The sequence below is a fragment of the Phragmites australis genome, chromosome 6 (genome assembly GCF_958298935.1).
Source record: "Phragmites australis chromosome 6, lpPhrAust1.1, whole genome shotgun sequence".
NCBI lineage: Eukaryota > Viridiplantae > Streptophyta > Magnoliopsida > Poales > Poaceae > Phragmites > Phragmites australis.
Window position 1 is genome coordinate 30,790,536 of NC_084926.1, and position 72,089 is coordinate 30,862,624.

The following is a 72,089-nucleotide window of genomic DNA, read 5'->3' on the forward strand; positions in this document are numbered from 1 at the left end:
CTGTCGAAATATGAAGCGCTATGGGTATCCATCCCAATCCCGAACATTACAACTCTAAACGATTAAACCTATCAGGAGCATGAGGTTCTGATACCAATTGTGAGGATCGATGATATCCTGAGATGGCGGTTGAATTAGAACACTTAGAAACTAATAGCTTTAAAAACTTCACAAGATAAACCTATCTAAATTTCTATCTAAATGTGCTCTAGGTCTATCTAGTGTGTCTACTCTATCGCTTAAGAGGATTGTAGCCTACTCTAGCAAGGTAAATTGCAAGAACGTAAATGCGGAAACGAAATAAGGTAGAGAGACAAATTCAGCACAACAGATTTTTATCCCATGGTATTGATGATATGAATACCATCCCTAGTCCACTTTGGAGCTCCATCAAGAATATGCTCCCGGTCGACACCCAGTCATAACTCTTGAACCACCACCACCACCAAGGCAAGGCATCAAGCCGGATGAGCCATCAAGCCACCAAGGCTATATCTCACCACTAGCCTCTCTTTCGGTCACTTACCGTAGTGATTACTTCGGAGCTTGAGCCACCAACGCAAGGGTCTCCACGTCCCCATACACGTGTCTTACCGCCGTTCCACACCAAATCGAAAGGTCAACAAGTTACCAGTGAGTCACAAGGACTCCAAGGTACACGGTTGGATCACTCTTTGATCCAATGACAACAGTAATACTAACACCAGATCATCCGATGAGTACAATCTCAGAAACTAGCCGTGAAACTCTACTCAATGCCTCTATAAACACCAGACACTCTGATGTATATTAAAATCTATCACCGGACCTTCCGATGAGTTATCTTGAGCCATTCGAGCCTTTGCAGCCTCTCTGTGTAAAATTCTCTAGTGCATTCATCCAGTATTCATTCCATTCACACCAGACCATCCGATGAGTTAAACATTCTCTTCTTTTTCCTTAAAATGCTCTGGTGCAACTGTCTCTATAATCATCGAACTATCCGGTGAGTTGATCTTCATTCTTCAGCACTTGGAATCGCCTCTACAAAAAATATTCTAGTGCTTTATACCCTTCATCACCAGGCTGTTCGGTGCCTTCAAATCTTTCTGCCTCGAGGTAACTTTTCTGCATGAAATGCTCCAGTGAGTTCAACACACAGAGCGCTGGACTACCCGGTGAAGCTAATAGCCTTTGAACATAATGCTTCGGTGAGTGCAAACTTCTTTACACCGGACTATCCGGTGAGACAAATCTTCTTAGAACTTATCCAATTCAATCAAACTTTTTCCTGATTACGGCGGCTTCTTGATGTATTACATCCATAAGACCTACTAACATATATTCTTAACAAATATGTTAGTTCCAATGACTATGTTGTCATTAATCACCAAAATCACAATAATGATCTAATAAGGCCATTTTCGCTACAGAGAAAAGCTGTTGCTAGAGTTAGGAGAGGACCATGGGGGCGGTGATCGACGGAGGCATGGTCAGCGACGTCAGGGGAAAGGGGGTGCGTTGGTCAGACGGGGAGCATCGTTGACAAGGTTAGTGGCGAGGAGGCGCATAGGGCTGGGGCGAGCGTGCTGGGCGGGAGGGAGGCTCACTGGGCAGGTGGGGAGCGCGTCGGTCAGTAGGGTCGCTGATTGGCGGTAGGGTTTCCTAAGAGGGAGGGAGCGAAGGAGTTGGGGAGCTATTGGGTGGGGGGCATCAAGGGGGTAGGAATCGATAAGGGTTGTTCAGTGGTAATTGTAAGTAATTTCCACCAACTTTGATATCAATGTTCGTTTGCCTATCCCACATAATCCAACAGAAGTTAGGTGGGAACCGGATTGTGGATTATGACACAATCTAGCCTCAGATTATGGATTATGGATTGTTGATTCGAGTCGTTTGTTTAGGCTTTTGCTACCAAAATCCAAAAGCAAAAGCAAAAACAAACATGACCTAAATATTTTGGAAGTTATTGACGGTCAAAATTTTACAAGTTTGATCAGATCTTAGTCAAAGCGTCAAATATTTATGACTGGAGGGAGTACAAAATAAATATGTTCTTCCCTATATTCCACTAATTAATGTCCATCTTTTCATTTGTACTACTTCTATATAGATGCTTTGTTTTTTCTTGGACCAATATAGATGCTTTGTTTGTAAGAGCGATGAATCTCTAGCAAATTGATCTGGCAACAACTAGGAGTGTGTTTGATTTTTCAGATGGGATTTTATAGAGTTATATCATATAATTCAATTGAGTAGAAGTAGGATGAGTGAAGTCATGTTTATTGAAAAGAAGAGTGTTTGGTTAGTTGTCTCTGTCTGAATATACTAAGCTTAGTTTCTATTTGGTTGAACGAATCTGATATTACATGAGTGGAAATAAGAGTTAAAATTATGTTGGTTACTAGTATGAATATGATTTTATGACATTAACAAGTGGAACTATATGTATGAGTGGATGTAGGAGCCTGCATTCACCGAGCTAGGTTACAAAATGAAACTTGAATTCTAGAACAGGATAATATGTATATTTGTATTCATTACTAAAATAATAAATACAGATAATTAAATGCGCTTCTCCCTAAAATTATATATCTACTAACCAAATTGGAGCAAATCTAAACAGTGAAACACACCATAAAGGTATCAGCCCGCTAGCGGTCCAATCCAGGCCCAGCCTACACCAACTGGCCCGAATTCGTAAACGACTCGTGCGAAGCGGGCCTTTTTGCTTTTTGAGATTTAGGCTCAACGGTAAATGCAGACATTAGGGAGGGAGTGGTTGCGGGGTGGAATGGTAAATCATCTCGTCAGAGGGCTCCTTCTCTCTTCCTACTCTAGCTCGACGCCACCTACTGGCAGCAGAGTTCCACGGCACGGCACGCCTCCATCCCATCCTACTCCCGCTTACCAATCCGGCGCCCTCTCCCACCCATGGCCGCTGCGGTGTGCTGTCACCATCGCCGGTGGCCGCTCCTCCTTCAGCTGGGCCTCGTCCTATCCTTCCTGATGGCGGCCGAGGCGTGGACGGGGGAGATCCGCGGCCGCGTCGTCTGCGATGTCTGCGGGGACGCTGCCATCGGCCCCGAGGATCATGCCCTCGAAGGTCAGTCCCGTACACCTACGCCACGGCTTATGCGGATTTATCGGTCGGCCGCCCCTGCGTGCTTGGCGAAAATTGTTTGTATGCCAGATTTGCCATCTTGGCGCACGTGTCATTGACATAGATAGTCTCATATATGGGTAAGAGAGGTGGTATTTTATCGGAACATCAATGTAAATAGTGACAGCTAGGCAAATCCTCGAGATTCCTACATGAATGGGGTCTTTAGTATCGCAGTTTAGGATTTTTTTTTTCGAGGAAAGGAATTACAGTCCATTGCATTTAGGAATTACATTCTATTTCAAGGAATTAGTTGTATAGGAAGCGGAAAACTATTAGGGTGAGCTTAATAGGTTGGGTCGACCTTTTTGTTCCGGAAATGAAATTGTTGGCGAATTGGACTCAAGTTTCTATGTGCTGAATTTGTGTGAATTTGTGGTCGACATGCCAGTGACATTCTTTAGCTGGCGATTAGCATAGATGACACATATCACACAACTATTTCAAGCTTGGTTGTGTTGAAGCAAACCCATTGGCCACCATCGATAATGCAACTCCAGTCATGATGTTTGGGAAATATTGAGAATTTTCATGCGGATGATACATCCACTTGGACCTTTAGCTGTTGATGATGTGTTTTGTTTTTCTTCCACATTACCCCCTTAGATTGGTTTGTCTGTCCTGTTCCTACTCTGCCTATCCAATAATGTTTTGAGAATGGATGAGTTCATCAAAGTTAAACTGCTTCTAAGTTCCATTGTAATTAGGATAAATCAAATCCCCATCCAACTAATCGCTTGGTATTTATACCCTGATAACTTGCTTGCTGGGACCTGGTTGAAATAAATTTTAATGCTGAAGATTTGGAATCTCTCAGATGCTCAAGCTAGTTAGTGAGTTAGAGTAGAATTTGCTTGACATCTTTTCTTGCATTCTTTTATTATTTGTTTATTGACTTTTGACCTTCTTTAATAACCATGCCATTAGAGTTTATGGATCCTGAGATAAGCAATCTATTGGTGACAGGTGGATGGCTGAATATATCATGCGTGTAGCAGTCCTTATGTTGCCCCTTTTATAGCTTTTTTTTATTTTTATGATGAGGGGAAATTGAATAGAACAACTAGGAATTTCTAGATACTTTTAGGACCTATTTTACAGTGTGAATTCCAGGCTTACAGAACATGTTCACTATCAGTTGGATTGCGTTAAAACTTTTCAACTGTTGTAGGCTTGTAGCACGCAATTGTAGTGAAGCCAATCAAGTAATCGATACTTGACCTTGATGTCGGGCTTGGTTATAGACCCACAATGATAATTTCATTTCCTCATAATGATGATTAAGTAGTTTATTTTCCAGATTTTTGTAGACAATATCTTTGAGGTGGTTGTCTTGCTCTTTGTCAGACATTTTTCTTTGTGTCACTGCCCAATGCTCACTTCCCTTGCTTATTATCAACGATGGAACTCTTATGACATAACTCTATGCAACATGGGCATATATATCTTCCATGGTCATGTTGGAGATGTATGAAGATATGTTTTGCTAGGGAATTGCATCAAATTATTTTATCTAAACAAATTGTAATGGTGTCTGCCTGTCTTCAGTGTACAGAATTTTGTAAGCAGAACCAGGACACTCAGTGATGCATCATTGTTGCTACTGCCGTCCTGAGTGGCTAGAACATATTTAACTCTTGGCTTCTTGCAGAACCAGTGCTCTCACATAAAGTGTTGATCGCCATGTGCCCTATGCTCGATATGAGTCACTGTCCAGTTCAATGTACATGATTCAATTGGTGTCCCCCCCCCCCCCCCTTATATTCTTAAAAATAGATTAATCTGTTCAGTATCACAACATATCAAGACAGCCATGTTTTTTACTCATCAAACTGAGAATTCATTATCAGTAAGAAATCTGAATTGACCAGATGTGTCACATTATCTTGAGTGATGAACCAAAGAAGCAATCAATCCACCAACACTAAGAAAATGATATGTATATGAACCAAAAAAAAAAAAATCAACATGCACAGTTTCAGATGTGTTTGTTCATTCTTTAGTGGAGTGTTCTCATCTCAACTCTGTAACTTCTGCTGTGGTGTTTGCATAGCTCAATTCTCCTTAACAGTGCTCATTACCTTTATTTACCGGATCCCTTACCAAACTATATTCCCGGAAATCTTCATTTTCTATTTATATTCTGGAGACTACTAGTGATTTGTCATCTATTCAATTGTTTTCCTAGTTGGTGAGAGAGAGAGAGAGAGAGAGAGAGAGAGAGAGAGAGAGAGAGAGAGCGATCCTAACAGAAAGTGAACAAGTTGCAACTGATAATACTCCCTTAAGCTTGTGATGCCTGTTCAGCGGATACATGTAAGCAGTGTATATGCTTTCAGTCAAACCTATGAAGTGTCTGTCTGATAAAACAGGATCACCCAATTACATCCTGAAGCACATGTAGTGAAAGTACATTGGATTATTGCACATTGCACGCATTTGCGGTATTTTGATGGTCAGATGAACATCAGTTAGTAGGCAGTTACTAGTATTTACTGGTGCTGGAGAAGCTAGGGTTACTTCAATATCAGTAGTACATTTGGTTCAACCTTTATTTTTGGTACCATACAGTTGGTGTGTGGGCAAGAACTCTATTTGGGCTGGAGTGTAATATTGCTCAATCAAGTGAGAAATTTGCAAAACTATAGTGCAAATGAAAATTAGCTAGGATCTCATTTTGGCTAGCTAAATATTGTTTCTAAGTACCCCTCTGACTTAGTGGGTAGCTACATCCATAAACCACGAAAGACATACTTGGATAAAATGAATTGATCTTTGGAACCGCACATTATATAACTTTTTAGAAAGAGGGGTAGCTGCTAAGAATCAGCACTCAACAGTATATGACATTCAGGCATCACCTATGCAGTAGTTTTGAAAATAATGGATACATATTTGCACAGTTGAAGATACTCCCTCTGTTTCCAAATATAAGTCGTTTTAGGATCTGTGTTAGTCAAACAATTATGTGGATTAACAACATAAAATTGATACCACTAGATTCATCATTAAAACTGCTTTCACAATATATAATTTCTTTTATTTGAAAATCATATTTTCATAGAAATCGCTAGTCAAAGTATCACATTGGAGACCATGTTAATGTCATAGACGACTTACGTTTGGAATAAGAGTGTATTTTACGACTGATCATTTGGATAACTTATTCTTTCAGATGCATAAATCAGAATATCAGATATGCTGTTATTCTGATTATATTATAACTGACTATATAGTACTGAAAGTTTCCACCTTCCGTCCTTGTCAATAAACACAAGAATGTTATCATGGTTTGCCATGTCTGATAGTGGATGTCTAGAATATGCGGCAGCATGATTACATATTTTGAACATCCAGAAGAACTGAGTGCTTATGCCTTTCTATTTTCCATGAAAGTTGGGTTCAAGTTTCTCCATTGCTCTGAAACAGTATTTCCAGTTTTCACTAAAAGCAGGGGGTTAAGCGCTTCAGTGTTTCTTTTCACTAAAAAAAAAGAATATATGTTTATGGTGTCACATGTTCATTTACGCGGTAGCACTTCATAAGCACTAATGTGCTATATGTCAATACTTATACCATTTTATTTTCTTAATTTTGGGTTCAATATGTCATTACTTATTCTCATTTTCCTCGTGTGTATCTCAAATAGATGCCGAGGTAGCTGTTCTCTGCATCACAAAATCTGGCGAGGTTATCAACTACCAGGCCTTCACAAACTCCAAGGGAATGTACACCGTTGCAGAGACGATGCCAGAGAGCGACCGGTGGGAGTCGTGCTTGGCTAGGCCCATCAGTAGCTTCCACCAGCACTGCGCTAGGAGGGGTGACGCTCACTCGGGGGTGAAGTTCACGTACAACAAACCGTCAGGGAATGCGCACAACGTCAAGACTTTCCTCTACAAGCCTGTTAACGCCCCTCTGTACTGTAGTTAAACAGTCTATTGGTTTAAACATATAGCATGGATTAAACATGGTTTGAGTTGTAAATGGAGGGTTTCAGTTGTGTGTATGTCCTACCTGTATGTTGGTAATTCTGTCTGATCATCAGTACAAGGAAAAATATGCTGCGTGAATCATGATCGTGAATCAATAATGTTTTGAACTGTAGTACACGGTGTGCAAATGTTATGGTCATTTTGGTCAAGACCAACATAAGTTTTTGAGAATTGCTAGTTTTCAGTCGCCTGAGATTTGACAGTTATTTTTTTACCCTAAAAAACTATCTTCGCAACCGTAAAATCTTATTGTTTTTATTGTTACATACATGTGAACGAAAAAGTCACCTTGCAACTGTAAAAACTGGTGGGCCATAGCGCGACTCAGTGAGAAGGTTCATGACTGTAGAAAGTAATAAGATTTTACATTTGCTGGGATGAGTTTTTACGGTCAGAATTGTGATGGAGACATGCAAGATCTCAATCACCTGAAAAGGAGACTTTTGTTCTTTCTTTTTTTAGTGCCACTATCATTTACCATCACCTTGACTTTGCCATTTGTTATGGTTTGTGTCCGCATTTCACTGATAGGCCCCAGTGGCAAAATGAGATACATGGTATGACTTAGTGACAAAATGGAATTCTCATATGATTTTACAAGTGTTTGTGTGTGGCTTAGTAACAGTTTTTTGTGCTGTTTTACCCAAAATTTTATTTTGCTCGGCAGCAAACTTTTTGACTTGATTTTTCCTTCTTACCCACATGTTCATAATCTACGGGGTTATTGCCTTCTAGTTCCAAACAAAAATATTTTGCCAGTTTTTTCTTTAGGAGAAACTTATTTTTAACACTATTTGCCAGCGTTTTCGAAAAGTCTTTTGCCACAAGTTGACATATCAGTACAGAACCTAAGACACCAACCTAGGCCGTCCTCCAAGGCTCTGGACTGTGGACACTCCTCCATTAACGATGCAAAATTTTGTATTTTTTAATCATCGGAATGACCCAAAACTCACTTATTTGAACTAAAATTTACTTCCACATAATTAATAAACAAAGTAGTGAAAAAACTACCCATTAGATACATACTTACATCCCTATCCTTGATAGATCATGACAATCACGCTGTCGATGTCGAAGCCAACCTTCGATGTGAAGCAGGCTGTTGCCAAGCTGTGGAAAGTGCACATCTTATATCTATAGTCAAAAGCATCCATATCTCCAAGTTGGGAGTTGTGGTATACAAGTCAGATAAGACATTAACCGAGAATACGAGAAACGCACGGAATTTGAAACTTAAATAATTACACTTTAAACCTTTTCATTTCAACATAAAAGTAAAACTGCCAAATAGGATGGCTTGAACTGAAATTCAGCCAACCAATCAGCCACATAAAAGTAAAACTGCTAAACAGGATGGCTTGGCTTTTAAACCTCGTCTCTTGGCAGCCAGCCAGAAGCTGCTTTTAAACTCCATTTTGAGTCAGAATCTATCAAAACACGTCTTCAAATCCGACTTAATCTCTTTCCAAAGATCCGGACCCGGCTCGGATCGGATGTTCTGATTCCTCCGATCGGATGCTCCAATCATATCAAAATGTCTGACTTTTATAAACATAGAACTTTCGGGTTGGACCAAAAATATTTAATCGGAAGTTCCGATTCTAACATCGGATGGTCCGATCCTATTAGAATGTCCGATTTTTCCAAACATAGGGCTTTCTGGTTGGACCAAAAATATTTAATCGGAAGTTCCGACTTAATATTAGATGTTTTGATCCTGTAGGAAGTCCTGATCTTGACATCGGAAGGTTCGATATATTTTCCAGATTCGAGACTTTCACAAGATGTCAATTTCTATTATCAATACATCCCCCTGTTTTTTTGGTTTTTTGGTGAAGCTTGCTTACCGAAAACATATCATCTCCCCTTCTATCTTTCTTAGGGCGATGATCAAAACATCGACCATGAATATCCTTAGGACGATGGTAACCGATGCATGGGCTATGTTCCTCTAAGTATTCTGCCACACTCTAGGATAATATTTTTTTCAAGTTTATCTGTTAATAGCTCTAGGCAATTTCTCTCCTCGCAAATTTTCTAACAAATAAGAATTTTTAGGTACGATACTTACAAGTCTGTATAGACATTCCTAACTTCGAGACCATTTGCCAAACTTGTTATCCTTCGACCCAATAGGCAAGATAGTCTTCATCTTCAGCTTCAGCTTCACCTCCGGCGAATAAGCATAGCAGAAAGAAAAAGCCCAAGTAGAAAGCAAAAGCCCAAGCCACATGCAGCATAGGGTGCGAACGCGACCTTTTTAAGACTACTCTTCATCTTCGGCTTCACCTCCGGCGAAGTCGGCATTGGCTTCCTTATCTGAATGACAGCAAGAATGAGTACGGAAGGTACTCAGCAAGCTGTATACTACTTCAAGGTGTTGATAGATGCATGAAGGGGTTATTCAAGGATAAAGCTTTACGGCTTAGATTTAAGTGTAAAGCAGTTTATACAGGTATCCAATTGTATCAACTATGATCGACTTCAAAACATTTTAAGTAGTTCAAAGCCATGTAACAAGCTATATTTGAGGGTTTTTTGGTCCATGGAGGGGCTACTCCACACTCTGCAGTTCCTTTTGTCATATCTGGTGTACCTCTAGTACCACATAGATCATGGTGGATTGAGCCAGCAATCATCACACGGACATCTAGTCCACACACTCATTCATCAAGACACATGCATCCAAAGTCTAGTCAAAATGTTATACCTTTGCATGTTCATAACCGTGGACATGGCTATTTGAATAGATTTACACTCTTCAGAGGTTGTACAACTTTACCCATGCGATGTGCTCAGCCTCCATCCGTAGCCAGCGGAGGAGCGAATCATACCGAGACCCTTCAAACACTTTTCCTGCCGCGCTTTTCCATGAGACACGCCAAGTACCAGAGCTGCATGTTCCAAAGGCCAGCTTCCCTTTTTAAGCCTAGGCCGGTTCCTGAAACCTCCAAATAGTGAGACAGATGGACTCTTGGCTGCTCGCTGCTCTCAGCCTCCTGGTATGATGCCCAACTCAGTCCGGTGAAAGAGGGGTCAAGTCCTACCCATTTAGGACGCATAGTTGCACTGGGGGCTAAGGCATGGCTGCGAAATGACTCGGTCCTTAATCGGCCATGGCAGGTATCTTCAGGCAATGAATACCACAAAGGTAACTCAAGCCCCCAAGAGTATCCACATCCAGAGTACTACTCCACCTGCCCCTGCCAAAATAGTTTTCACCTATTTCTACACATCACCCTCTACATCCCACACGACATCAAGAATTTCACAACCATCACGGCATTCACAACCATCAAGGATTCACGGTATATGAGTTATTATTGATACAGTAAATCTTATCTCGGGGGAGAGGTGTTTTTAAAATCAACATCTCTGAGGAGATGTATTCAATCCTAAGCATGCTAGATATCAAGATGTCGTTATCATTAATATAGATAATAACATGTAATCCTAGGGTGATATGTATTTTGGATGATAAAATTTATGACATGGCAAGTGTTTAATAGGATTAGCTACAGTTGTAAAAGCTCAATACATAGCACATGCGATATAAGTCTAGTTTTAAGTTGAGGATGTAGATTATTTGAAAACATAGGTTCAATATAATCAAGGAGATAGGACTTGCCTTCTCTGGAGTTTTCTTCAAAGTCGATTGTAGTCGGGATCCTCCTCACTCCTGACACTTCCCGCTCAACACTCACAAAACTCTGGTTGCTCTGCAATTGTGACTACGATCAATAATGGATATACTAGAGAAGAATCAAATAACACCAAATGGAAAGCCAAATAAGCCCTAATAGATATCACAATATGATAGATGAGTAGATCTCGATTTTAGATAAATTTTGGTGAAAGAATTATCGAAATTGGAGCCAGAATGGAGAACTTATGACTCCCGAAAGATTTAATCTAAATTAAATCAGAAAATTACCAAATGTTACTATTCATAGTGGGGCCTACGGGTGGGACCCATGTGAACAGTGAATGGGGCCCACATGAACAGTGACCGGATGGGTTGAGTTAGGCTTAATCTGGGCTGGATGGGCCCAGGATGCATAGTATTGGGCCCGCATAGTGTAGGCATGGTCAGGTCTTGGGCTGGTGGCTAACAGGCTAAGGAAGCTGGGCCAGCCCATGGACACACGACCTTTGGCAGTCGTGCCAGCCTGGCAGGCCAGCCAACCACTGGGCTAAGCCATGGTCTAATCGGCCAAGCCGAGCCACGGCCCGAGGTCGCTTCAAGTGTGCGCAGGCGCTGGCGCTGAGCGAGTGGTGGAGGGGAGGGGGAAGTTGGCCGATGGCGAGAAATTGATGGTGGCATGCACTGCGAAGCTCACTAGAGAAGGGTTCTAGGCGGGGTTTCACGAGGACGAAAGCACATCGGCCTACTACGCGACTGCAGCCAGAACGATGCCAGATCATGGCCAAAGAGGGGGCAACAGTGACGGGAAAAATGGGTAGCACCTCCCTTACACGGGGAGGGGCCAACCTGCAAAGAAAAGAGGCCTAGCACCTCTAGGCATCACAGCACGATTGCCGGATCACGTCACATAGCAGAAGCATGCCGGCGGCGAGCGCAAGCACGGCGACAGAGACAAACTCATGGCGGCGCGTGGGAACAAGCTAAGAGAGAGCCTGGAGGATGCCTACATGCTATCTACATGGATGCGAGGGGGGACTGGAAGGCTCACCAATGTCTGGGCCGAAGGAATGGGAAGGTAGCCGGCGCAGAGAAGCACCAGCGGTGACAATGTTGCTCGGCTCAGTGTGCGAATGGCTCCCATCGGGCTTCCGGTGGACAAGCGGCGGCACAGGGAGGGCGATGGCTCCCCGGTGCTCCTGTCACACCCGGTTTTAATGGACAAAATCAAGTGTATCTTATGTGTGCCCAGGAAGTTTAACACATATAAGGACATCATAGGTGAAATAACAAAAGTAATACTTTTACTTAAAATCGTTTACTTCTTACAAAAAGACTTCACCTAAACAACTTTAATAACTAAACGACAACATCTAATTAACAGCAGTGGGACAAAAGTATCGGTGACCAAGTACTCCACAGGCACCGACTGGGGAACACACTCCTAGAACACCAGGTCGTCATCTTGAAAGTATTGAAAGTCCTCCACTGAGCAGCATATGTATTGTGGGAGATAGCAAGAGTGAGCACATGGAGTACTCAGCAAGTATGGGAAAATAATGATATGTAGGCTTTCAACCAAAATAGGCTAACACATGGTATATTTGCGTAAATGCGAGTAAAGAAAAGATATTGGGACTCAAAAGCTTTAAGAAGTTATTAAGTGAATGTAACCCAAACCACCCAACAACCATCCATCCAAAGGTAATCATCCATAAATCATCGCCATCCAGTACCTCCTGTACCAACAAGACCATGACCATAACCCATATCCAAAACCAAACTAATCATGTGAGGATCCAAGTCTCTCATGACCGTGAGCACGGCTGATATATCAGATTTTTACACTCTGCAGAGGTTGTACAACTTTCCCACGAGTCATGATTTTATCACCAGCAAGCAGATAACTAAAGTCTCCATATTTCAATGCAAGCAAAGCACTATACACACGCCAATTGTGTGTTGCTAGGAGATCACTATGAAGCCTTTACAAAGAATCTTTTCAGTATGTGTCACTAACACTCCAGGTTTCACCGCTAGGTGCTACCACCTAGAAGCCCCCTCTTATGCCCTGTGGTTTCTGAGAATTAACTTCCCTCATGCATGCCTCCCATCTGGCCCACACAACACTAGAAGAACCCTAATTAATCAGCTAAGCCTACCCATACCAGTCTTGTGTTTTGTCACACGCGGTTTTAGCCGACAAAACTAAGTGGGGCTTATGTGTGCCCAGGAAGTTTAACACATAAAGAACGTCATAGGTGAACTAACAAAAGCAATACTTTAACTTACAATCATTTACTTCTTACAAAAAGACTTCACCTAAACAACTTTAATAACTCAATGACAGCATCTAATCGACGGCAGTGGGATGAAAGCATTGGCGACCAAGCACTTCATAGGCACCGACTGGGGAACACATCGAGAACACCATGTTATCGTCTTGAAAATCTTGAAAGTCCTCCACTGAGAAGCATATGTATTGAGGGAGATAGCAAGGGTGAGCACATGGAGTACTCAGCATGTGTGGAAAAATAATGATATGTAGGCTTTCAACAATAACAAGCTAACACATTGTATATTTGCGTAAATGCGAGTAATGAAAAGATATTTGGACTCAGAAGCATTAAGTAGTTATTAAGTGAATGTAACTCAAACCACCCAACAACTACCTTAGAAGGCTCCCCACCTCTTAAACCACAACAACCTAGTACTCTCTATATTAGAACCAAAACCACGACCATAACTATAACCAGAACCCATATCCAAAACCAACTAATAATGTAAGGATCCAAGTCTCTCATAACTAAGGGCATGACTATTATAACAGTTTTACACTCTATAGAGGTTGTACAACTTTCCCATGAGTCATGATTTCATCACCTGCAAGCAGATGACTAAAGTCTCTATGTTGAAGTGCTGGCCAAGCACTATACATATGCCAGTGGTGTGTTGTCAGGAGATCACTACGAAGCCTTTACAAAGAATCCTCCCAGTATGTGTCACCAACACTTCAGGTTTCACCGTTAGGTGCTATCACCTAGAATCCCCTTCTTGTGCCATGTAGTTTCTGATAATTAACTTCCCTCATCCACACCTCCCATCTAGCCCACACAACACTGGAAGAATGCTAATTAAACTGCTAAGCCTACCCATATCAGTCTCGTCTTTGTATGAAACTTCTCGGGTTGTCGCTCCACAAACTGGTCATGACCACTATCACCAACATCCCAATGCTCAAGGCCTAAGATTCCATATTACTAGACCATTAACAAGTTAACCACCATTGTTATATATATTCGTTAGTCAAGATTATGACACTTTCTAGTATCCGAAAAGTATGGCCAAGCAATCTACCCTCAAAAGACACCTAACCATAAACCATCTAGGTTACAAGGGATGATAAGGGAAAAACTAGGAAAAACCCTAACATAGGTGACTACCCATCATATTGATAGGTAATGCATGCAATTTTGTAAAATAAAATAGCTTAAATCACAGGAGGCTACGGCCGAGGCTCAGCAGCACTGGAGCGGCGGAATGACGAGCATGACCGAGGCAGCGAGCTCGAATCTGGCGAATTGGACGCGATCTCGGCGACTTCTTGGATGGGATTTGTCTGGGGAGAGACGGGCTAGCTTTGTACTGGCACGGGAGGTCTAGGGGAAGCCTATGACTCGAGAAATGCAGCAGAATCAGACTCGGACGGCGGCGCAGCGGCGAATCCTCTTCAGAGACAATGATCCTGATGAGCGGGTCCCACCGGTCAGTGACTCCAACGAAAGCGTCAACCGGGCAAGCGTCTTCATGGGAGCGCAGGCGTAGCGTGTAGCTGATGGGCTGGCTCGGCACGAGGGTGCGGCCTAGCAGGGCGGCAGGGCGGGGAGAGTGGACTGGCGCAGACGGGCTGGCGCAGGACTACGGGCCCAAAAGGAGAGGAGGCGGCCCAAGAGGAGGTTTAACCTTTTTCTTTTTGTTATTTCTATTCCTTTCTATTTCTTTTTCTTTTCTTTATCTAATTCTAATTTCTATTCTTAATCAAAACAAATCAATCAAAGCCAAAACAAACAAAAACCCTAAATGTCTAATTCCAGCATGAATGCATTCAAACAAAATAATAATAACCTTATTCAAATTTGAATTTGAGTTTAGAAAATAGGCATTTTTCCTATTCAAATTATTCAACCTATAATCTAATCTTGAAATTTTTTTGAAAATTGAAAATCCAGGCGTGACATGTTTGTACGGAACTTCTTGGGTTGTCGCTCCACAAACAGGTCCTTACTTAGGGCACTTGAGCAGACACTAAACCAACCACATAACCATGAACACTATCACCTCCCTATGCTCAAGTCCTAAGGTTCCTTCTTGCTAAACCATTAACTAGCTAACCACCATTGTTACATATATTCATTAATCAAGATTATGACACTTCACAATATCCTAAAAGCATGGCTAAGCAATCTACCCAAGAGACTCATTTTAACTACCCCCTTAGGCTTTAAGGAATGTAAAGGAAGAACTAGGTAAACCCTAACATAGGTGACTACCAATCAAGTTGATAGACATTGCATGCAATTTTGTAAAACAAAACATTTAAAACATAGGTTTAAGATGATCAAAGACACTTGCCTTCTCCTTACTGCTGCTCAGTGTACTCTAGCTCCTGATCTTGACGTTCCTCAAATTAATCCGGGACGTTGTCGACTAATCGCACAATTATCGGTAAATCACACAAATAAAATACACTAAGAACAAAGCACAAAATAAAAAGAACAACAAGACAAAACCTATCTAGAAAGATAGAGCTCAGAGAAACGAATCTAACGGCGCAAGAGTCGCTTAAAACAGACCTACGACGAAAAAGTTACACTAAAACAAGATTAGGGTTTATTTTATAAAAGAAAAGGACTAATTTGTAATGAACAGAAAGTTTTAGGGACCTTTTTGTAAAAATAGATGGACCTATTTGTAATTTTGGAAAAGTCTAGGTGCCTAAGTGTAAAAAAATAGAGCTCTTTTGTAATTACAGAAAAGTTTAAGGGCTAACTGCAACATTACCAATTTCCAGGAATATTTGGAATTTCTTTTTGTATTGGAAAAGATGATTTAATGATTGGGCAGATAACTGGGCAAGATTTGCTGACGTGGCAGATGACACGGATTAACACATTGCAGATCGGTTGATGTGGCAAGGCGAGGTGGCAGCCAATGTGGCACAAGCACTGACTGGATTAAGAGATGACACGTGTCAATGTTTTATTAGCTAGAGAAGAGGTATATGCCTGATCTAATCTGGGCTCTTGATGGTGAATCCGATGGCTATGGTTATGTCCGATGGTTTTTGGCCGGCGATGCAGAAAGAAGACGGCTACGGAGGGCTTAGACACGGTGTTGACTTGCTCGAAGATGGCCAGAATGGAGCTCTGGTGGACGTCTTGCACTGACGAGCGGCGGTATAGCATCGGGGAAGTGACGAATAAGTTGTGGGAAAGAAGGTGGACATCGGAGGCGACGAATAAGCTATGGGCAAGGATGTCGGCTAGGCCTCGGTGGCGAGTTCGACTGAGGTGCTCTAATTGCGGCGAGCGGCGCTAGGATTTTGGCGAATCGAAGATTTAGGGCATGGGAGAAAAAGTTGGCGGCGATTCGAGACAAAGCAGGCAATGGGGACCTCGATTACTATTTATGGGCGGAGGAGAAGGTATGAAGGGCCGGAAAATCAGGTAACAGTGCGGTCGAGGAAGACGAAGGATGATGGGCCCACTTGCAGTGAGACGGTGAAGGCGGCATGAGGCAGGGAGCCATCGATCTACGGCGCGGAAGGGTGAGTGGGCACAGCCGAGTTGGGCTGTGGTGGCCGGGCCCAGGCGGAGAGGGGAGGAGGAGTGGGCGAGCCATGGAAAAAGAAACAGGTCGGGCGGAGGAGAAAAGGAGAAAAGAGGATGTGCGAGAGAGAGAGGATAGGCTGCACCAAAAGGGAAAAATTAGGATTTTTTTCTCCAGTTTTGGGATTTCCTAAAAGAGAAGTAAAGCAAATAAAATTCAAATAATATACCAATGAAGCTTAAAAATTCTAGAAAATTTTAGGAAGTTTTTGAAATTATTTTTAATTCAAATGAATTCAATTAAACTTCAAAAGAGCTCAAATAAAATCGAAGGAAAATCCAAAGAAAACATATATGCCTATTTTCAGCATGAATGCATAAAAAATCCCAAATCAAATTTGAATTTTGAATCTAGAAAATAGGATTTTCCTATTCTAATTATTTAATCTATCAACTAATCTTGAAAATGTTAGAAATTCAAGAAATCTGAAAATCAGGGTATGACAAATCTCCCCCCCCCCCCACTTAAAGGAATCTCACCCTCGAGATTCGGGCAGATCGGAAAAGAGACAAGGGAAATCTGGTCTTCAAATTATCTTCTCGCTTTCCAAATTGTTTTTTTCGCATATGGGTTGATCTCATTGCTGTGACATACCCTGATCACTTCGCTTCAGACAACTTCCTCGTCTGTTGGTTGACCTTGGCGGGCCTTCTTATCCTGGAGACTTGCTGAGGCACATCCTAATTCTGAGAAAAGGGTATTTGTCCTTGACAGTCACTTCTGGGATCAGAGTATAACTTATGAATACTGTTCTTTCTTTAGCTCACCTTAGTTACTCCATCGAACTTGGCTAACCAGTCCATTCCAAGGATGACATCTATACCCTTAGACTCCAAAACTATAAGATTTGCTGGAAAGTCTAACCCCCTTAGTTTAAGACTTATTCTAAGACACATATAATTTGTAGTTATGAAAGAATGCGAAGCTCCAGAATCAAATCAAACAGATGCGGGCCAGGAGTTGTCAAGGGACATACCGTACTCTATATCCTGAGCATCTTGATCTTCTCCTGCGGTAACATGGTTGACCTTCCAACGGATGAAGTTTTGTTGTCCACGGTTGTTATAAGCGAGGGCCTGATTTCCATTATGTGCAACTTGTAGCTTCCTTTCTATGTCCTTCAGCCAATTGTCTGCATCAATAGACTCCACCGCATGATTGAAGACTGGGGGCTGAGTTCTCTTAAATTCTCTAAGTCTTGAGGGTTGATGGGGTTGAGGAACAAGATTTGGTTGCTGCTGCTACATTTGCATCATATTTTGAGCTACGGCTTGCAAGATTTGAGTTGCATAGCCATCTATTGTTCCAAGGTCATTGGAGGAGGCGGGGGTGGATTCTAGTTGTTGTTGTTGTTGTCCTTATAGCTGCCACTAATGTTCCTTCTTGTGTTAACCATCTGATTGCAGTTGGAAAGAGATAGGAATAGGTGAGTGAGACTAAAAGGATTCTAGCTAAGGGAAACCCGACTATATTATATTATATAGATATTAAAGATGCAACTGTGGAAAAGGTGCCAAAGCATTCCACAGCACACACCAACACTCAAACGAAATATCCAAAATACACACTTAGCACAATAACAATTCTCACACTAACATTATTATCCTTAACGATTGCCTCGAATGTTCTACTCTAACGTTTCTGAAGAACAGGGAAATTCTCCTATGACTCGAAAACTAAAATAGGGAGAAGCACGAAGATAGATCTTCGTATCTTCAGTGTTGTGGTAGATGATTCTTCATTGTAGTGATGGGTCTTCAACTTCATCATCGGAATCTTCATAGGAGGTAGAAGCGTCAAGTGAGATCTTCAAATGCATCCTTCCCAACGAAGTACAGAGATGGTTCAACAACTAAATTTTTTGAAAGGGGGAGCATTGAAAATTCATTTTTCTCAAATAGATTGGAGTAGGTAAGTGGAGATAGAAACTGAGAGGTCAGAAAAAAATGAGGACGGATTTTTCAAAATAGGCTTTTAAAATATGACCTTATGGCACGACCATTATATCTAGGCTTGCGTTCTATGGTTAATATGGCTATGATACCACCTCTATCACACCAGATTTTAACTGATAAAACCAAGTACGGTGTATGTGTGCCCAGGAAGTTTAACACACATAAGGTCATCATAGGTGAAGTAACAAAAGCAATACTTTAATTTACAATCGTTTACTTCTTACAAAAAGACTTCACCTAAACAATTTAATAACTAAACAACAGCATCTAAGCGACGGTAGTGGGACGAAAGCATCGGCGACCAAGCACTTCACAGACACCGACTGGGAAACACACTCCTAGAACACTAGGTCATTGTCTTGAAAGTCTTGAAAGACCTCCACTGAGCATCATATGTATTGTGGGAGATAGCAAGAGTAAGCACATGGAGTACTCAGCAAGTGTGGTGTAGCATCTAGGCCCCTAGGTAAGTGGTAAGTGTTTCGGTGATTAATGACAACCGTATTATTGTGACTAATGTGTATGTTTTGAAGGAAATCAAATTCTTTAATTCACAATGATTGAATGGTTTTTGTTGGTTCCTCATGGAATTCTATTGTTGATCAAAAGATATTTGCGTCAAGATTAAGGATCTTCTAGTTCGAAGTGTCACAAAGTGATCAAGGACTCTTAGAGTAGACATAGGTCTCTTTTTTGTCTTTTGACCGTAGTATAAAGGGGGCTAAGTGTTGTAGCTTGACTTGGTTGGATGCACACTTGCAAAAATGTAGCACTAGGTAGCTCAAAGAAATCCTTAGGTGAGAAGTTGAGAAGTTAGAACTCAAAGTCGATTGAATTGGACGAGTTTCAGGAAGATTGTTCTCACCGGATTGGCCGGTTTGAGAAGGATTTTACTCACCTGACTATTTGTCTTCTCTGTGAAGATTTCAAATGAACTCACCAGAGTGTTCAACGATGGAAGGAATTTTGCACCGGAGCATTTAACAGAAAGAGTCATTTTTCAGGGAAATTTGAAGTTACATGCACCATATTGTTCGGTGATATGAAAGACTCATACACCAGACTATTTAATAGAAGGACCATTTTTCTAGAGAAAATCAGAGTTGAACTGACCAGATTGTCCAGTGACTTAAAGGAGTCATCACTGGACTATTTAACAGAAGCTTGGTATTTTCAGAGGAAATTGATTATAACTCACCAGACTATCCGGTGATGCTATGTGGAAGAACACCGGAGCATTTTGCAACGGCTACTGACAATTATCAAATCAGCATGTGGAAAAAATTAAATCACCGAATTATCCGGTGTTAATAGAGGCGTGTGCTACTGGACTATCCGGTGTTCACAAGAAAAAGTGAGTGGTTGGGCAATGGCTAGATTTGGACCTCTAGCCTATATATACCCCCTCACTTGGTTTTGTTTGTCTCTCTTGCAACCCAGAAGTATTCATACATATTTTGTATCATCTAGAGGCAAGGGAGAGCACTTGAGGTGATTTGCAAGTTCTTAATTGAAGATTAAGGACTCCATTAGTGCTTCAAGAGTAGTGAGTGTGCATCTAGCTGTTATTTTAGGCTTGATAGGGATTAAGTGAACCAGTTAGCTTGTTACTCTTGGTGGTTGCCAACACCTAGCCGGTCGTGGAGATTGGAGGTGTTCTCGGTGAGCTCTTGGAGGTATTGTGGGAGTCCCGGGAAGCTCGTGTACTTGGTTTGATGGCCGCCCATCTGTGGATAGAGAAGTGGCAATCACTAGTGAGTACTTGTGTCTTAGTGTCTCAAAGGGGAGCGACATCCTTGTGTGGATGCTCCAATAAGGATTAGTGGAGAGTGCCAACTCTTTGATACCTCAGGGAAAACTCGGTTTCCTCTTTCCCTACTCTTGTTACATTCCGCATTTTGCTTCTAGCATTTCCTTCATGCAAGTTTCAATTCCTCACTTTACTTATGTTCTATATGCTTGCATGTTTGTTCTTATCATTCTAGCTTGCTAGGTCGTCTAGTTGCTTTTATACATTCTAGGCTAAGATTGGTCTTTGTTCTAGAAATCGGTAGTTGGTTTAGTTTTTTATTAGTACCCTATTCACCCCCCTCTAGGGCTATTAGATCCTTTCAATTGGTATCAGAGCCTCATGCTCTTGATAGGCTTTAAATCCTAGAGTAATTGCCACAGGGAATGGAAGTAGCGTGCCAAGGTTCGATGGAAAGAACTTCCCCCGAAGTTTGGCTAGCCGCTTCCATTGGGTTTGATCACCCTTTTACCGACCAACAAGTTAGATGGAATGCTTAGGCTAAGAATGCTATATTTGAGGGAATTAGTGAAGATGTTTTTTCTAGAATTCGTAGCAAGGAATATGCTAATGAGATTTGTACTGCTCTTTGTGAAATTCATGAGGGTTCTAGAAAAATTCATGAGGACAGATATCATGTGCTTATGAATGCTCTCAATCAATTCAAGATGCTTCCAAATGAATTGTGCAATGATATGTATTCTCGACATGAATATACTTGTATAAGAAATTAACTCTCTTGAACTAACTCAATTGTCTCAAGGAGACGTTATTTTCAGGATCTTGATGGTGCTTCCAAAGCCGCAATACAACATTGTCATCTCTCTTCTTCATGAAAGGGACACCAATGACATGACCATCACCGACGCCATTGGGAAATTATGTGCTCATTAGATGTTCTTGTTTGGAGATCATGAGTCTTCATCCAAGAAAAATCTTGCTCTCAAGGCAAAGATGGTTGACAAGAAGAAGAAGATAAAGCTCTCATCATCAAGTGAAAGCAATGAAAAATATAGTGATGATGATGATGATGACTCCGACACTGAGCTTGCTCTTCTCATGAGAAGAACTACAAGGATGATATCAAAATTCCAAAAGAAGGGCTACAACTATGATCCCAAGAAGAACAAATTTCGTCTAAAGAAATTTGACAAGTTCGGTGGAGAAGACAAAAAGAGATGCTACAATTGTGGTGAACTTGGCCACATGTCATATGACTACCCTCAACCCAACAAGAAGAACATGAACAAGGGCAAGAAGATTGAAGCAAATAAAGATGAGGAAAAGCACAAGAAGAGAGCCAAGATAAGTATTCAAAGAAGAAACTCTTCAACAAGAAGGGTGGAGGACGCAAGGCCTATATTGTTAGTGAATGGGTCTCCAGCGAAAACTCAAGTGATGACTCAAGCGATAATGAAGGAAACAACCTTGTGGGCCTTGCTATCACCAATGATGATGATGCACCCCTACCTCCACCGCCTATGTGACTCATGGAAAAAGGTAACAATAAGGTGAGTAGTGATGAAGATGATAGTAGTGATGATGATAGTCTTTCTGCCAGTGACCTATCTAAGGTCATGAATGACTATGCTACTATCATCAAGAAACAAAAAGCTAAAATCAAGTCTCTTGAAAATGCTCATGCTATGCTTAGTTCTAGTCATAATGAGTTGCTTGCTAAATACAATGATGTGCTTAAGAAAAATGATGAAATAGTTGCATCTAGCAAGTCTCTTGAGGCTAGTAACAAAAAGCTAAAACTTGAGCATGTTGACTTGAAATGCAAATATCAAGAACTTGAGCTTGCATATGATTCCATTGATTCTTCTCTAAATGAATTGTCTACTATTAAAGTAGTTAAGATCAATGCATCTACATCTTGTGATGGTCTCCTTGAAATACCTTGCTCATCTTCATGTGATAATGTAACATCTCTAAAGACTAACCATGCAAGGGAAAAAGAGCTTAGGGATGATATTGCAAGCTTAAATTCATGTGTGACCTGGTTGACTAAAGGGGAGTACAAGCATAAAGAAATCCTCATGAAGAATGCTATATACTACAATGAGAGAGGCATTGGTTGCTTCCCAAACCCGGTGGAAAAGGTCATCAAGTCACCTGAGATAAACAAGTGCTTCATCAAACAAGTTGGCTCCTATTGTCAACATTGTGAAGTCACCGGTCACCACACAAGGGAGTGTCCCATTGCTTCCAAACCCCTTCCCATTTTGCCATCTAAATACATGTCTACATTTAATGGTAATCATTTTCTATTGCATAAGCTTAAGAGTGGCAAAGTCATGGCTAAGTTCATTGGAACTCAAGCAAAGGATAAGCTTCCAAGGCAAATTTGGGTGCCCAAGAATCTTGTGTCTCACATGAAAGGTACCAAACTTGGTTGGGTACCTAACCAAAAAGCTTGATCCCATATGTGTAGGTGAACTGCAAAGCCGGCAGAAAGTATTGAGTGCTTGATAGTGGTTGTACAGAGCATATGACCGGCAATGTAAAGATGTTCACCTCTCTAGAAGGTGAAGTAGGTGGACATGATAAAGTTGCCTTTGGTGATAACTCAAAAGCAAATGTGGTAGGTTTGGGTAAGGTGGAAATCTCCAAGGATCTCTCTATCTCCAATGTACTTTTAGTTGAGTCTTTTAGTTTCAACTTACTTTTCGTAGCTTAACTATGTGATTTAGGCTTCACATGCTTATGTAATGATGTTGTTATTACTAGCAAGAAGCATAATGATCTAATCTTTAAAGGCTTTAGATATGGACATATATATCTTTTGGATTTTTTATCTACTGAAGCTAGCTTGACAACGTGCCTCTTCACCAAAGCATCTTTAGGTTGGCTTTGGCATTGATGACTTGCTCATATTGGAATGAGCCAACTCAAGAAGACATTCAAGAACGGAATGGTGGTTGGTTTGAAGGACGTAATCTTCAAGAAGGAAAAATTGTGTAGTGTTTGCCAAGTGGGAAAGTAAGTTGCAAGCTCACATCCTTACAAGGCTATGATGTCTACATCAAGACCCTTAGAGCTACTACACATGGACCTTTTCAGACCAACCACCTACAAAAGTCTTGGTGGTAATTTCTATTGCTTTGTCATTGTTGATGATTATACAAGATACACTTGGACTTTCTTTCTAGATGACAAGAGAAAGATCATTGGGATCTTCAAAAAATTAGCAAAGAGGGCTGAAAATGAGTTTGAATCAACATTAGTAAAGATCCAAAGCGACAACAGGATGGAGTTCAAGAATACTCAAGTTGAAGAGTATTGTGAAGAAAGAGGCATCAAGCATGAGTTTTCCTCTACCTACACTCCTCAACAAAATGGTGTGGTGGAGAGAAAGAAAATGACATTGATTACACTTGCAAGAGCTATGTTGGATGAGTATGGTACGCCGGAAAAGTTTTGGGCAGAAGCAATCAACACGGCATGCCATGCATCAAATAGAGTGTATCTTCACCGACTATTGAAGAAGACGCCATACGAGCTTATGATTGGGAGGAAACCTAATATATCCCACTTTCGGGTGTTTGGTTGTAAGTGCTTCATCTTCAAAAAGGGAGAACGTATAGGGAAGTTTGAGCATCATTGTGATATTGGATTTCTTGTTGGTTATGCATCTAACTCCAAAGCATATAGAGTATTCAACAATGCCACCGATTTTGTTGAAGAAACGTGTGATGTGGAGTTTAATGAATCTAATGGCTCCCAAGGAGAAGGTATTGTTTGTGATGATGTAGGTGATGAACCTTTGAGAAAAGTGATGAAGAAGATGGCCATTAGGGATATCAAGCCTAAGGAGGATGACGAAGACATGCCTATTACTTCCACTCCACATACCTCCTTAACACCCCAAGTGGATCAAGATGAAGAAAAGGATGAACAATATCTTCCAATACATGATACACACATCTCTCAAGAGGAAGCTCAAGCTCAAGACGTTGGACCACCACAAGACACACCACAAGAGCCACAAGTGAAGCAAACTCATATCTCAAAGGATCACCCAATTGATTTGATCATTGGGAGTCCATCAAAGGGAGTAAGAACTTGCTTTCAATACGCTTCATTTTGTGAGCATTACTCGTTTGTTTCTTGTGTGGATCCCACTCATGTAGAAGAAGCCCTCAAGGATCCAGATTGGGTGATGACAATGTAAGATGAACTTAATAACTTCACCCGCAACAAAGTTTGGATACTTGAAGAGAGGTCCCAAGACAAGAACGTCATTGGTACAAAATGGGTCTTCCACAACAAACAAGATCAAAACAAATGGTGTGGTGGTTCGAAACAAGGCAAGAATTAGTCTCTCAAGATTTCGCACAAGTGGAAGGCTTGGATTTCGGTGAAATGTTCACTCCCGTGTCAAGACTAGAAGCTATACATATCCTTCTTGCATTTGCTTCACATCATAACATTAAGCATTATCAAATGGATATGAAGAGTGCATTCTTAAATGACTTCATTAATGAACTTATATATGTTGAACAACCACCCGGTTTTGAGGACCATAGATATCCTAATCATGTCTACAGGTTGCACAAGGCACTCTACGAACTCAAGCAAGCCCCAAGAGCTTGGTACGAGCACCTTCGCGACTTCCTAATCAATCAAGGATTCAAGATCGGAATGGTGGACACTACATCATTCACAAAGATCATCAACAATGAGCTTTTCCTTTGTCAAATTTATGTTGATGATATAATCTTTGGTTCAACTAACAAGGAATTTTGCAAGGAATTCGGGGACTTGATGCCAAAAGAGTTTGAGATGTCAATGATTGGCAAGCTCAACTACTTCCTTGGGTTTCAAATCAAGCAATTGAAGGAAGGGATTTTCATCCATCAAGAGAAGTACATGAAGGATATTTTGAAGAAATTCAAGATGGATGATTGCAAGCCAATCAAGACTCGAATGCCTACCAATGGACATCTTGACTTGGATAAATTGGGTAAATCGATTGACCAAAAGCTTTATCGTTCTATAATTGGGTCTCTCCTTTACCTTACCGCATCGAGGCCCGATATTATGTTTAGTGTATGCATGTGTCAGTTTCAAGCTAACCATAAAGAATCTCATCTTAGCGCCATAAAAAGAATCTTGAGATATCTTAAGCATACACCTAGCATAGGCTTGTGGTATCCCAAAGGTTCTAGTTTCCTACTCTTGGGTTACTCGGATTCGGATATTGCCAGATGTTGTGTGGATCGTAGGAGTATTTCGGGTGGGTGCCACTTGCTAGGGCGGTCTCTTGTTTCTTGGTCTTCTAAGAAGAAAAATTCTGTAGATTTGTCTACCGCAGAAGCCGAATATATAGCCGCCAGAGCATGTTGTGCTCAAATCCTTTATATGAAGCAAATCTTGTTAGACTTTGGTGTTAATCTAGAGAAGGTTTCACTCCTTTGTGACAACAAGAGTGCCATAAAAATTACAAATAATATGGTTCAACACTCTCGCACAAAGCACATTAATGTTCGCCATCACTTTCTTAGATACCATGTGCCTAAAAATGACATATCTCTTAGTGGTGTAAGGTTGGAAGACCAATTGGCGAATATCTTCACAAAACCTCTAGATGAAGCCACATTTAGTAGGTTACGAATTGAGCTAAACATTATAGATGCTTCAAATGTCATGTGATGCTTTTGTCATGTAGATGCATTCATGATAGGTGCTTGTCTAACCTTCTCAAGATAGTGGTGAACATGGGTTTTGCTTGAGACGGTGGTTCCCTAGTTTCTCTCAAGGCATGTTGTTCAGTTCACCATAAAGAAGCTTGAGAAGGGAAGTAATATGACAAGATAGTTTAATTTATGCTATACATTCACATGCCATATAATTTGCACTCATGTTTAAATTCATACACTTGTTATGCATTGCATGTTCATTGGCGGTAGAGATCACAAAGGAGAATATCACTCTTTGAGAATGTTGTTCGCTTTCCATGTGAACATACACCTCCATAAGTGTGATTAGAAAGATATAAGTGCTTAATGCCTATTGAGTTATGTCCTAGTGAATTTAAAGCCTTAATATTTGAATTCATAGGCAATATGGCGCAAACATTTCCTTGGAGTTTTCCTCCTCTTTCTTTGATTTTTATTGCCTATTTTGAAATTATTATAAGATAGTTTTTTGGCAAATATTTGAAAATGAGTGTTGGAGAGGGTGAGATTTCATTCAAACTGGCCCAAACATGTGTTTTCATTGTGTGGTTGTTTGAAGTTTGGACTCAGCGCGAGATTTTAGTTCAGCAGAAATCTTTCCTTCTCACCGGATGATCCTGTATTCTCTTGGTTAATCTCAACGGATCATTCGATGCTTGATTGTCGGCTTTTGCTAAGATTTCTGGAAATCTGTCCGATGCTCTTCAAGTTGGCATCACCAGACCTTCCGGTGTTCTTTTTAGAGGCAGAAAATTCTTAGTGGAAAAAATAGTCTGGCGAGTTCAAAGTTCACTTCACTGGACCATCCGATGTGCTTATTGGAATTTTTAAGAAAGAATGATCTGGTGAGCATATGGTTAGACATCGGACTATCTGGTGTTCAGATTTCAGCGGAGATGCAAAATTTCAAAGGTTCTGTTAAATGGAGCGGTGCTTTGTCCGGAGCTCACTCCTGTCATCACCGGACAATCCAGTGTTCATAATATCGGTGGGACCCACCTATCATATCTCTCTCACTCACTCGGTCTCTTCTCTTTCAAGCCTGTCGCCCGAGTTATCATCTCTATCGTCGTTTCACCACCACAGTGCCTCCTCGCTGCGCACCTTCTAGCTCCGTCACCAGAGCTTGCCGCCGGGCCTCCACCTCTGTAGCTGCTCACCCTTCCTTAGGATCGCCACCATGTAGCCACCGCCATCCCGAAAGACCAGCACCGCCGCCGCTCAAATTTGTCTCACCGCCACCACTATAGCTCCCTGTCGGCAAAAGGAGCTCCCCTCAAGTCTTCAGATCTTCTCTCTCTCGTGGTGAGCTCATACTCTTCGAGTTTTCCAAATTTCCCTAAACCCTAGCTCGAATTTCCTCATATTCACTTAAATTCGTGCAAAAATTGGAGCAAAATTAGTCAAATTGCTTCAATTAAGGTCATATCTTATGCAATTGGGCTTTAATTAGTGTCGTAATCTTGAATCCCTAGCATGTTCATCTAAATTCTCCTCAAATTAGGGCTTAGGATTCAATTTTGGGCAAATTTCATTCAAATTTCAAACACCCAAAGCTCTTGCTCATCAATATTGCATCTTTTCATCTTCTAGATGGGTTGTGAACACCGTGACAAGGGCAAGGCCATCTAGCAGTCTAAGAAGAAGAAAACAAAAGAGCAGAAGGAGTAGGATTGAGCGATTGCAGCCGCCGATGCTCCAGTTTCTCAGCGAGGGCTGCAGATCTTTCGCACAAATACGACTCCGCCACGTCGGTCCATCGACGCTCAACAGGCAGCTGGGTTGGGATCGATTCTGTCTAGCCAGGAGAGCCAAAAGAGATCTCATCAGGAGCGTCAGGAGAGTCTGAGTCTGAGCAGACAGAGGAGCCACAACCTCAAGGGGAGATTAGATTATTGGACTTGACCTCTTACAAGTCCCCCAGGATAAAGAAGCTCAGATTTGTGCCGATTGATTAGTGGTTTACCCAACAGAGGGATTAGGGGGTATACCCCAGGTTCTAGACTATTGTCCAGGAGAACTTTCACGCTTCTTATCTCAGGAGGAGAGTTAATCTGAGCATGCACAAGAAGATTAACTAGCATTATCGTGAGTTGGCAGCTGGTGGAGTTGATATGAGAGCTCACTTTGAGTCTATCCCTGGACTAGCTGAGATGGTGTTTGGAGTGAGCCAGTATGTTGAGGATTGGGTGAGAGTGTTCTATGCCACAGTCTTGATAGCACCCGAGTGGAACTTTATTCAGTTTATGTTCTAGGGTGAGAGATTCAGACTCTACTAGAACAACATTTTAGAGGCGCTGGGTCTTCAGACGAGCTCCTGATGGTTACACGAGATTGTTCATCCTCATGCTCAGCACCCCACTGTCCTCTCGTTGGTGGAGTCTTCCCGACAGACAACGAGATCTGATCGATCTTCAGGCCGCCTTTTGCTCAGGATCACCGAGAGTGCCAGATATGCTAATTCCTAAGGCAAAGGCATAACATATGGTATTGAGACGCATCCTTCTTCTGAGGATTGGATATGGAGAGGCGATCACTAGTTTGCAACAGTGGATTTTACTCTCCATCCTCACTCACCAGAGATTTGATGTGGTTGACTTGATTTTTTGTGAGATTGAGGATGTGATTGCTGAGGGGATGACCATGGCTAGACAATAGTCTTATGAAAATTTGTATTGCACATGATTACACATTCGGTCAGATTCCCTCAGTTCGTTCGACCTACGAGCAGTCGCCTACACACTATAATGTGTATGCTCCCACAACACCTTCAGACAGGCGACGAGGCTAGCGTGCGATGTTTCATGCTTAGGAGCAGATGCTAGCTGATGTTAGAGAGAGAGCAGTAGCAGAGGATCAGGCCCTTCCAACAACCGAGGTAGCGCTCTCACACGCATTCTACTTGAGTGACAATGACTCAGATTCTTCAGATCTTGAGTTCTTCCCACGAGTCACTAGGTCACATGATGCTGAGACTGGAGGGTCTTCTCAAGGTGTTCCCACTCCTACAGTTCCTTCAGTACTTGAGACAGGGACCTCCGTGCCCCCTACTGCACTACCATCTGAATTCATTCTTATTCTTCAACAAATGCAGCAGCAGCAGGCAGCCCAGGTAGGGCAGTAGGCCAAGATACAGGTAGACATGCTTCGGCAGCAGGAGTAGCAGCTCATGATGATGTAGTCACCCCAGCTGCAGCAGCAGGCTACCTTAGTAGCTCTTCAGGCTGATCGAGAGAACAATGACCACATGTTCACATTTATCTCTGGATGTCTTGGGTCTCTCTTTCAGGCATCAGGCCTTCAGCTACTAGTTGCTCCTCGAGCACCTGCCCCAGCACCTAGTCCTCTCCTAGGTAGTGTCAGTGGTCTCTTGGGAACACCAGTGTTAGCATTCCCTTTGTCACCCCTTGTTCAGCACTGGTGTATTTTCTTAGCCTGCCGGGACTACAACGAGGCCAGTTCTATCTTTGTTGTCTACTCCTATGACTGGCACTCTTCGCTTTGAGGACTCTCCACAGCCAACAGTACCTTCTCAGCAACCATCCGTTCAAACTACTCCAGTCGTTCAGTCTGCCTTCGAGGAGCTCGATGCAGCACTTCAGAATATGGCTACTCAGGGCACTACTACTACTAAGCTACAGTCTCAGAGGCATCATTAGAGTTAGCTCAGTCTCCTCAGCTAGCTGTTTGCCACGCAACTATTGAGCTATCGAATTCAGATACAGAATCAGGCTCACAGTTTGAGGTGCGATAGTCTCTAGCAGCGCCGGCTTCCTTGTCACACCCGGTTTTAACGGCCAAAACCAAATGCGGCTTATGTGTGCCCAAGATGTTCAACACACATAAGGACGTCACAGGTGAAGTAACAAAAGCAATACTTTTATTAAATAAACGTTAAACTCTTACAGCAATTAACATATATTGTCTTCTATGAAGATATCTGCAGCGGAATAGAAGCATTGGTGCCCAACAACACCGCAGGCAACCGACCAGGAGACACGCGTCTAGAACGTCACACCCTCATCTTGATAGTCTTCAACATCTTCACTCACTGAGTAGCAGCATACATGTCGCATGGTATAGGGAAAATAGCAAGTGTGAGCACATGATGCGCTCAGCAAGTGTTGGAAAGTAATGTTATGCAGGCTTATATCAAGAATAGGCTATCACATGGTGTATTTGCGTAAATGCGAGTAATGAAAAGATATTTGGACTAAAAGCATTAAACAATTATTAAGTGAATGTAACCCATACAGTCCAACATCCAGCATACAAGGCTCCCCACCTTGTATACCATAACCGTCTAGTACTCCCTTTACTATAACCAAAACCACAACCATCTAGTACTCCATGTACTAGAACCATAACCACAACCATCTAGTACTCCTTATACCAGAACCATAACCACAACCACAACCAAACTCATAACCACAATCCACTAATCATGTGAGGATCCAAGTCTCTCATAACCGTGAGCACGGCTGATATATCAGATTTTACACTCTGCAGAGGTTGTCCAGCTTTCCCCACGAGTCGTGATTTCCATATTGCCGTGTTAGCTAGACACTTAACACACGCCAGTGGTGTGTCATCCGAAAAGTCACTTCAAAGCCGTTACAAAGTTTCATCCAGTATGTGCATACCCGCTAGGTTTCACCACCATCAAAGTGGCATTCACACCACCCAGAAGCCCCCTTTTGCGCCTTGTAGCTCCAGGAAGTTTGCACCCTTCCCTTCCACTACACATCTCATACCACTAACCAAATGGTTCTGGCCCTTTTCCGTCCCCACAGAACCACTCTTCCGTTTGGCATGCACAAAAACTGGAATCCACTAATTAATATGCTAGTCCTATCCCATACCAGGTCTCGTGGTTGGTACGATATTTCTTGGGTTGTCGCTCCATGAACAGGTCCTTACTTAGGTTACTTGAGTAAACACTAAACCAACATCATAACCATGACAACCATCAAAATCACTTTGCTCAAGGCCTAAGGTTCCATGTTGCTAGACCATTAACACATTAACGATCATTGTTACATAAGTTCATTAATCAAGTATATGACACTTCTCAATATCCCAAAAGCATGGCTAAGCAATCTACCCACCAAAGATACCTAACCATAAACCATCTAGGTTCCAAGGGATGATAAGGGAAAATCTAGGGAAAACCCTAACATAGGTGACTACCCATTATTTTGACAGACACTGCATGCAATTTTCTAAAACAAAACATTTGAAAACATAGGTTCAAGATGATCAAGGACACTTGCCTTTTACCCAATGCTGCTCAGTGTTGTCGAAATCTTGGTCTTGAAGTCCCTCAAACTGCTCCGGAACGATATCGACTAATCGCGAGAACTACTGACAAACAACACAAAGGAAAACACTAAGAACAACATACCAAACATCATTAAAACACTTTAAAAACACTATGGTTGGATAGGTAAGATTTTAGAAATATTTAGATGCAAGAATTGTCTAAATCGAAATTAAGATGAAAAGAGAACAGCTTTCGAGAGATGGATTAGACTGAAAAGGAAATGCTGATTTTCCGTAACTATCTTCCTATGGGATTAGACTTTATTGCACAATCGTGACTTTGCTGACCAGGCTAAGGAGAATGATGTGGCACTGACTTGGTATGCCATGCAAGTACCATCTTGGATTAAAGAAGGGATACACTGAGATCTAGTATCGACCACCCATGATCAAATGGTTGGGGTTATGCTTCTATGTTAAGAATACTATGGGTGACTCTATGTACTGGTGGTGGTTTGGGTTTCATCGAAGATGGCGATCGGGCATGTGGCTACAAACATCAATGTCGGTATGGTTTCAGTGAAACGAGGGAAGTATGGCGTACAACGCGGAAAGATTAACTCAACGGTATGGTTGATTTTGGAAAGGCTCATCCGAAGTAGTGGCAAAACAGCGATGATTGCTTCTAGGTTTGGTGGTGACCGCGAACAGATTCAGGAACAAAGACGTTCGCGTTCTCGGAGATTGGCTATGAACTTTGAGGAACCGTTTGAACAAAGATGTTCATATAACCCGGGAACACAATGCTATGACATGGGTTTTGGTAGATCATCCACTGAGAGGAAGAACGATCAGCAGAGATGAGACGGGTGATGGCTGCGATGTGCTGTGGTTGGCAATGACGTACTGGTCATGTCGCTGTACAAACATGGATGGGCTCCTAGGGTAACATAGAAGACTCTATGGGACACGCCGTGACATGGTTGGTGCATCCATACGGCTTTCGGATTGATGGGAAACGCGAATGCAAATCCGGTCCGCGCGCAGAACGCGTCCAGAAACCGGACAACAGGTATGTCAACCTTGATTGCGGTAGTTTGGCTGCTCTACTGGCTGAACCGGTTGGTGAGGGTGTGGGGAACATCATGGGACATGTGCTGGTAAAAGGGCATGGCAAACGATGCACTAGTTGGCCGGGAACATCGATGCCAATCAGCTATAATGCTGCTGTCTCGAGGCTGTCCGCGACGGCAACGACCGTGGTGGCGTAGATCGGGATTTGGACGGGGCTAGGGCTTGGCTAGGGACTTAGTATGATGCTAAAATAGTAGTAAGGGAGGAGAAGAAGGGGTTCTCACATTGCTTTGATGGTCGTGGAAGGAGGAATCGCGGAGAAGACGATGTAGCGCATCACGGGCGGCGGCGGCGGCGGCTCCGGCGAACGGCGGGGCTCCGGTGACATACGGACAGGGTAACAGCGACTTCTAGGGTTTGGTGGCATGAAATAGGGGTAGGAGAGGGAGTGCAACTCATATTTCTTGGGCTAGGGCCGGCTGGTTGAGGTGGAGTCCAAACCGAACACGAATCAGATTCGAGTTCGAGTCGGTCACGATTTCCTTTTTCGCAACTCTCTATTCCGAGGATGATATATCCATTGTCCGGACACCAAATTGGACGTTTCCTTATTCTAAATGGTAGTACTCGAAAAGACCTACAACTTTGGTAGTCATTAGAACTTCTGAAAACGTCGTCTTGATTTCCAAAAATGCACCACAATTTAAACTGTTTGAACTCAGACTTCTCTGCACAGTACTGATTTCGGGGGTCATAACTTCTAGCTCCATTATCCAAAAGGTGACTTCCATAGGTTCAAATCGAAGCTCTCGACGAGACCTACATCTTTGGTATTGTCAAGATTTGCATTTGAGGCCATTTTGAACTCCAAAATATCATGAGAAGATGAGGCTATCCAGGACTCTGCGAAAATTTGCAGATTTCGTGGATCCTTTGTTGGGCCATCTAGAAGACTTGGCTAAGTGTTTGGACTTGAGCAAGATTGAACCCAAAAATACTTTAGGTATATCTAGGGTTTAGAAAAGAAACATTTGCAGAGAAATTTGAATAGGGTTTGAATTTGAATTGAGTTTGGAGTGAGTTTAAGAGAAATAAAAAATGAGGTTGAACAAGAATAGGAGTAGATAAGGAATTTGAATTTGGATTTGGGTTGAATTTGACAAAGAGGAGAGATTGGCTTTATACAAGGATTTGGATAAGATTTAAATTGACATGAAGAAGGATCAGGTATAATCAATAATTGAATAGATGATAAATTCAAAGATTTTGAATTCCAACCATTAAGATCCTTAACTTATTCACTACTGAGTTTTCTAAAAACCTTTTCAAAATCTTTTTCACTCAAAACACCAAAGAAAAAGAACTCTAAAGCATTTACCTGGTTCCTAACAAAACTCAGCATGCAATGCACACAAAATAATAACCTATATTGATTGATTTATTAAGAAAATAGGTTTTAAACCTATACTACTGTTGAAGCTATTCAATAATCTTGAAAATTTTTAAAAATTTGAGAAATCTGAAAATCAGGGTGTTACATTCCTCCACTACTACAAAACCTATTTTTTGAGACACCTAGGTTTGATTTCTACAGGCGCTTCGTAGGAAAAACCGCTTGAGAAAGTGGCTGCGGCCCCGTGCGGCTGAGGACCGCCTGTGAAAAGTAATTTCCACAGGCGGTTCCTTACGTGGACCACCTGTGGAAATGGATGTCATTTGCACTGGCGGTCCACATAAGGAACCGCCTGTGAAAATTAGTTTCCACAGGCGGTTTCTTATGTCGATCACCTGTGCAAATAGTCCATAAATACTCCTTCTTCTGCCAGCTCCATTCAGACAGACTTACTGTTCGAAACAGTAAGCATTTACTGTGGCGGCCGATTTGGAAAATAGTTGGGGAAGGTTTTTTTTTTATTTCCTTGGAGGAGCCAAATAAGGTATGTATATCTCATCCCTAGCTTGCATTTTTTTGAAGTTTAGATTTAGATTTATGGCTAAATTAGAGTTTCAATGTGATCTAGAGATGCTCATGGTTCTTGCCATTTAGATCATCAAATTAGCTCAAATTTGTTGCAATATTGATTTAATTGTTTAGATTCACATGATTCTAGTATTATATTTTAAAAATATAGCTAGAATGTGATGTTTTTTAGCCTTAGGAGGTTTCATCATGAATGGGGATATTTTCTCTAGATCTAGATCTAGATCTAGGGAGAGGGAGAGGGAGAGGAAGAGAGAGAGAGAGAGTAATGAATTCACATTATTTTGAGTCATAAATTTACGTTAATGTAGATTCAATTGCGTAGACATATTATAATCATAATAAGCCCGTATTTTCCTTTTAAAAAAAATCTTTTTAATTCTTATTTTCAAATTAATTAATTAATTAATTAATGTATCTAATTTTGTGGTTGAAGTTAAAGATAGACAGAGCATGGATGTATGATGCGCCAAGACATGGAGAAATATACATCGAAGGACTCTCTGTTTTTATTAAAGCCGCAGAGAAGGACGCTTTAACTAAGAAGACAAAGGAAATATACTGTCCATGTTCTGACTGCAAGAACTAGAAATTGTGGGAAAAAACAAGTATAATCAAATCGCACTTGATCTTGAGAGGTTTTGTTGAGGATTACAAATGTTGGTCCAATCACGGCGAACAACGTACAAGCAAACCAAACCAGGACATCGCTGCTGATCAAGTAGATGGTGATGATGAGGGAGCAGTCGAAGGCGACACTGATGTTATGATGGATGATGATGCCGATTTTGATCTGGATGATGATGCTGACTTTGATCTGGAGGAAATGTTGCGCCACGTAGAACCGCATGTTTTAAGGGACACGAGAGGTTTAGATAATTTCGAGGCGTTAAAAAAGGCATCGAAGGAACTTTTGTATGAGGAATCGAAGGGCTGTGATAAGGGGTTTACGGTGTTGCATTCGGTGCTTGAACTTCTAAGGTTGAAGGCCAGCAATGGATGGTCCAAAAAGAGTTTCTCGGATCTGTTGAGTCTCTTAGCAAACATGCTTCCGAAGCCTAACTCTTTGCCCACCACCACTTATCTGGCGAAGAAGCTTATCTACCCGTTGTCATTGGATGTGTAAAAAATACACGCGTGTCCGAACCACTGTATCCTCTATCATAAAGAGTACGAAGCCTTGGATAGATGTCTAGTGTGCAATGCGAGTCGGTACAAGAGGAATGATGATTGTGAGGACGAAGATGCTTCCGCCAACACGAAGAAGAAGAAAAGTAATGCTGGTCATGACGAAGAAGACACTTCTTACAACGCGGAGAAGAAGAGAAGAAGTCCTGCAATGGTGATGTGGTACCTACCAGTGATACCCCGCTTGCAGCGTCTGTACTCGAACCCTAGGGACTCTGAACTGATGCGTTGGCATTTCGATAAGCGCAAGAAGGATGGAATTAAGCTTCGACACCCCGCTGATGCTAGGCAATGGAGAAAGTTCGATACCATGTATCCAGAGTTCGCTGAAGAACCAAGGGATGTAAGGTTCATGTTGAGTACCGACGGAATGAATTCTTTCGGTGACATGAGCACCTCACATAACACTTGGCTAGTGGTCCTGGCCATCTACAACCTTCCTCCATGGCTATGCATGAAGCGGAAGTACCTTATGCTGTCCACTCTTATCCAAGGACCGAAACAACCAGGCAACGATATAGATGTGTTTCTGGAACCATTGATGGAAGATATGGCGAAACTGTGGAACGAGCGGGTCCGGGTGTGGGATGAATTCTGACGACAGTACTTCACGCTGAAAGCAATAATTTTTGTTACCATCAATGATTATCCCGCCCTTTTTAACCTATCGGGACAGGTTAAAGGGAAGCAAGGATGTGCAGTGTGCTTGGATGAAACCGCGTCTGTGTACCTTCTGTACTCACAGAAGGTAGTGTACACGTGACACCGACGTTTCTTACTCAGAACTCACAGATACCGCAATATGAAGAAACATTTTGACAACACGGTTGAGGAAGATATTGGCCCGAAACCTCGCAGCGGGGCACGAGTATTTGAAATGGTTAGTAGCATTGAGGAAGAAAAGTGAGACGCCGACCAGCACGTTGTGGAAGAAGTTGCCAATTTTCTTTAAGTATTTGCCCTACTGGAAGGACTTGGACGTCCGTCACAGCATCGATGTCATGCACACAGAAGAATGTGTGTGATAGCATCATTGGCCTCTTACTGGACATACCAGGCAAGACAAAGGGTGGAATCAAGTCACGTAAGGACTTGGTGCATTTTGAAATTAGGCCAGAGCTACACCCTAAAGACAAACCAAATAGGAAACATTATCTTCCGCCGGCTAGCTACTCTTTGACACTTGAGGAGAAAAAGGCACTGTGCAAGTGCTTACGTGGGGTGAGAGTCCCGACTGACTACTCATCCAACATTAAGAACCTAGTCTCGATGAAAGATTTGAAGCTAATCGGCATGAAGTCTCACGATTGTCATGTGATGATGACGCAGATGCTCCCTATTGCAATAAGGGGTATCAAGCCAAGATACATAAAGGTGGTCATCACACGGTTGTGTCACTTCTTCAATGCAATTGCTCAGAAGGTGATCAATACTGAAAAACTGGGTGCTCTACATAGTTCGTTGGTAGAAACTTTGTGCCAACTTGAGATGTGCTTCCCTCCATCCTTTTTCGATATCATGGTACACCTCTTGGTTCACATCGTGAATGAGATAATTGCGCTGGGCCCTGTATTCTTACATCAGATGTATGCGTCTGAGCGGTACATGGGCATTCTCAAGAGCTATGTACGGAATCATGCTCACCCAGAGGGTTCCATGATCGAGGGCTACAGTACCGAGGAAGTCGTTGAGTGTTGCATCGATTACATAAAAGATTCTAATCCGATTGGTGTACCTGTATCTCGACATGAGGGGAGGTTGTCTGGGAGAGGGACCAAAGGAAAGAAAAGATTCATCGATCATGATTACAAAGCAGTGGAAGAAGCACATTTCACCATATTGCAGCAGATCCAGTTAGTGGCGCCGTACGTCGAGCAACACCTAAATGAGCTCTACACAAAAAATCAAGGCCGCTCGTATAATTGGATCTTGAAAGAGCACAAGCGTCGCTTCACCACATGGTTCAAGAACCAAAACCTTCCGGATAGTAAATCTCTAGATAAGAAAATGTGAAAATGTTGGCTTGTGGCCCATCAAGTTTAGTTACGTCATGGCAAGCGTATGACATTAATGGGTACACGTTTTATACAAAAGCAAAAGACAAGAAGAGCACGACCCAAAACAGCAGCGTTCGAACAGAAGCCTATGACACAACAGGGGAAAAGGTCACCTACTATGGGTTCGTAGAAGAAATTTGGGAACTCGACTATGGAGTGAATCTGCAGATCCCCGTCTTTCGGTGCAAATGGGTCAAACACCCAAATGGCGTGGCGGTGGACAACTACGGCTTCACAATTGTCGACCTCAGCATTGTAGGCCACAAAGATGACCCGTGGGTACTCGCTGATCATGTCGCACAAGTTTTCTATATAATCGACCCCGCGAATGAAAAGAAGCACATAGTTGTTGCCGGAAAACAAAGAATTGTCGAAGTCGAGAATGTGGAGGATGCGGAAGAATACAATCAGTTCGATGACGTGCCGCCTTTTGGAGATCCAGAAAAGATCAAACTTGTAGAAGCAACCCTCGATAGATCTGTGATGCCGTACATGCGTCTGGATGGTGTAGGGAAAACAGTTCAAGGTAAATAGTGCAATGTTATGCGAATTATTTTCTGATGTGATAGAACCCTGAAATTTGTATACAATTAGGATAAGCTTTAATTTGTATTAAGGACTTGTATGCATTTAAGATGCTTTAATATGTAAAAGAATATTTAAGATGCTTTAATATGTAATATAATATTTAAGATGCTTTAATATGTAATAGAATTGTATTTCCCAAACAAGCAGAAAAACATTTCACAGGTGTCCACAGGCGGTTGACTTAAGAAACCGCCTGTGTAAATCCATTTCCACAGGCAGTTCCGTAGGTGAACTGCCTGTGGAAATACATTTCCATAGGCGGTTCCTTAGGTCAACCGCATGTGAAAATCCATTTTCACAGGCGGTTCCTTAGGTGAACCGCCTGTGAAAATGATTTCCACAGGCGGTTTCTTAAGTCAACCGCCTGTGGAAATAGTTTCTATTTATATAACCGCGCGCGGCCCCAAAAACCCTAGTGCTTTCACAAACCATTGACCACGCCGTCAGGCTGTCCATCCGTCCGTCTCCCGCGCTCTCCCTTTTCGCCGAGTGTGACCGCGCCGAGGAGCCGCCGCCGCCGCCGCCGAGTTCGACAGCGCCGAGGAGGAGCCGCCGCCGCCGAGGTCGACAGCGCCGAGGAGGAGCCACCGCCGCCGGTGATTAGGTCCATATCCCCCTCCCGGCCGAGCCGTCGTAGTCGGTTCTCCGGCCGGCCATGATGCCCCCCTCTTCTCTGTGATGCCGGCCATCGTGCCGTGGTGCAGCGCCGCCAGTGAGTAGCTCCATATCCCCCTCCCGGCCGAGCTGTCGTAGTCGGTTCTCTGGCCGGCCGTGTGATGCCCCCACCCCTTCTCTGTGATGCCGGCCATCGTGCCGTGGTGCAGCGCCTGTTCCTGTAGGGTTTTGACATTGCTCGTATGCATAGTGGTTGCATATATATTTATCCTATGTAGTTCTAATAACTGCAATTTAATTTCTTGAGAACTTGAAAAATTACACAAGGATGAACCTATATGTTAATTTTTTCCAACATGTTTAGCTCGATCAGTGAGGCACTCTATAATTTGCTTGGTTGGGGACTATATTTAACTTAATTAAAACCAGCAGCATCTCGCTTTTGCTTTACCCTAAGTAGTTTCTTACTAGTCATAGTGGTGTGTTCTGCTCATGTCATTAGTTGGACTAGCATAGCACACTGTTTGCAGACATTTCCAGCCTCTAGCATCCTTACATTTGTATATATATTTGTATATCTAATCTTTATAAGTTTGTATATTTTGGTTGTAACTACAGTCCTTACATTTGGTTGGAAGCTTTTACAACATGCATTATATTGTTACAACTGCTTAGGGTCTAATAGGCAATATGATTTTACAATTACTTATCAATTTACCAATACATAATTATTAAGTTTAAATTCAGTTTACTGGCATATCCATTTGTTAGGTTTTTGTTACACAATACATTATGCTGCATGGAAATACATCATAAAAGATTGCAACGCTTAAAAAACTTGATACATGAAAATCTGACATGTACCCACATGAATACATTTTCCCTATAATTTACAACACCACATGACTAGACAAATTGGTTGGAGTAAAGCATTTTTGAAGGAATCGAGTTCATCTGTATGCTCACCGAAGCTAACTGTTACGCTGAAGTACTTGGTGGTCTCGACGACGTGCTTCGAGAGAGCCAATGAACCGGTTAGGAAACTGAGAACAGAGCCTGCTCCATTTGCCTGAAAATGAAGAGATGGGGAAAATGTAACAATCATCACTGCTCAGGACTGGCATGGAGATCCAGTTCTAAATAGATGATCACTTGAGCTACTTAATGAGAGACCGCGTGGTAAACAAGAAGTACCTGGGAATAGTGTAAAGACTGTCCAGGATGATCAGGAAGTCCCGCATAGTTCACTTTCTTGACCCTTGGATGAGAAGCTAGGAATTCAGCGATCTTCTGGGCATTAGCCTACCAACAATAAACTAATCGTTAGCCTCTTTCGAAATTGAAATGATTAAAAGGACAGGAAAGAATGAAATGGATTGAGTCAATACCAACAATGAATCAACATATATGATAACATACAAGTTGTGTTATTATAGGTAGAATAGTTTCACCTGTTGTGTCTCCACTCGCAAAGCCATGGTTTTGATCCCTCTCAAGCAAAGCCAGCAATCAAAAGGTGCCAAACCTGACCCTTCCGCATTTTGTAGAAATGCTATCTCTTTAGCCAAGCTGTTAGCAAATGAAACAAGTGTTATGCCAGAAAAGCATCTATGAAACTTGAAGAGGATTCAAAAGCTCCATGCGATAAAAAATACAGAAATATTCCATCAATGTCTAAACTGTTAGTTCATTTCACACCGCATTAAACAGGAAAAAAGGTAAAATATATAGAGTTAATTTTAAGACAACATATGTAGTGAGAAGTAGTGTTTACAGTGATACACTAACATGTAACAAAATGTGTAGCATCATTAGCCATGGAATGCATACAATATGATTATAAGTAGCAAGGGAAAAGGAGAACAAACCTTTCACCCTTTACTGCAAGTATTCCACCCATAAGATCACTATGTCCAGATATAAATTTGGTAGTTGAGTGCATCACAATATCTGCAGATAGGACAATAGATTGTTGTGAACTGTGAGGCTAAATGACATAGAATGATTTGGTTTCTAGTAAAGTAAACATATTATTCCATACCTGCTCCAAGTTCTATTGGACGGGAGAGCACTGGAGACATGATGCTGTTGTCTACCAAAATAAGAGCAACTAGAAAATCAGTAGTTTTTCTAACAGAAAAGTTGATTTTCGACTAAAAGCCTCGGCTCAACCAAAAAGCTCTAAAAGTGTTTGGCATGCTGATGTACTTCAGATTATTTGCCATGTGTAAGCCAGCCAATTTCATGGTAAATTATACTTCAGTTATGTCAATTCATTCTAGTGCATTACTTCGTTATCCAATTTATGCGCGCGTGGAATGGAAGACCACTATAACCAACAATTTATTGAGTAAATTTTCTCCATCATACAGTGATATACAATTAACACATGAGCCAAAAGCGTGTACAATTATTGTTTTTGATACTGAGGTATAATGCATATATAGGATGGCTACAAATTGAGGAAAATGTTTTTTGGTAGACATTCTAAAGGAATTTTTTTACACTACTACTAAATTCCCCTTTTTTTTTTCATACTAGCATACTTGTTAGTTTTTTCTAGGCAACAATAATCCAGTGGTCGATTAAGTACTATGGGGCAGAAGAGGACAGTAACCCCTAAGAAACCAGAAGCAAGCAGGATGTCGGATGTTGCAATAGAGGCCTCCCCGGCACAGAGGACGCTCCCAATAGAGGCCTCCCCGGCACAGAGGACGCTCGCAATAGATGCCTCCCCGGCACAGAGGTCGGATAGGGACCCAAGCCCTCACCAGCCATCCTCCTCCGACAGCAGCAAAAGCTCGGGCTCATATCACAGCCCGAGCCCTGTTCTGTGGGATCGGGAGATCCGACGTCGGGAAAGTGACAACGAGTACGATCCCGCCGAAGAGGTATTTAGTTGAGTCAATGCATTTTATGCTTCTTAAATGGAGGAATATCTTCTGTTGATGTCAACTCTCCATTTTTTTCTCTCTAGAGGGTGAGGGTGCAAAGATCTTCACGTCGATCATCTGCGCCACAACATTCTGCGCCACAACCCACCACTACATCTGTGCCCGAAACTTCGGGTCCCTCTGGGCCGACGCTGAAACGAAGAAGGGGCGAGCGTAGCAGAAACAAGTTGCCGTCCGGCATTTATACAATAACACAGGTCGGTGTTGAAGTGGAGCCTATTGCACCTCGTGAGGCCTGCACCAAATTCCGCAACGGTTGCGGATTTCTTGTCAAGGAGTACGTCCCAATCACTGTAACTGATTGGCGGTTGGTGTCGGATGAGACGAAGGAGTTCCTATGGGCAAAATTGCAGAGAACCATCCGATTCCCCTCGGGAACAGAGGAAGCAGCCAAACAGAATGCATTGAAAACTATGGGAAAAAGCTTCCGGGGTTGGAAGAGTGAGCTCAACAAGGAATTCGTGAAGAAGAATCTGGTACCCTTTAATAAATACGGAAAGATTACACCAGAGCAATGGGCAGAGTTTGTTAGGCAGAAGACCACACCTGATGCCATCAAACTGGGTGAATCGTTCAAGCAACTTGCGAAGAAGAATAAGCACCACCATCACCTGGGCTCATCTGGGTACGCCCCCAAAATTCCTGAGTGGAGGAGGCAATAAGAAGAGGCTGCCCGGGCAGGGAAACCCAACCCTTTAGAAAATTGTGACGAGCGAAGCAGGAACTGGGTCTACGCTCGGTCACAACGAACCAAGGCTGGGGACTTAGCCTTCAATAGCCCCGAGACTATGGAGGTGACCCAGACCATCCAAGGGCTTACTAAGGAAGGGTCTCTAGAGCCCGACACGGAGAATGACCTGCTTACCAAGGCCCTGGGGAACAAAGAACACCCGGGTCGCACTCGAGGCATCGGATCAAAAGTGGGCTGGAAGCATGGGTTCCTTAACGATGCGAGCCGGTACAAGACACGTAATAGATATAAGAAGACTCTAGAGGAACAGATACAAGAACATGTTAAGGTCAAATTCATGAAGATGTGGAATGAAAAGGAGAAGGAAAAGGCGGTATTAATGCTGATAGAGCAACCAACCAGCCCAGGATTTTGGAGCAGCGTCGGGTCCACACATTTCGATAGCCAGAGATATCCTGTGGATGAAATCAAAGAGGCTACCCCTTGCATTCTTCATGTTCCGGTCGGCAAGGGAGACTTCACTGTTGAGGCTGCCACTGGCCAGGCCATTCCAGGCCGTGTGTTTCACAGTCAAGATATTCCAGCAGGTTACGCCAAGGTACAAGTGGACCCGGTGCAGCCGATTTTCATGAAGTACAAGCTTGAAATCAGCACACCTGAGGGTATTGAGATTCTCGATGAGGCTGTTGGAAACTTCATTTTGTGGCCCAGATGGGATATCATATTCCCCAGCGTCACGCCTGTCCTAGGGCCCAGCATCTCTACCTCAAGCACCTCTGCCCCAGAGCCAACCCACTTCGCCTCAGGCACCTCAGCCCCAGAGCCAACCCACTCCGCCTCAGGCACCTCAGCCCCCGCGCCAACCCTCTCCGCCTCAGGCACTGTCACCCCCGCGCCCGGTATCTCCGCCGCAGGCAACTTTGCGTCGTGCTTCACCATCTACAACTCAGGCACCTCCGCCTCCAGCGTCTGTGACTCCGGCGTCTCCGCCTCCGGCACATCCATCACCTGAGCATCGGAGAGTTCCTACAATGATTACCCCATATGAGAAGATTGATCTACCTGATCCGATGAAGAGGTGGCTTCTGTCCTCATCAAAACCAAAGGCATCATCCGCTCAGGAATCTCCAGTGAAGGGCAATCTCACGAAAGAGATCATCAAAGCATTAAGTACCTCACAGATAGATTTCATGCCTACACTGGATGTTCCCGAAAAATATGAGCATGGCAAGCCATTTCTGCCATCATTTCAACTCCAGGAAGGTCCGTGGGAGATGAGAAAATTCCACGAATGGTACATGAGGGCATGTCGCGCGGGGCTCTCCATAATCACTGCTTCTGTCCCCGATATCGTTTATCTAAGCGGAGACAACTACCTCATGTTGGATTTCAAGGACATGCACGCTTTGTTCCGCCTCGACAAACTTGACGTCAATCTCATAAGCGTGTGGTGCCTGTAAGTGCCAACAATCTACCCCTACGTTCATATATGTACCAATATATGCTATAGAAGCTAATAACTATTGATTTGTTCTGTAGGATGCAATTTAATGATGCGGGTAAGTTGAAGAGGCCTGTCGGATTCATTGATCTGCAACGAATTTCCCAGCCCAACATGGTCGTGAACATAAGGACTGATGACCCTAGGATTAAGGGGAAGAGTAAAAAGGATAAAGCACGGGTCATAAAAGAAGCAACCAAAACAAAAAGGCTCAAAATGTCAACCTACATAGGAAGGGCTATGCTAGAAATGCAAGACAAGGACTGCATCTTCGCTCCCTACAACTTTAAGTAAGTGTGATACGTTATGAATCTAACATAAGTGTTCAACTTAGTTGATCAATCAAGAATCTAACATAAGTATTCATGTAGCGATCACTATATTTGTATAATACCAATGCCGAAGTCGAGCAAACTCGTGGTCCTTGACTCTGCCGATTTCCAACAAAAATCCTACCAAGATTTTATTGACGTTATACAGAAGTAAAGGAAATCCCCCATACATAAAATTCTTATACATTATTTATGAATTGATAATTACTTGTTGGCATTCGAATAGGGCCTACAAGTGGTACGTAACGAAAGGTGGGATACACGATACGGACAAGCCGGATGCGATGACGGTCTGTACACATTTTCCGGTAGTAACACAACTTCTAATTCTTGTATCCCACTACTAATGACGAAGAGTTTCATTGAACTAATGAATACATTGCGTTTTTATTTGTAGTGCCACAAGCAAGGTTTCAATACCGTTCTTTGTGGATACTATGTTTGCGAATTTCTTAGGATAAACGGGAGGTACACAACAAACCCTGAGGACGTAAGTCATCATTGCACCTGCACATTCTTATTTGATTATATTTCCATTGTCAGTAGTGTTTTAACTCTTTTAGTTGTGTTTTCAAACCAGGCAAGGATGATCCAATGTGCCAACCAAGCTCTCACCGACAAAGAAATCCAAAACGTCCAACGTGACATGTGCCGGTTTATTATGCACGAAGTCATCCACAAGAACGGTAGATTCTTTGATCGCGGAGGTGAATTAGCTAGCCATCCGAGACTTTGTGTGTGGGATAGCGACTGTTAGCTATATAGGCTTGTGATGTTGTAAATATTGTTTTGTAAATATTGCTGTACTTGTGTTAAATGTTGAAATATGTGATGCTATTCATATTGTTATTGAAACTGTGTGAAATCTGGATGGAATAAAATATATTCTAATTATTATTTTTTGAAATAAATACATACCACAGGCGGTTCTCATACGGAACCGCCTGTGGAAATCTTTATATCTAAGGCAGCAGCTAATGTGGACCGCCTGTGGAAATTGATTTCCACAGGCGGTTGACATAAAGAACCGCCTGTGGCAAATTATTTCCACAGGTGGTTTATTAAGACAACCGCCGGTGGAAATCGATTTCCACAGGTGGTTGACATTAGGAACCGCCTGTGGAAATCGATTTCCACAGGCGGTTGACATTAGAACCGCCTGTGGAAATCGATTTCCACAGGCCTTCTGTCGCAGGCGGGTGTGCCAAACGCCTGTGAAAAGGCGTTTCCACCCGCCTGTACAGTATCGTTCTGTACTAGTGCTCCTCTCCTCCGGATGTTTAGGAGTGTGCTCTTTTTGGTGCTTAGATACCAAAGGGGGAGAGAGTCTAGGTGATAGGGGTGTCTTTTTGGAGAGAGGTAGATGAGTGACTAGTAAGCTTTTTAGTTCATAGACTTAGGGGGAGTTCGGGTAGTATAGGGTCGGAGTGTTGGATCTTTATGGATTTTGATGTAATGACAAGCTATTTGTTTCTTAATCGATGCATTTTGCATGTCATCGCATTATGTTTCCTTTCGTGCTCTGTTTTAATTCTTATTCTACTAGCATGATAGGTTGTTCCAGTACTAGGCTTGCTCTTGCTTATTTGTTATATGCCATTCAATGCCTAGTATGATAGGGTGTTCTTCATTTTCATTTCCTTATTTCTAGGTAAGTGGTAACTGTTTCGGTGATTAATGACAACTGTATCAATGTGACTAATGCGTATGTTTTGAAGGAAATCAAATTCTTTAATTCACAATGATTGAATGCTTTTTCATGGTCCCTCATGGAATTCTATTAGCTGATCAAAGGACATTTACATCAAGATTAAGGATCTTCTAGTTCTAAGTGTCACAAGGTGATGAAGGACACTTAAAGTATGCATAGGTCTCGTTTTTGTCTTTTGACCGTACTATAATGGAGCTAAGTGTTGTAGCTTGACCTAGTTGAGTCTAGACATAGTTGGATGCACACTTGCAAAAATCTAGCACTAGGTAGATCAAAGAAATCCATGGGTAAGAAGTTGGGAAGTTAGAACTCAAAGTCGATTGAATTGGATAAGTTCTAGGAAGATTGTTCTCACCGGATTGTCCGGTGTGAGAAGGATTTTACTCACCGGACTATTTGTCTTCTTTGTGAAGACATCAAATGAACTTATCAGATTGTTCGATGATAGAAGGAGTTTTGCACCGGAGCATTTAACAGAAGAGTCAATTTTCCGAGAAATTTGAAATTACATGCACCAATAAAACACCCAGTTTTAAACGGCTAAAATCGGGCACAACACATGCATGCCAGGATCTAGTTTCATACATGTGCTTACATCATCAGTGTTATCATCATAGTGCCATTATTACAACATCGTATTTAGCTTATTACAAAATGACCCGAGGGTCTAAAAGAAAACACAGTGGAGAACAAAAAAAGGGGGGTGGGGGATTTAGCGCCAGTGGCTCCATCTTCCACAGGCATCGACCGGGGGCACCATAGCCTAGAACAGCAGCTCCGGGTTGAAGTCATCGTCGAAGGCTCCAGCTTCATTGACGGCTTTTGAACGGCGGTAGAATGCAGGGTAGGGGACAGCAAGTGTGAGTACAAAGATTGTACTCCGCAAGAGTAGGGAAAAACATGATATGCGGCTTAAGTCAAAGAAAGACTTGACACTGGTTAACAGCACTAAGCAACTATGACCTGTCTATGACTCCAACAACAGGCATCCTATTTACTAAGTGTGAAGACACTACTATAACCAAAGGGATATGACACACCAGGTTCCATACGACTACCAAGACTCACCAGGTAATTTCATTACCTGGCTACCCCAACTAATCTTGAAGAAGTCCAAGCTTGCTCTTGTCCATGAGCACGGCTGATCGACCAGATTGATACTCTACAGAGTTTGCACTACTTTCCCCACGAGTCGTGATTCCCGTGTTGCTCCATACTTCTGGGGTGTGGAGTCGGGGTCTCACTACAAGGCCTTTACAAAGATCCCTCTAACCTACAGGCACCCACTGAGGTCTCACCGCTAAAAGACAATTACATTGCTGCAGAAGCCCCTCTTGTGCCTCTTATACCGACCTATGGTGCCCACAAAGCTAGAAGATGGCTAATTAGTTGGCCAAGCCATACCCATATAGGCCTCGTGATTGTGCAGATATAACTTGGTTACATGTCCAAGAACTGGTCCTTAGGACCCCACACAGATACAAACACAAACATGCCATAGGCTCCACCTGAAACCATCCATTCTGTTGGGGATTCCTATACCATTGCTACAAAAAGAATTAGCATCTCCCAACATTATTGCATAGTTCATTAGTGCTGCTCAAGGATACTTGCCTTCGACAAGGTGCTGCTCAACGTCCTCGAAAGCTTGGTCTTGGAGGTTACCGAACTGCTCAGCTCCTAATCAACAGACTGGAAAAGCACACACAAAACAAACTTCTAAGAACAGTACACCAAACAGTACAAAATCTAAGCAAAAACCCTATAAAAAGATTCTACACGTCGCTACGAACATTTGGAAGTGAAAATCGCCCAAATCGGAGCTACGAGCAAAAAGTAATAAGCATTTGAAGTTATAGGGTCTATTCTTTAAATTTTACTTTATTTTCCAGAGAGATCCGAATTGTTTTTATATTGAAAAGTTGAATTATGACACAATAAAGATTTACTGAATTGATTTTCTACTGAAAAATCCATGGAATAAGTCTACGAGGCTTGCAGACCACGGCCACTTGGCCGGTGCATGGGTCCATGCTGGACCGACTTCATAATCCCAAGGGGTATCTAATCTTGACCGCTGGATTTGGATCCAACAGCCGGAGTTCAATTGGGTGCGGGGAGGGGGGGGGGGCGGGGGGTGCCGGTGGCACACAGAGAAGGGGCGGCGGCGGGGCTCGCTGGAGTAGCGCAAAAACGCGCTACCGGCCTCGGTTCTCGACGGTGAGCGGTGCAAAAGAGAGAGGGGGAGAAAGGGAGTCTCATAGTGGGATCAGTGACGGTGGAGGGTGCTCCAGAGACGGCCGGTGACGGAGAAGAAAGGGCGGTGGCACTTGGAGCTCGGTGTGGCAGCCGACGGCAACGGGAGGAGCTCTGAGCAGCTTCGGGAGACGACGCCCAAGCCTCTGCGATACCGAAGGAGAAGGAAAAGAGGTCAACAATGGTCCGGCATGGCCGAATTAAGTCGGCAGCAGAGCTCTTACCGGTAACAATGGCAGCGACGGCGGCGAGCTCAAACCCGTGCGCAAGAGAGAGGGGAAACGGGTTCTTCGGGTGCGGAACTACGCAATGAAGGCGAGGGTGGGCTTAAATAGCCGAGGGAAGGAGAGGGACAGCTGGATTTGGGAGAAATGGCCGGTGGCCCTAAATGCAATCAAAGCTTCGGTTTCCATGCAGAAGAGAGGGGAATCAAGGGGGAAACGGTCGGGGAGGAGATAATGGAGGGAGGGGATCATGGTGGCGTGCTTTAACTCACGAATCAAAGTGCGGGGAGGCGGAAATTGGAAACGGCGGCGGGATTTGGGGGGCTCGGGGGGGGGGGGGTCCGACGAGAGGTAGGGGAAGAGGAGCCGGCTCAGCGGGCGGGCGGCTCGCTCGGTGCAGCTCGGCTCAGCCGGGCCTGCGCGCAAGGAGAGAGAGGCGGGGAGGGGAGTGGCTCGAGCGAGGGGGAGCCGGCTCGGCTGGGCCCCACCTGGCAGCGGCAAGGGGCGGCAAGGGGGCCGGCTTAGGCGAGCTGGGAGGTCGCTGGCCTTGCGGGCCAGCGCGGGAGAGGAGGGGCGGCCCACGCGGAAAGGAGAAAGGGGAGGGGAGATGGGCCGAGGGAGAGAGAGTCGGCCCAAAGGCAATTTTCTTTTTAGGAATTCCTTTTCCAAATTTAATTTCAAACCAATTTTAAAAAGGGGTTTAAAGCGGCGAATTTGAGTGAATTTTTGCAAACTTTTTCCACACAATAAAACCTTAATGCATCTACAACGGCATGAATGCATCAAACATTTCACCTAGGCCAAATTAAACTTAGAAATTAATTTTCCTATTGAAAAAAATTGCAACCACCTAATTAATTTCTAGCAAAATTTTAAATTATTGCAAAAATTGAAATTTTGGGTGTTATAAACCTACCCCCATTAGGATGAATCTTGCCCTCGAGATTCGGAAGGATCGGAGAAGAGATGGGGAAACTCTGTTTTCAGATCATCTTCTCTTTCCCAGGTTGCTTCTTCTTCTGAGTGATGCTTCCACTGCACTCTGCACATTCGAACTCGCCTGTTTCTGGTAACCCTTTCTGATGCCTCAAGGATCTTGATCGGATATCCTGAATGTGTTAGATCTTCTTGTACATCCAGTTCTTCTACTGGCAACTGTTCTTCGGGAACTCTTAAACACTTCTTCAACTGTGATACATGGAACACATTGTGTACTCCGGAGAGTTGATGATGAGGACGTCACTCTTTCGGATACACACACACCGAGTATTCCTCCAACAATAGGTCCATTGACACGAGCTCGTGCACGTCAACTAAATCATGAGGTGAGCTCGTTCCTTAGTGTTCCTTTATATTTTGATGAGGATGGGATGCTACTGAATAATTGTGATGTATTGTTACTTAGGAACACGGGAGAAGAACAGCAAGGGCGCCCAAGCCAAGGTGGAGGCCCAATCCAGTTCGAGTCCGTTTCGGAGTCCAGGACCAGTCCGCACTAAAATTGTCCCCCAGGACGCATACGGACTCCGTTTTTGACGTTCTACACATGGTTGGAAAGCTAAGGAGATAAGCTTTCCAATGGTACTGGTCCCATGTCCAAATTCTTTCTGAGTCAACAGGAATCGTCGAAACAAGTGGATGTCCAGAATCTATCAGGGTGCTGTGCCACCATCTTTTGGGCCGTTGGGCCGTGTATCGTGTTGGAGTCCATTAGGGATGTATCCAGGGGTCCTTGGCTGACCCTAGTCTTTTATATACAGTAGCCACCACCCTAATTAGGGTTGGGTTTTGCTTAGACATTGATCTACACACAGTTGTGAGATTTTCGCTCTTGTTCCGGACCGACTAGGCCGCCGCAAGTGTTTGTGGAACCCCGACTTTGAGTGCTTGAATTCAATTCGCAATATTTCAGATTGCATCTTCTATGTTCTTGCTTGTGTTCTCGGTACGCTTGCAGGGATTGAGCCTTCTTGGCAAGGTCAACCGCGCGACACGGTTGATAACCATTGGAGCTGTGGTGTAGTGATTGCAAGGGAGACGATCTGTTCAGGTCGAAGCCTTTGGATCATCAACGTCGAGTTCTCCACCCACCGACTTATCACTACCTATCGGAAGATCAGGCCAACATTGCTCATCAGTTGAGGTGGTAACTCAAGTTGGTAAGCTACTTCTTCTCGTTTTTCCAAAATCCTGTACGGACCAATAAACCAAGGTGAAAGCTTGTCTTTGACTTTGACTTTGAATCTGCATAGTCCTCTGATCAGTGATACTTTGAGATACATGAAGTCTCCTACTTCAAAAGTCAGTTCCCAGTGTCGATGATCTGCATAACTCTTTTGCCTTGACTGTGCTGTTTTCAGATTATCTTGAATCTCTTGCACTTGTCTTTCGGCCTCTCTCAGAACTTCTAGACCAAAAACTTGGCTTTCTTCGGTCTGATTCTGGAACAACGGGGTTCTACACTTCCTTCCATATAAAGCTTCAAAAGGGGACATCTTGGGACTAGCCTGGTAACTGTTATTGTACGAGAATTCCGCATATGGTAGATTCTTGTCCCAACTATTACCATTCTTCAATGCACATTCTCTCAACATGTCTTCAAGAATTTGATTTACTCTTTCTGTCTATTCGTCAGTTTGCGGGTGGTATGCTGAGCTGAAATTCAATCTTGTATCCATAGATTCATGCAATCATTGCAAGAACCGTGAGGTAAACTTGCTACCACGATGGGATACAATTATCTTGGGTACCCCATGCAGACACACAATTCTGGACATATACAATTCAGCTAGCTTCGGACCTCGATAGGATTCTTTTACTGGAATGAAATGAGCTACTTTTGTCAACCGGTCAACTACGACCCATATAGAATCATGTCCTGATTGCGTTCGCGGTAGACCCACTATGACTCCATGCTGATTTCTTCCCACTTCCATTCAGGTACTTTCAATGGCTATAGCAGTCCTGCTGGTCTTTGATGCTCGGCTTTGACTCGCTGACAGATATCACACAAAGCCACATATTCTGCCACTGCGCATTTCATCCCATACCACCAATACTGATCTTTAAGATCTTGGTACATCTTGGTACTCCCTGGGTGAATGGAATATACCGAATCATGGGCTTCCTTTAAGATTGTATTACGAATAGACTTTATGTCCGGAACACAAATCCTGTGCTTATACCACACTGTGCCTTGCTCATCTACAGAAAAATCCAGGGCTTTGCCAACTTTAATGACCTGCTTGATTTCCAAAATCTTTTCATCCTCAAGCTGACCCTTTCTTATTTCTTGCTCAAGCGTCGAGTCTATTTCCAATGCAACCATCTCGGTGTTATACACCATTCCCATATTTAACCTCTCGAACTCTTTGCATAGCTCGGGACTCAACTCTTGAAGAGTCATTGCATTAATTTGAGACTTTCTACTCAAGGCATCAGCTACTACATTTGCCTTTTCTGGGTGATAGTTGATTCCCAGATTATAGTCCTTGATAAGCTCTAACCATATACTTCAAGCTTTTATGATCAGAATAGATCTCACATCTCTGACCAATCAGAAAATGCCTCTAGATCGTGAGTGCGTGAACCACTGTGGCTAGCTCCAAGTCATGTGTCAGATAATTTTCTTCATGTTTCCTTAACTGCTGGGATGCATATGCAACAACATGACCTTCTTGCATGAGTACACATCCCAAGCCTTGACGGGATGCATCACAATACACCGAAAACAGCTTCTGAGTATCTGGCATGATCAAAACTGGTGCTGGGGTCAACCTCTTCTTTAATTCATTGAAACTAGCTTCTCGAGCTGTTGTCCACTTGAACTCTACTCCTTTTTCTAGCAGTTTTGTCATTGGCTTCGCTATCTTGGAGAAACCTTCTATGAAACGACGATAGTATCCTGCTAGACCCAGAAAACTGTGAATCTCGGATACATTTTGCGGTGGCTTCTAATTCAGAACATCTCTTACCTTGGACGGATCTATAGGCACACCTCCTGTTGATATGATGTGACCAAGGAAAGGAACTTCCTTTAACCAGAACTCACATTTGCTCAGTTTAGTGTACAACTAGTTTTCCCTAGGCTTCTGCAAAACCATCCTTAGGTGTTCCTCGTGCTCTTCTTCATTCTTGGAGTAGACCAGGATGTCATCAATTAATACCACAACAAACTTGTCCAAATATTCCATGAAGACCTTGTTCATTAGATACATGAAGTATGCTGGGGCATTGGTCAGCCCAAAAGACATCACTATGTACTCGTACAGACCGTACCGAGTAACAAATGCTGTCTTGGGGATATCCGAAGCATGAATTTTGAGCTGATGGTATCCAGATCGAAGATCTTGGAACACACACATGCGCCAATTAGCATATCAAACAGATCTTCAATGCGGGGCTGAGGGTACTTGTTCTTGATTGTTACTTCATTCAGAGCTTGATAGTCTATACACATACTCTGTGTACCATCTTTCTTCGGTACAAGGAGTACTGGGTCTCCCTAGGGTGAAGAAGCAGATAAACCCTTTGTCTAGTAGCTCTTGGTTTTGTTCCTTGAGCTCAGCCAACTGATTGGCATCCATTCTATATGGCCTCTTGTATATAGGAGCCGTTCTAGGTACTAATTCAATGACAAAATCAATTTCTCGATCAGGTGGCATACCTGGCAAATCCTCCAGGAAGACGTCAGGAAATTCACTGACCACCCTTCTATCTTCCACTGCGTTGGCTTTGTTTAAACTGGCATAGATAGCTAACTCTGTCGTGGCCTGAAACTCCACCTTGGTTCCGTCTGTATGTGTCAACTGAACCGTCTCCGTAGCACACCCGATGACTCCTTTGTACTTGGTTAGCCAATCCATCCCCAAAATGATATCAATACCCTTGGACTCCAGAATGATGAGGTTGGCCAGAAAGTCTACCCCCCTTATGCATATACTTATTTTAGGGCATACATGCCTTGATTCCATTTCTCCTCCAGGAGAATTTACTAGCACTTGATTTTTCAATAAAGCTCTTGGCAACTTATATGTATTAACAAACTGATATGATATAAATGAATGCATAGCACCGGAATCAAATAATACTATTGCAGGATGAGAGTTGGCAGAAAACATACACAGAACCACGTCAGGAGCTTCCTCCACTGCATCATGGTTGACATGACCATACATTGTGTTCTGGCGAGGCTGCTGCTGCTAGTTGTTGCCCTGGGCATGGCCTTGCTGCTTCTTGGGACACTTGTTGGCAAGATACCGAAGTTGCCACAACTGAAGCACGACACAATGTTGCTTGACCCTTGGCCGTTGCGGTTCTGCGGCTGTGGCTGACTGTTATTTGGTTGCTGTTGCTACTGCGGGAAGCTGGGACAAGACTACTGCTGCTGCTGCGGCTGCACTGGTGCCTTGAATGACCCTGTACCCTGATTCTGCATTTTCTGCTGTGGCCTCTATGACTGATTCTACTGCTGCTGGTTCTGCCCTCCATGGTAGAACATCGGACTAGTGGCAAGGGCGTTGAAGTGAGGGCAGGTGTTCCTACTAGAAGACTGACCCTGCAGATGGCGCTTACACTCTTCACCCAGATTTTGGCACTTCTTCTCCATGATGAAGGCCCTATCTACCAACTTCTGGAAACTGGGGTACTCATTGGCGGAGAGGGCATACTGCAGACCAGTGTTAAGACCCTCAAGAAAGCAATCCTGCTTCTTCTCATCCGTGTCCATGTCGTTGGGGGCATAGCGAGACAATTGAATAAACTTCATGAGGTACTCCCTCACAGACATAGGTCCTTGCTTGAGACTGAGGAACTCCTTCCTCTTTAGCTTTATTTCTCCGATGGGGACATGGTGAGCGTGGAAGCAGTTCCAGAACTCTGCCCAGGTGATCTCCTGGGGATCCTCATGAGTAGCGATGTAAGCAGTCCACCACTCTTGAGCTGGCCCAATCAGTTGGTGGGATGAAAAGAGGACTTTCTCCCTTCCATTGCATTAAGCTATTTGAAGCTTGCTGTTGATTGTTTTCAGCCAATCATCTGCCTCTGTTGGCTCCACTGCCTGAGAGAAGGTAGGTGGCTGGGTGCTCAAGAAAGTCTGGAGCTGGGACTATGGCTGCTGCGGCAGTGCCTGTTGAGCTTGGGGTTGCTGGTTGATTGCTTGGACCAAGCCTTGAAGAAGAGTCATGACTTGGTTGGCGTCCATGTGGGGTGGTGGGGGAGGAAGATTGTTGTTGTTGGCAGCGTTGTCTTTGATGTCATCGTTGGTGTTGTTGGTGTTGTTGTTACGTCTGGTGTTCACCATCTGTTGTCGCCAAGGTACGGGGAACATAAGACAAAAGCAAAGACGAAAAACGAGACAAGAACAGAAAAGAACTGATAGGAACTGAAGGAAACAGAAGGGAACAGAAGGAAACAGATATAAAGGACTCCCAACTATTATATTATTAACTAATAAAAATGTAGAGGGGAAACCCCTACATCACATCAACACTCAATCAAAGATCGAACTCATAACAAGATTCACACTACAGACTCTTGCGCAGAGGAGAGCGGGACGGTGCAGGCGCGGGTGCCGCTGCCGGGGGAACCTCGTCAGGGTGCTGGTCAGGGTACTGCAACATCATCTCCAGCTTGTAGATCATCTGCTCGTGCTCGATGTGGCGCTGGTGAAGATCCTCCAACTCGTTGAGTGCTCTATCCAGTTTGGCGTAGAGAGCGGCAGTGAGGCAGACCTACTCTCTCAGACGGCGACCTGCTCTGTTGCCCACGGGTGTGAAGGTGACCTCCAGGCTGCCTGACGGGCGCTGCAGGAACTTCCCGAACTAGGTGTGGTTGAGGTCTTGTCCATTCTCCCGGTAGAGAACAGTCAGAGCCTGGCGAGCGGAGTCCTCGATCCCTACCTCAAACGTAGCTCTGAGGGCGGTGGTGGTGTGGACTCGGTGAACTCGACGAAGACCATCGTTGGAGGGCTTCTCGAACCATCTCCAATGACCAGGAGTAACCACGTCCTCCAAGCGGAACCCTGACACCTTTGAAGAGTGGAGCGTCGTGGTAACCAAGACCCTGCAGCAGGTACCATAGAGTGCGGGCGAAGTACCCAGCCAGCTGTCGGTCGGAGTAAAACTCAGCTGGGGGTTGGTGCCTCCAGACTGCACTAGCAAGAACTTCCACGTCTAGCACAAGCACGCGCTTACGCGGGGTAATCTTCATCTGGGTCATCTAAAATTTTGAAGGAAGATCAAAATCACTAACCAATTTATAAAGAGCAGTAGACTGAGAAAGGAAAAACTGGAAGAAAAATAACTTTGCAAAAGTAGTTTGTAGAAACATAAGTCCTTAGCGCATCCATACTATCTAGGCTATGTCCTACGGTCAACACAGCTCTGATACCACTTCTGTAACACCCAATTTTTTAAACGGCCAGAACTGGGCACAACGCATGTATGCCAGGATCTAGTTTCATACATGTGATCACACCATCAGTGTTATCATCACAGTGCCATTATTACAACATCTTATTTAGCTTATTACAAAATGACCCAAGGGTCTAAAAGAAAACACAACGATGAACAAAAAGCGGGGTCTTTAGCGCCAGCGGCTCCATCTTCCACAGGCATCGACCGGGGGCACCACAGCCTAGAACAACAGCTCCGGGTCGAAGTCATCGTCGTCGAAGGCTCCAGTTTCATTGACGGCTTCTGAACGGCGGTAGAATGCTGGGTGGGGGAAAATAAGTGTGAGTACAAAGATTGTACTCCGCAAGAGTAGGGAAAAACATGATATACGGCTTAAGTCAAGGAAAGGCTTGACACTGGCTAACAGCACTAAGGAACTACGACCTGTCTATGACTCCAACAATAGGCATCCTATTTACTAAGTGTGAAGACACTGCTATAACCAAACAGATATGACACACCAGATTCCATCCGACTACCAAGACTCACCAAATAATTCCATTACCTGGCTACCCCAACTAATCTTGAAGAAGTCCAATCTTGCTCTTGTCCGTGAGCATGGTTGATCAACCGGATTGATACTCTGCAGAGTTTGCACTGCTTTCCCCACGAGTCGTGATTCCCGTGTTGCTCCATACTTCTGGGGTGTGGAGTCGGGGTCTCACTACAAGGCCTTTACAAAGCTCCCTCTAACCTGTAGACACCCACTGAGGTTTCACCGCTAACAGATAATTACATTGTTGCAGAAGCCTCCTCTTGTGCCTCTTATACCGACCTATGGTGCCCACAAAGCTAGAAGGTGGCTAATTAGTTGGCCAGGTCAGACCCATACAAGCCTCATGGTTGTGTGGATATAACTTGGTTACATGTCCAAGAACCGGTCCTTAGGACCCCACACAGATACAAACACAAACATGCCATAGGCTCCACCTCAAACCATCCATTCTGTTGGGGATTCCTATACCATGTTCTACAAAAAGAATTACCATCTCCCAACATTATTGCATAGTTCATTAGTCAATATTAAGATATCCCAACCAATACTGAGCTAGCATAAACTACCCATTTTCATAACATGATGAACAACGGCGACAAGGAAAAATTCATTCAAAACTAGTAAACCCTAATCATGGGACATCATATTTGACAAGCATGCATATTGAAGGATAAAACTACACCTGCAAATCCTAAAATAGGATAAATATGCTCAAGGACACTTGCCTTCGACAAGGTGCTGCTCAACGTCCTCGAAAGCTTGGTCTTGGAAGTTACCGAACTACTCAGCTCCTAATCAACAGACTCGAAAAGCACACACAAAACAAACTTCTAAAAACAGTACACCAAACACTACAGAATCTAAGCAAAAACCCTATAAAAGGATTCTACATGTCGCTACGAACATTTGGACGCAGCGATTTTCTTTTTAGGAATTCCTTTTCCAAATTTGATTTCAAACCAATTTTAAACAGGAGTTTAAAGCAGCGAATTCTAGTGAATTTTTGCAAACTTTTTCCACACAATAAAACCTTAATGCATCTACAACGGCATGAATACGTCAAACATTTAACCTAGGCCAAACTAAATTTAGAAATTAATTTTCCTATTGAACAAAATTGCAACCACCTATTTAATTTCTAGAAAAAATTTAAATTATTGCAAAAATTGAAATTTAGGGTGTTACAACCATATTGTTTGGTGATCTAAAGGACTCATAAACCAGACTATTTAACAGAAGGACTGTTTTTCTGGAGAAAATCAGAGTTGAACTGACCGGATTGTCCGGTGCCTTAGGGAGTGTCATGACCCAGAGTTTCTAAACACGTAAGTAAGTGCTAATGAGCATCATTTGCTTTTGTTTTGAGCATTATAGACTTGCAGTGTGGATTAAACCGAAAATAGTTGAACCAGGTTTAACTGATGCGTTGTGAAGCATCTCCTAAAAATTCTATGGAACATAGGGCCGATGATAATTTTAGAAATTAGTAGATGCCAGGAGGAGAATATAAATGAATTTTCCCAAATTTTTGGGGATTGTTTTAAAGGCATAAAAATCAACACAAGTTAGAAAAGCTTGCCTCTTTGGAGAATTTTCATTTGAAATTGGTGCAAGATTTTTGAGTCAAACAAGTTCAAATGGGTTCCCTATGAGTTTTAGTTTCAAGCAAAATTTGTTTTGCAAATTTCGGACTTTGGGAAGGCATTCAAATGGATGGCTAAAGTAGTGGGGATATTTTGCATTGCCAGCACTGTTCACGGCCCCACCTGTCATCCTCTTCGCTCAGACACAGCCTCTGCTCCCCCTTCTCCCGCTCTCACAGAGCAATGCGGCATCGCCATCCTTGACTTCGGTGGCCACCTCCACGTTGCCGGCCAAAAGATCAGCCCCCAGGCCTTATCCCCCCCACCCCTTCGCCCTCTGCTTTATCTCTCTCTGCTCCTTCTCTCGCGCGGCCGAAAAGCAGAGCACAGAGCACTCGCACAAGCACCGGCCGCCGGCAAGAGTCACCGCACCGTCGATGGTTTCCGTCGAGCCCAAGCCCCGTGGAGCCGCAGGGAGGAGCGCCCCGAGCTCCTCCGCCGTTTCCCCTCCTTCCCCGACCATTTTTCCGCACGGGTTGAGCCGGCCGCGTCTTCTTCCCCAACGGCGGCAGCCGTCTCCACCCTTCTCCGTTGAACCGGTGAACCGCTACCATTCCCCGGTGACCAAACTCACCGTAAGCATCACCGTCCCCCATTGAGTCTAGCGCGCGTGTCCGTTGGGGCTTAGCCCGTCGCCGGCGCGCCTTCCGCCGTGCAGCCGTGCGCCGCTGCCTACGGCGCACGCCGTCGGCTGAGCCACCGCCAAGCTCCTCGGCGTTGGGCTGCGCCATTTGGTCCACGCGCTCGCATAGAATATGTAGGTGTGCTTGGCCGAGCGTATTGCACCGCCGTCTAGCCGCCAGCGGTCTGAACCGTGCCGCCACCGAGCTAGTTTTGCCCCTCGCCGCCGATCGCCGTGCTCCGGCCATCGCCGATGTCGACGTGTGCCCCCGCCGTAACCACGTGCTCGTGCTAGTGCTATTGCCACCCTCGGCCGGGCCATTCAGGCCGCCGTTCACCGCCGGCGACGTCGCCCGAGCCGTCGGCGCGCTGTGTACTGGGCGCGGGTCGATTTTGACTCAGGTCAAAATACGCCGGCCCCACTGTCAGTCACAGCGGCTGGCCGAACCCGAGTGGAGAAAGGTTTTAGGATATTTAAGTATTCGAAAAAAATCGGAAAATACGAAATTGGGTATTTGTTTGACTAATAAATCGGCTGAAACATTGTAAAATGCATAAAAAATGGAATATGGCTCCAAAAATTGTGAAGCAAATTTTGTTAACTTTATATGCTCATGCTCTACATGTTAAAATTATTAGTGACCATGAAATATGTGTTGGAATTTCCTTAATTAATGTAATGTGCTTAAAGCCTCATTAATTCATAACTAAAAATTGGTAACTCCAAAATTGATGAAATCAATTTTATAAATCTTGTAAATTGATTCCCTGCTCATCAAAGATAATCACCCACATGTTAGGCATTGTTACAATTCTATATAGGGTTAAGCTTAATTAATCCTAGAAACGTTCAAACGTTTAGCATTAATCCCACTTAAGAAAAATCTTCGATGCTTTAGAACTCCTGCCCTGATGATTTGCACTTTTATCACGTTCTATGGAGCATCCTTCATTTCATAACATTCATATTCATTACATTGCACGTGTCATTCTTTTAGGGAACTTCGACGAGGCGAACGAGGCTGTCCCCGAAGGTTCCCGCAGTGGTGATCGTGACTCGGGTAGCTGTGAGCGGCAGCTAGGGCAGCAAGGCAAGCATCTATCATATTGCACCGTGTCAATTCAAAATCTAATATGTTATCTACGCTTATGTATACATTGCATGTGTTGGGTACCGAGTTGGGTAGAACCTATGCCGATGCATTCTCCCATTTCGGTCACGTGTCATGTGTTATTCGTTGGAGCCTAGTGGTGTCGTCGCGGTCTAATTTTAGTTCGCTATGCTTAGTGGTACTTAGGCTTTCCGGTAAAAGTCGACGACGGCGTCCACCGTTGTCGCGAGCCTAGGGCTTATTACTTGTTCACACTTATGGTTGTGTTGATGATGAGTCGGTTTGGTGAGTGGTGAGTTGAGATGAGGTGTGGGCCGTGTTAGGGGTGTCATCTGCTCACGAGGAGTCCTCAGGCAGTTCGGGGAGGGAACCTGGATACCGTAGACCGCTTGTACTGGTTAAGCACCGACCATCGGTGTAGTCAGCTTTAGCACTTACCTTACTCACCACATGCTGATATAATGGTAGGCGAGCTGATTACCTTCGCAGACATGGTCATGTGGGCCTCGTCATAGACGGTGTGAGTTCGGTTTGAGTCCGGGCTTTTAGCGGTATTAGTTTGCTCGAGGAGTAGTTCTAATACCGTCGTGCCGAGCCATGGTTGATCCACATGGTTGGGCCTGGTTGGGAAAGGTTGTCACGGGTACCCCCTTGTGTGCATCTTAGCGGGTGGCACAAGCCGTATGGTCCCTGTGTCGTGTGGGTCCAGGAGTATCCCCCTGCAGGGTGTATAATCAGTTCGAACTGCCGCGCTCTCGGTCATGAGCATCGCTATCGCTTATCTCCACCGAGCGACCATGTTTTGGTCGTAGAGTTTTGATGTGGGTTGTGGCGTGGTTGGTTTGGGTGGTTTGGTCGGTATGTGGTCGGTGGTTTGGTGGTAATGGTTTACTTTTATACACTTGTTGTTTTCATATATGTTGTGGTCAGTTGGTTGGCAGAGTTTGAGTCGGTGGTTGGTTAAGTCAGTTGCTTACACCTAGAGTCTAGGTTGCTTACCGCTTAATGAACTTAAACATGTCTTAATCCTTGCTACAGCTTTAAATGCATGATCCTTGGAGTTGAGAATATATATACTCATACTGAGTAAGACTTGCTAGTACCTTCGTACTAAGGGGTGCTGCCCTTAAGTTGCTTTCAGGTTCACAGGTTGGCGAGGAAGAGGCAGTTTTCGGCTACTTTTTGCCTGTTGATCCGGGTGGCGGGCAGGAGTAGCACATTCTACTCCGAACTCCGGCGCTTTTTGGTATGGAGCCTAAGGGCATACGGCTCCATACTCTTTTGTTGTATAGGTTTTTCTTCCGCTGCATAGTTGTTGTTGTTCCTCTTTTGTTGTAAATTGTGGAAGCAGTTGCATTTTAATAATTGTATTCCAGTTTAATTAGTTGCTCTCTGTTAAACTGTGTTGTGATATATGAGTTGGAAGGCATGTGTTCCGATCCTGGGCACAAAACACGTGCCGGGACTACCGGAATGGTATTCTGGTTAATCGTCGAGGTTGTGATTATGAATAATGATCCTTCTGATGATTAATTAGAATACCATTTGGACGGTTCCTCACAGCTTGGTATCAGAGCCTGGTTTAATTTAGTAGCCTAAACATAATTAGTGCGTTGTTCAGTAAGTCGACAACTCCACCTAAACAACCCACAATTTATGTTTACGCCTCTTCATGTTTAATATGTATTAAACTGCTATCGTTTACGCCCTTAAGTTAAAATGCGTATTATGAGTGGCGTTTGTATGTCTTATACCACATTGTTTCGCTTTCGACCCTGCATTGATTCATGTTGATCATTGCATCTTCGGCTCTGCATCGTCGGAAGGTAAGGTACGACGCTCGGTGGCGGTTAATCATCGAGGGCTCAGCCGAATGCGAGGCAGGGGCCCGGCGTGTCCCGTACGGTGATCCGTACGAGAAGTGAATACGCTAGCGATAGCGTATGAACATCCACCATGCGATGGGAGACATGGTCGTCTACTCGTGTGGCGATTACACGAGATGTCCTGTAGGGTCTACGGGAAGTGAATACGTCGTTGTCGACGTATGGATTGTCGCTTGTACGGCATGTGGTACAAGGGCTGTTCGCGCTCTTACCCTTTCTAGCGCGAAGGGTACGTTCTGGACGTTATAAACTGCCTGTGGTTTTGATGCTTGCAGGTGCGGTTCTTATTTTGAGAAAGAAGCGGTAGTTAGGTTCGAGCATGCATCATTTCATGGCATTCATGCATGCATTCATATTTATACATGTATTAAGGGATTCTAACAAAATATTCGGCGAATGCATGGTGCTAAGTTGGAGTTTGATGTTTCCCCTTTTGTTTTACATTTCAGAATGGTTGTCACTCGGCGTGGTGGGGAAGTTCCAGAGGGTTCCGGTCAGAACAACCCTCCTCCACCGCCGACCATGGCGGATGTGCTCATGCAAATCGAGCAGAACCGCCAAGCAAATCACGCTCTCCTCCAGACGAACCAAGCGCTCCTGGAGGCTCTCGTACGCAACGCGGCTCCTCATGGAGGAGGTGGAGCCGTGCGCCGAGACGACTTCTCGGACTTCTTGCGGACTCAGCCGCCGGTCTTCTCGCGAGCTGAGGATCCTCTGGATGCCGATCACTGGCTCCGGACGATCGAGCAGAAGCTCGTCCTTCTTCGCTGTGAGGATCACGAGAAGGCGCTCTTCGCCGCCCATCAGCTTCAGGGCCCGACGGGTGCGTGGTGGTCCGGCTTTCTGGCCATGCACCCCGCCGATCACCGCGTGTCATGGGCGGAGTTTCGTGAGGCCTTCCGCTCGTTTCACATACCTAGTGGCCTCATGGAGGCTAAGAGGCGGGAGTTTGAGGACCTCAAGCAAGGAGGTCGGGCTGTGATGGAGTACGTGCAGGTGTTCAACCACCTTGCACAATACGCTACCGAGGAGGTCAGCACGGATACACGCAAGCAGCGCCGCTTCGTGAATGGCCTGAACTCAAAGATGCAGGACCGGTTGTCTGCGCATAAGTTCGCCGACTTCAACGAGTTGATGAGCATGTCGATCACGGTGGAGCTCAAGTATAAGAGCCACCAAGAGGAGAAGAGGCGAAAGAGGGGTCCCTCATCTTCCGTGGGCGGGAGCTCACAGCGCGCCCGCACTGAGAGTCAGCCTCCACAGTCTCAGGTGCCGTCGGCTGGCTACCCACGACCGATGTGGTTTGTACCACGTCCCGCGTTCTCCACTCCACAGGGGCAGGCTGCACGACCAGCCAGCTCCCAAGTGAGCGTGACCGGTGGCTCAGGCGGTCCGTGCTTCAACTGCGGCCGCGTCGGCCGTTTCTCGAGGGAGTGCCCGTATCCGAGGCCGGGAGCCGCGGTGAGTGCCCCGCGACCACCACCGGCTCAGTCAGCACCGTAGTCTTCGCAGGCGACTCACGTTCCCATGCGTGGTCGAGCTCGCCACACTACCGCCGACGAGGTTCAGGAGGGTGACACCGTCCTGATGGGTACGTTGGATATGAGTTTCAACTCTGACATCTTTTCTGCAGTGGTTTTGTTTGATTCAGGAGCCTCTCACTCCTTTATATCTTCGGATTATGTTTGGAAGAGTGGGTTGAGGGTGAGTGCTACCCACACGCCGTATCTTATAGATGCCCCGGGGGCCAAAGTTCTAATCAACCAGTGTGTGAATAAAGCGGCGGTAATTGTCAACAAAGTGCCCTTCTTTGTCAATCTGTTAGTGATGAAATCGAAGGGAATTGATGTTATTCTGGGAATGAATTGGCTCTCCAAGAACAAGGCTGTGTTGGACTGTGCTCGGCGGACCGTCACCCTCAATGGTCTGTCAGGTACTCGGGTCCAGTTGAAGCTAGAGGGTGTCAAATCCTGCCTGTTCGCCATAAAGGCTGTCCCCACCAGGATTATGAAGACCATTCCTGTGGTGTGGGAATTTCCGGATGTCTTTCCGGATGAGTTGCCTGGAATGCCTCCTGGCAGGGCAGTGGAGTTCTCTATTGATCTCGTGCCCGGTGCGGCCCCGGTTTTGAAGAAGATGTACAAGATGTCGCCAATGAGCTAGTTGAGCTGAAGAAGCAGATTCAGGAGCTGCTGGCGAAGGGTTTCATTCGTCCGAGTTCCTCACCTTGGGGATGCTCGGCTCTATTTGTGAAGAAGAAAGACGACACTCTCCGGATGTGTGTTGATTACCGTCCGCTGAATGCAGTCACGGTGAAGAATGTGTATCCGCTTCCTAGGATTGACATCTTGTTTGATCAGTTGACTGGAGCCCGAGTCTTCTCAAAGATTGACTTGAGGCTGGGCTATCACCAGATCAAGGTTCAGCCAGAGGATATTCCAAAGACAGCGTTCTCTACTCGATACGGCTTGTATGAGTTCACCGTTATGTCGTTTGGCTTGACTAATGCGCCGGCCTTCTTTATGTACCTTATGAACTCGGTGTTCATGGAGGAGTTGGACAAGTTTGTCATTGTTTTCATCGACGACATTCTGATATACTCCAAGACTGAGCAAGAACACATTGGGCATCTCTGTGTTGTTCTGGGCAGACTCCGAGAGCATCAGCTGTACGCCAAGTTCAGCAAGTGTGAGTTCTGGCTCAGGGAGGTGGCCTTTCTGGGACATGTTCTATCAGAGAACGAGGTGGCAGTTGACCCGAGCAAGGTGCAGGATGTGCTCGACTGGGTTCAACCCCAGAATGTCAGTGAGATCCGGAGTTTTCTTGGACTTGCGGGCTATTACCGCCGGTTCATCGAGAACTTCTCCAAGGTTGCGAAGCCGATGACCGAGTTGTTGAAGCAAGGCAGCATGTTTGAGTGGACAGATGCCTGTGAGTCTGCCTTCCAGACATTGAAGAAGCTGCTCACGATCGCCCCAGTGCTTGCTCAGCCTGATGTGACCAGAGGGTTTGATGTGTATTGCGACGCGTCCGGCATCGGTCTCGGCTGTGTTTTGATGCAGGAGGACCGAGTCGTTGCATATGCATCCCGACAGTTGAAGCATCATGAGGAGAACTACCCGACACATGATCTTGAACTTGCAGCTGTTGTGCATGCTCTGAAGATGTGGCGCCACTACTTGATGGGCAACTTGTGTCGTATCTACACGGATCATAAGAGCTTGAAGTACATTTTCACGCAGGCAGATTTGAACATGAGGCAGCGAAGGTGGCTTGAGTTGATCAAAGACTACGAGCTGGAGGTTCACTACCATCCTGGCAAGGCGAATGTGGTCGCCGATGCTTTGAGTCGAAAGGCTCATTGTCACTGTCTTGTAGCCTCGCCGATGGATTCCACGTTGTGTGATGAGTTCCGGCGTCTTGGGCTTGATATGGTGCCAGACGGTTTTATTGCAAATCTCGAAATCAAGTCCACGCTCATTGATGAAATTAAGGCTGCTCAGAGGGATGATAAGGGTATGGCCCGAATTCGAGAGAAGAGGAAGATCGGGCAGGCCTTGTGCTTTACTGAGGATGATCAGGGCGTTATCTGGTTTGGGAACCGTCTAGTGGTTCCGAGGGTCGAGGCGCTGAGGAAGAAGATCTTTGATGAGGCTCACGATTCGTTGCTGTCCATTCACCCAGGCAGTACGAAGATGTATCAGGATTTGAAACCCCGTTTCTGGTGGACTCGCATGAAGCGGGAGATTGCTAGGTATGTGTCTGAGTGCGACGTCTGCCGAAGGGTGAAGGCTAAACACATCAAGCCTGCCGGCACACTCCAGCCTTTGCCCATTCCATCTTGGAAGTGGGAGGAAGTTGGGATGGATTTCATTACCGGCTTACTGAAGACTTCGAGTGGGTATGACTCTATTTGGGTCATCGTGGACCGGTTGACAAAGTCCGCACACTTCCTTCCTGTCAGAACCACTTATTCTGCTAAGCAGTATGCGGAATTGTACCTCACTAGAATTGTTTGCCTCCATGGGGTGCCGAAGAAGATCATCTCTGATTGAGGTACACAGTTTACTTCTCATTTCTGGAGAAATTTTCAGGAGGCTATGGAGACTGAGTTGTTCCACAGCACGGCATATCACCCACAGACGGATGGTCAGACGGAGAGGGTAAATCAGATTCTCGAAGATATGCTCCGTGCTTGTGTACTCACTTATGGGAAGAAGTGGGACATATGCCTGCCGTTCGCAGAATTTTCGTATAACAACAATTTCCAGGCTAGTATAGAGATGGCGCCATTTGAGGCCCTTTATGGTCGGAGGTGCCGTACGCCGTTGAATTGGTCCGAATCCTGTGAGCGGGCTTTTCTAGGTCCGGATTTGGTCAAGGAGTTGTTCCACAGCACGGCATATCACCCACAGACGGATGGTCAGACGGAGAGGGTAAATCAGATTCTCGAAGATATGCTCCGTGCTTGTGTACTCACTTATGGGAAGAAGTGGGACATATGCCTGCCGTTCGCAGAATTTTCGTATAACAACAATTTCCAGGCTAGTATAGAGATGGCGCCATTTGAGGCCCTTTATGGTCGGAGGTGCCGTACGCCGTTGAATTGGTCCGAATCCTGTGAGCGGGCTTTTCTAGGTCCGGATTTGGTCAAGGAGGCAGAAGACCATGTCCAGAATATCCGCAAGAGTATTCTCACGGCCCAGTCTAGGCAGAAGAGCTATGCAGATCGACGTCGTCGGGAGCTCACATTTGAGGTGGGGGATCATGTGTACCTGAAGGTCTCACCTCTCAAAGGCGTTCGTCGATTCCAAGTCCGAGGCAAACTGGCACCTCGGTATGTTGGACCATTTCAGATTCTAGCTCGGCATGGAGAGGTTGCATATCAATTGGAGTTGCCGCCGTCCCTCTCTGCGGTACATAATGTGTTTCATGTCTCACAACTCAAGAAGTGTCTACGAGTCCCGACCGATGTCGTTGATGTTGCGCCTGAAGAATTGCAACCGGACTTGACATATTGTGAGAAACCGATGCGAGTCTTGGATGAAGCCGAGCGTGAGACACGGCGGAGTTCAATCAAATTCTTAAAGATTCAGTGGAGTAACCACTCTGAGTTCGAAGCGACTTGGGAGCGGGAAGATCAGCTTCGTTCCGAGTATCCTGAGTTCTTTGAGAATTTGTAATGCCAATGTAATATAGCGTATTTGGAATCTCTCGCATGTATGTGTTCATCTCTATGATTGAATAAAAATCTGTGTTGGATTCCATCTCATGTGTCATGATGTCGGCTCACAACCTGCTAAGTCATCACAGCGTGCTCATTGTCCCCTCTCCTGCTCGTACCGAATCTCGGGACGAGATTCTTTTTAGGGGGGGAAGTTTGTCACAACCCAGAGTTTCTAAACACGTAAGTAAGTGCTAATGAGCATCATTTGCTTTTGTTTTGAGCAGTATAGACTTGCAGTATGGATTAAACCGAAATTAGTTGAACCAGGTTTAACTGATGCGTTGTGGAGCATCTCCTAAAAATTCTATGGAACATAGGGCCGGTGACAATTTTAGAAATTAGTAGATGCCAGGAGGAGAATATAAATGAATTTTCCCAAATTTTTGGGGATTGTTTTAAAGGCATAAAAATCAACACAAGTTAGAAAAGCTTGCCTCTTTGGAGAATTTTCATTTGAAATTGGTGCAAGCTTTTTGAGTCAAAAAAAGTTCAAATGGGTTCCTTATGAGTTTTAGTTTCAAGAAAAATTTGTTTTGCAAATTTTGGACTTTGGGAAGGCATTCAAATGGATGGCTAAAGTAGTGGGGATATTTTGCATTGCCAGCACTGTTCACGGCCCCACCTGTCATCCTCTTCGCTCAGACACAGCCTCTGCTCCCCCTTCTCCCGCTCTCACAGAGCAATGCGACGCCGCCATCCTTGACTTCGGTGGCCACCTCCATGTTTCCGGCCAAAAGATCAGCCCCCAGGCCTTATCCCCCCCCCCTTCGCCCTCTGCTTTATCTCTCTCTGCTCCTTCTCTCGCGCGGCCGAAAAGCAGAGCGCAGAGCACTCACACAAGCACCGGCCGCCAGCAAGAGTCACCGCGCCGTCGATGGTTTCCGTCGAGCCCGAGCCCCGTGGAGCCGCAGGGAGGAGCGCCCTGAGCTCCTCCGCCGTTTCCCCTCCTTCCCCGGCCATTTTTCCGCACGGGTTGAGCCGGCCGCGTCTTCTTCCCCAACGGCGGCAGCCGTCTCCACCCTTCTCCGTTGAACCGGTGAACCGCTGCCATTCCCCGGTGACCAAACTCACCGTAAGCATCACCGTCCCCCATTGAGTCTAGCGCGCGTGTCCGTTGGGGCTTAGCCCGTCGCCGGCGCGCCTTCCGCCGTGCAGTCGTGCGCCGCTACCTACAGTGCACGCCGTCGGCCGAGCCACCGCCAAGCTCCTCGGCGTTGGGCCGTGCCATTTGGTCCATGCGCTCGCATAGAACGTGTAGGTGTGCTCGGCCGAGTGTATTGCACCGCCGTCTAGCCGCCGGCGGTCTGAACCGTGTCGCCACCGTGCTAGTTTTGCCCCTCGCCGCCGATCGCCGTGCTCCGGCCATCGCCGGCGTCGACGTGTGCCCCCGCCGTAACCACGTGCTCGTGCTAGTGCTGTTTCCACCCTCGGCCGGGCCATTCAGGCCGCCGTTCGCCGCCGGCGACGTCGCTCGAGCCGCCGGCGCGCTGTGTACTGGGCGCGGGTCGATTTTGACTCAGGTCAAAATACGCCGGCCCCACTGTCAGTCACAGCGGCTGGCCAAACCTGAGTGGAGAAAGGTTTTAGGATATTTATGTATTAAAAAAAAATCGGAAAATACGAAATTGGGTATTTGTTTGACTAATAAATCGGCTGAAACATTGTAAAATGCATAAGAAATGGAATATGGCTCCAAAAATTGTGAAGCAAATTTTGTTAACTTTATATGCTCATGCTCTACATGTTAAAATTATTAGTGACCATGAAATATGTGCTGGAATTTCCTTAATTAATGTAATGTGCTTAAAGCCTCATTAATTCATAACTAAAAATTGGTAACTCCAAAATTGATGAAATCAATTTTATAAATCTTGTAAATTGATTCCCTGCTCATCAAAGATAATCACCCACATGTTAGGCGTTGTTACAATTCTATATAGGGTTAAGCTTAATTAATCCTAGAAACGTTCAAACGTTTAGCAGTAATCCCACTTAAGAAAAATCTTCGATGCTTTAGAACTCCTGCCCTGATGATTTGCACTTTTATCATGTTCTATGGAGCATCCTTCATTTCATAACATTCATATTCATTACATTGCACGTGTCATTCTTTTAGGGAACTTCGACGAGGCGAACGAGGCTGTCCCCGAAGGTTCCCGCAATGATGATCGTGACTCGGGTAGCTGTGAGCGGCAGCTAGGGCAGCAAGGCAAGCATCTATCATATTGCACCACGTCAATTCAAAATCTAATATGTTATCTACGCTTATGTATACATTGGATGTGTCGGGTACCGAGTTGGGTAGAACCTATGCCGATGCATTCTCCCATTTCGGTCACGTTTCATGTGTTATTCCTTGGAGCCTAGTGGTGTCGTCGCGGTCTAATTTTATTTCGCTATGCTTAGTGGTACTTAGGCTTTCCGGTAAAAGTTGACGACGGCGTCCACCGTTGTCGCGAGCCTAGGGCTTATTACTTGTTCACACTTATGGTTGTGTTGATGATGAGTCGGTTTGGTGAGTGGTGAGTTGAGATGAGGTGTGGGCGGTGTTAGGGGTGTCATCTGCTCATGAGGAGTCCTCAGGCAGTTCGGGGAGGGAACCCGGATACCGTAGGCTGCTTGTACCGGTTAAGCACCGATCGTTGGTGTAGTCTGCTTTAGCACTTACCTTACTCACCACATGCTGATATAATGGTAGGCGAGCTGATTACCTTTGCAGACGTGGTCATGTGGGCCTCGTCATAGACGGTGTGAGTCCGGTTTGAGTCCGGGCTTTTAGCGGTATTAGTTTGCTCGGGGAGCAGTTCTAATACCGTCGTGTCGAGCTATGGTTGATCCACATGGTTGGGCCTGGTTGGGAAAGGTTGTCACGGGTACCCCCTTGTGTGCATCTTAGCGAGTGGCACAAGCCGTATGGTCCCTGTGTCGTGTGGGTCCAGGAGTATCCCCCTGCAGGGTGTATAATCAGTTAGAACTGCCGCGCTCTCGGTCATGAGCATCGCTATCGCTTATCTCCACCGAGCGACCTTGTTTTGGTCGTAGAGTTTCGATGTGGGTTGTGGCTTGGTTGGTTTGGGTGGTTTGGTCGGTATGTGGTCGGTGGTTTGGTGGTAATGGTTTACTTTTATACACTTGTTGTTTTCATATATGTTGTGGTCAGTTGGTTGGCAGAGTTTGAGTCGGTGGTTGGTTAAGTCAGTTGCTTACACCTAGAGTCTAGGTTGCTTACCGCTTAATGAACTTAAACATGTCTTAATCCTTGCTACAACTTTAAATGCATGATCCTTGGAGTCGAGAATATATATACTCATACTGAGTAAGACTTGCTAGTACCTTCGTACTAAGGGGTGCTGCCCTTAAGTTGCTTTCACGTTCACAGGTTGGTGAGGAAGAGGCAGTTTTCGGCTACTTTTTGCCTGCCGATCTGGGTGGCGGGCAGGAGTAGCACATTCTACTCCGAACTCCGACGCTTTTTGGTATGGAGCCTAAGGGCATACGGCTCCATACTCTTTTGTTGTATAGGTTTTTCTTCCGCTGCATAGTTGTTGTTGTTCCTCTTTTGTTGTAAATTGTGGAAGTAGTTGCATGTTTAATAATTCTAATCCAGTTTAATTATTTGCTCTCTGTTAAACTGTGTTGTGATATATGAGTTGGAAGGCATGTGTTCCGATCCTGGGCACAAAACACGTGCCGGGACTACTGGAATGGTATTCTGGTTAATCGTCTAGGTTGTGATTATGAATAATGATCCTCCTGATGATTAATTAGAATACCATTTGGATGGTTCCTCACAGGGAGTCATCACCGGACTATGTAGCAGAAGCTTGGTATTTTCGGACTAAATGGATTATAATTCACCGGACTATCTGGTGATTCTATGTGGAAGAACGTCAGAGCATTTTGCAATGGCTACTGACAACTGTCAAATCAGCATGTGGAAAAAGTTAACTCGCCAGATTGTCTGGTGTTAACAGAGGCGTGTGCACTCGGCCATCCGGTGTTCATAGAAAAAGTGAGTGGTTGGACAACAGCTAGATTTGGACCTCTAGCCTATATATACCCCCTCACTTGGATTCATTCATCTCTCTTGCAACCCAGAAGTATTCATACATATTGTGTATCATCTAGAGGCAAGGGATAGCACTTGAGGTGATTTGCATGTTCTTAATTGAAGATTAAGGACTCCATTAGTGCTTCAAGAGTAGTGAGTGTGCATCTAGCTGTTGTTTTAGGATTGATAGGGATCAAGTGAACCAGTTAGCTTTTTACTCTTGGTGGTTGCCAACACCTAGCTGGTCGTTGGAGGTGTTAGCGGTGAGCTCTTGGAGGTCTTGTGGGAGCCCCGGGAAGCTCGTGTACTTGGTATGATGCCCGCCAATTCGTAGATGGAGAAGTGACAGTCACTAGTGAGCACTTGAGTCTTAGTGTCTCAAAGGGGAGCGACATCCTTGTGTGGATGCTCCAACGAGGATTAGTGGCCAACTCTTTGATACCTCAGGAAAAACTCGGTGTCCTCTTTCCCTACTCTTGTTACATTCTGCATTTTGCTTCTAGCATTTCCTTCATGCAAGTTTGAATTCCGCACTTTACTTATGTTCTATATGTTGCATGTTTGTGCTTATCATTCTAGCTTGCTTGGTTATCTAGTTGCTTTTATACATTCTGGTCTAAGATTGCTCTTTGTTCTAGAAATCGATAGTTGGCTTAGTTTTTTATTAGTGCCCCATTCAGCCCCGCTCAAGGGCCATTAGATCCTTTCATGTGGAAAGTAATGATATGTAGGCTTTCAACAAAAAAAGGCTAACACATGGTATTTTTGCATAAATGTGAGTAAAGAAAAGATATTTGGACTCAAAAGTTTTAAGCAGTTGTTAAGTGAATGTAACCCAAACCATCCATCCAAAGGTAAACATCCATAAACCATCACCATCTAGTACCTCCTGTACCAACAAGACCATGACCATAACCATAACCCATATCCAAAACCAACTAATCATATGACGATCCAAGTCTCTCATGACCGTGAGAACGGTTCATATATCAAATTTTTACAATCTGTAGAGGTTGTACAACTTTCCCACGAGTCGTGATTTCATCACCTGCAAGCAGATGACTA

The 72,089-nt window shown here is 44.3% G+C and overlaps 2 protein-coding genes across 2 annotated transcripts; one reads left to right on the forward strand and one right to left on the reverse strand.

Moving 5' to 3' along the window:
• The first annotated feature begins 2,755 nt into the window (after window positions 1-2,755).
• On the forward strand, window positions 2,756-7,249 carry LOC133922214 (uncharacterized). The gene is made up of 2 exons (XM_062367437.1): window positions 2,756-3,085; window positions 6,792-7,249. The coding sequence occupies exons 1-2, from the start codon at window positions 2,914-2,916 to the stop codon at window positions 7,073-7,075; spliced, it is 456 nt and encodes a 151-aa protein (XP_062223421.1). The 5' UTR covers window positions 2,756-2,913; the 3' UTR covers window positions 7,076-7,249.
• A 32,406-nt stretch (window positions 7,250-39,655) lies between these two features.
• LOC133923123 (cystathionine beta-lyase, chloroplastic-like) lies at window positions 39,656-53,399 on the reverse strand. Its single transcript, XM_062368567.1, has 7 exons — window positions 53,201-53,399; window positions 40,907-40,975; window positions 40,734-40,815; window positions 40,317-40,434; window positions 40,060-40,167; window positions 39,832-39,934; window positions 39,656-39,660 (listed from the first exon to the last, which is right to left on the reverse strand). The coding sequence occupies exons 1-7, from the start codon at window positions 53,397-53,399 to the stop codon at window positions 39,656-39,658; spliced, it is 684 nt and encodes a 227-aa protein (XP_062224551.1).
• Window positions 53,400-72,089: the final 18,690 nt, after the last annotated feature.

Bases quoted from the DNA above. Each gene is read 5' to 3' on its own strand.
- LOC133923123 (XM_062368567.1), bottom strand. From the start codon at position 53,399: ATGGATTGGCTAACCAAGTACAAAGGAGTCATCGGGTGTGCTACGGAG. The intron at 40,168-40,316 runs GTGAAACTATTC...TATTGTTGGTAG, and splicing joins TGCGAGTGGAGACACAACAG to GCTAATGCCCAGAAGATCGC. The intron at 39,935-40,059 runs GTACTTCTTGTT...CTTCATTTTCAG, and splicing joins AGTCTTTACACTATTCCCAG to GCAAATGGAGCAGGCTCTGT.
- LOC133922214 (XM_062367437.1), top strand. From the start codon at position 2,914: ATGGCCGCTGCGGTGTGCTGTCACCATCGCCGGTGGCCGCTCCTCCTT. The intron at 3,086-6,791 runs GTCAGTCCCGTA...TATCTCAAATAG, and splicing joins CGAGGATCATGCCCTCGAAG to ATGCCGAGGTAGCTGTTCTC.